We start from the raw sequence: 72089 nt of genomic DNA, 5'->3' as shown, positions 1-72089 counted from the left end.
AAAAATTAAAACTGTTACTGCCAACGAACGGTTTAACTTAGAAGAACGAAATGTGGTGAGCCAAGTGGGATTGGGGTACTGATCATTACCTGAAAGTGTCATCAAGATTGGGTGAAAAAATATATGCTGACATTTCAGGAAACTCGTAGTTTTTTGGTAGCTTTGCAACCCCTTTCCATGAAAGTGATTTGCGCCAGTCTCTGCATAGGACTACATCAATAGGAAAGAAACCATAGAGATAGAACTTGGAACTACTTTATTGTGTCAAGTATCAAAGAGCTAGCACAAACCGTGTTTGATTTAGAGTTGCAAGTACATGTATCCATATAGGAGAAAACAGACTGAAACCTAAAATATAAACTGTTACTGCCAACGAACGGTTTAACCTAGAAGAACGAAATTTGGTGAGCCAAGTGGGATTGGGGTACTGATCATTACCTGAAAGTGTCATCAAGATTGGGTGAAAAAATCTGTGCTGAGATTTCAGGAAACACATAGTTATTTGGAAGCTTGGCAACCCATTTCCATGAAAGTGATTTGCGCCAGTCTCTGCTTAGGACTACATCAATAGGAAACAACCCATAGAGATAGAACTTGGAACTATTTTATTGTGTCAAGTTTCAAAGAGCTAGCACAAACCGTGTTTGATTTAGAGTTTCATCTACATGTATCCATATAGGAGAAAACAGAGTGAAACCTAAAATTAAAACTGTTACTGCCAACGAATGGTTTAACCTAGAAGAACGAAATTTGGTGAGCCAAGTGGGATTGGGGTACTGATCATTACCTGAAAGTGTCATCAAGATTGGGTGAAAAAAATGTTTGCTGAGATTTCAGGAAACCCGTAGTTTTTTGGTAGCTTGGCAACCCCTTTCCATGAAAGTGATTTGCTCCAGTCTGTGCTTAGGGCTACATCAATAGGAAACAATCCATAGAGATAGAACTTGGAACTCTTTTATTGTGTCAAGTTTCAAAGAGCTAGCACAAACCGTGTTTCATTTAGAGTTTCATCTACATGTATCCATATAGGAGAAAACAGAGTGAAACCTAAAAATTAAAACTGTTACTGCCAAGGAACGGTTTAACGTAGAAGAACAAATTTGGGGAGCCAAGTGGGATTGGGGTACTGATCATTACCTGAAAGTGTCATCAAGATTGGTGAAAAAATGTGTGCTGAGATTTCAGGAAACTGGTAGTTTTTTGGAAGCTTGGCAACCCATTTCCACGAAAGTGATTTGCGCCAGTCTCTGCTTAGGGCTACATCAGTAGGAAACAAACCATAGAGATCGAACTTCGAACTACTTTATGGTGTCAAGTTTCAAAGAGCTAGCACAAACCGTCTTTGATTTAGAGTTCCAACTACATGTATCCATATAGGAGAAAGCAGAGTGAACCTAAAAATTTAAACTGTTACTGCCAACGAACGGTTTAACCTTGAAGAACGAAATTTGGTGAGCCATGTGGGATTGGGGTACTGATCATTACCTGAAAGTGTCATCAAATTGGGTGAAAAAATGTGTCCTGACATTTCAGGAAACTCGTAGTTTTTTGGAAGCTTGGCAATCCCTTTGCATGAAAGTGATTTGCGCCAGCCTCTGCTTAGGGCTACATCAATAGGAAACAAACCATAGAGATAGAACTTGGAACTAATTTATTGTGTCAAGTTTCAAAGAGCTAGCACAAACCGTGTTTGATTTACAGTTCCAACTACATGTATCCATATAGGAGAAAACAGAGTAAAACCTAAAAATTAAAACTGTTACTGCCAACGAACGGTTTAATCTAGAAGAACGAAATTTGGTGAGCCAAGTGGGATTGCAGTACTGATCATTACCTGAAAGTGTTGTCAAGATTGGCTGAAAAAATGGGTGCTGAGATTTCAGAAAACTCATAGTTTTTTGGTAGCTTGGCAACCCCTTTCCATGACAGTGATTTGCGCCAGTATCTGCTTAGGGCTACATCATAGGAAACAAACCATAAAGATAGAACTTGGAACTACGTTATTGTGTCAAGTTTCAAAGAGCTAGCACAAACCGTCTTTGATTTTGAGTACCAACTACATGTATCCATATAGGAGAAAACAGATTGAAACCTAAAAATTTAAACTGTTACTTCCAACGAAACGTTTAACCTAGAAGAACGAAATTTGGTGAGCCAAGTGGGATTGGGGTACTGATCTTTACCTGAAAGTGTCATAAAGATTGGGTGAAACAAGGTGTGCTGAGATTTCAGGAAACTCATAGTTTTTTTGGAATTTGGCAACCCCTTTCCATGAAAGTTATTTGCGCCAGTCTCCGCTTAGGGATACATCAATAGGAAACAATCCATAGAGATAGAACTTGGAACTTTTTTATTGTGTCAAGTTTCAAAGAGCTAGCACAAACCATGTTTGATTTAGAGTTCCAACTACATGTATCCATATAGGAGAAAACAGAGTGAAACCTAAAAATTAAAACTGTTACTGCCAACGAACGGTTTAATCTAGAAGAACGAAATTTGGTGAGCCAAGTGGGATTGCAGTACTGATCATTACCTGAAAGTGTCGTCAAGAATGGCTGAAAAAATGGGTGCTGAGATTTCAGAAAACTCATAGTTTTTTGGTAGCTTGGCAACCCCTTTCCATGACAGTGATTTGCGCCAGTCTCTGCTTAGGACTACATCAATACGAAACAAACTATAGAGATAGAACTTGGAAATAATTTATTGTGTCATGTTTCAAAGAGCTAGCACAAACCGTGTTTGATTTAGAGTTGCAACTACATGTATCCATATAGGAGAAAACAGAGTGAAACCTAAAAATTAAAACTGTTACTGCCAACGAACGGTTTAACCTAGAAGAACGAAATTTGGTGAGCCAAGTGGGATTCGGGTACTGATCATTACCTGAAAGTGTCATCAAGATTGGGTGGAAAAATGTGTGCTGAGATTTCAGGAAACACATAGTTATTTGGAAGCTTGGCAACCCCTTTCCATGAAAGTGATTTGCGCCAGTCTCTCCTTAGGGCTACATCAATAGGAAACAATCCATAGAGATAGAACTTGGAACTATTTTATTGTGTCAACTTTCAAAGAGCCAGCACAAACCGTGTTTGATTTAGAGTTTCATCTACATGTATCCATATAGGAGAAAACAGAGTGAAACCTAAAAATTAAAACTGTTACTGCCAACGAACGGTTTAACTTAGAAGAACTAAATTTGGTGAGCCAAGTGGGATTGGGGTACTGATCATTACGTGAAAGTGTCATCAAGATTGGGTGAAAAAATGTGTGCTGAGATTTCAGGAAACTGGTAGTTTTTTGGAAGCTTGACCACCCCTTTCCATGAAAGTGATTTGCGCCAGTCTCTGCTTAGGGCTACATCAATAGGAAACAAACCATAGAGATCGAACTTGGAACTACTTTATGGTGTCAACTTTCAAAGAGCTAGCACAAACCGTGTTTGATTTACAGTTCCAACTACATGTATCCATATAGGAGAAAACAGAGTGAAACCTAAAAATTAGAACTGTTACTGCCAATGAACGGTTTAACCTAGAAGAACGAAATTCGGTGAGCCAACTGGGATAGGGGTCCTGATCATTACCTGAAAGTGTCGTCAAGATTGGGTGAAAAAATGTGTGCTGAGATTTCAGGAAAGTGGTAGTTTTTTGGAAGCTTGACCACCCCTTTCCATGAAAGTGATTTGCGCCAGTCTCTGCTTAGGGCTACATCAATAGGAAACAATCCATAGAGATAGAACTTGGAACTACTTTATTGTGTCAAGTTTCAAAGAGCCAGCACAAACCGTCTTTGATTTAGAGTTCCATCTACATGTATTCATATAAGAGAAAACAGAGTGAAACCTAAAAATTTAAACTCTTACTGCCAACGAACGGTTGAACCTAGAAGAACAAAATTTCGAAAGCCAAGTGAGATTGGGGTACTGATCATTACCAGAAAGTGTCATCAAGATTGGGTGAAAAAATGTGTGCTGTGATTTCAGGAAACTCGTAGTTTTTTGGAAGCTTGGCAACCCATTTCTATGTAAGTGATTTGCGCCAGTCTCTGCCTAGGTCTACTTCAATAGGAATCAAACTATAGAGATAGAACTTGGAACTACTTTATTGTGTCAAGTTTCAAAGAGGTTGCACAAACCGTGTTTGATTTACAGTTCCAACTACATGTATCCATATAGGAGAAAACAGAGTGAAACCTAAAAATTAAAACTGTTACTGCCAACGAACGGTTTAACTTAGAAGAACGAAATGTGGTGAGCCAAGTGGGATTGGGGTACTGATCATTACCTGAAAGTGTCATCAAGATTGGGTGAAAAAATATATGCTGACATTTCAGGAAACTCGTAGTTTTTTGGTAGCTTTGCAACCCCTTTCCATGAAAGTGATTTGCGCCAGTCTCTGCATAGGACTACATCAATAGGAAAGAAACCATAGAGATAGAACTTGGAACTACTTTATTGTGTCAAGTATCAAAGAGCTAGCACAAACCGTGTTTGATTTAGAGTTGCAAGTACATGTATCCATATAGGAGAAAACAGACTGAAACCTAAAATATAAACTGTTACTGCCAACGAACGGTTTAACCTAGAAGAACGAAATTTGGTGAGCCAAGTGGCATTGGGGTACTGATCATTACCTGAAAGTGTCATCAAGATTGGGTGAAAAAATCTGTGCTGAGATTTCAGGAAACACATAGTTATTTGGAAGCTTGGCAACCCATTTCCATGAAAGTGATTTGCACCAGTCTCTGCTTAGGACTACATCAATAGGAAACAACCCATAGAGATAGAACTTGGAACTATTTTATTGTGTCAAGTTTCAAAGAGCTAGCACAAACCGTGTTTGATTTAGAGTTTCATCTACATGTATCCATATAGGAGAAAACAGAGTGAAACCTAAAATTAAAACTGTTACTGCCAACGAATGGTTTAACCTAGAAGAACGAAATTTGGTGAGCCAAGTGGGATTGGGGTACTGATCATTACCTGAAAGTGTCATCAAGATTGGGTGAAAAAAATGTTTGCTGAGATTTCAGGAAACCCGTAGTTTTTTGGTAGCTTGGCAACCCCTTTCCATGAAAGTGATTTGCTCCAGTCTGTGCTTAGGGCTACATCAATAGGAAACAATCCATAGAGATAGAACTTGGAACTCTTTTATTGTGTCAAGTTTCAAAGAGCTAGCACAAACCGTGTTTCATTTAGAGTTTCATCTACATGTATCCATATAGGAGAAAACAGAGTGAAACCTAAAAATTAAAACTGTTACTGCCAACGAACGGTTTAACGTAGAAGAACAAATTTGGGGAGCCAAGTGGGATTGGGGTACTGATCATTACCTGAAAGTGTCATCAAGATTGGTGAAAAAATGTGTGCTGAGATTTCAGGAAACTGGTAGTTTTTTGGAAGCTTGGCAACCCATTTCCATGAAAGTGATTTGCGCCAGTCTCTGCTTAGGGCTACATCAGTAGGAAACAAACCATAGAGATCGAACTTCGAACTACTTTATGGTGTCAAGTTTCAAAGAGCTAGCACAAACCGTCTTTGATTTAGAGTTCCAACTACATGTATCCATATAGGAGAAAGCAGAGTGAACCTAAAAATTTAAACTGTTACTGCCAACGAACGGTTTAACCTTGAAGAACGAAATTTGGTGAGCCATGTGGGATTGGGGTACTGATCATTACCTGAAAGTGTCATCAAATTGGGTGAAAAAATGTGTCCTGACATTTCAGGAAACTCGTAGTTTTTTGGAAGCTTGGCAATCCCTTTGCATGAAAGTGATTTGCGCCAGCCTCTGCTTAGGGCTACATCAATAGGAAACAAACCATAGAGATAGAACTTGGAACTAATTTATTGTGTCAAGTTTCAAAGAGCTAGCACAAACCGTGTTTGATTTACAGTTCCAACTACATGTATCCATATAGGAGAAAACAGAGTAAAACCTAAAAATTAAAACTGTTACTGCCAACGAACGGTTTAATCTAGAAGAACGAAATTTGGTGAGCCAAGTGGGATTGCAGTACTGATCATTACCTGAAAGTGTTGTCAAGATTGGCTGAAAAAATGGGTGCTGAGATTTCAGAAAACTCATAGTTTTTTGGTAGCTTGGCAACCCCTTTCCATGACAGTGATTTGCGCCAGTATCTGCTTAGGGCTACATCATAGGAAACAAACCATAAAGATAGAACTTGGAACTTCGTTATTGTGTCAAGTTTCAAAGAGCTAGCACAAACCGTCTTTGATTTTGAGTACCAACTACATGTATCCATATAGGAGAAAACAGATTGAAACCTAAAAATTTAAACTGTTACTTCCAACGAAACGTTTAACCTAGAAGAACGAAATTTGGTGAGCCAAGTGGGATTGGGGTACTGATCTTTACCTGAAAGTGTCATAAAGATTGGGTGAAACAAGGTGTGCTGAGATTTCAGGAAACTCATAGTTTTTTTGGAATTTGGCAACCCCTTTCCATGAAAGTTATTTGCGCCAGTCTCCGCTTAGGGATACATCAATAGGAAACAATCCATAGAGATAGAACTTGGAACTTTTTTATTGTGTCAAGTTTCAAAGAGCTAGCACAAACCATGTTTGTATTAGAGTTCCAACTACATGTATCCATATAGGAGAAAACAGAGTGAAACCTAAAAATTAAAACTGTTACTGCCAACGAACGGTTTAACCTAGAAGAACAAAATTTCGTGAGCCAAGTGGGAATAGGGTACTGATCATTACCTGAAAGTGTCATCAAGATTGGGTGAAAAAATATGTGCTGATTGTTCAGGAAACTCGTAGTTTTTTGGAAGCTTGGCAACCCCTTTCCATGAAAGTTATTTGCGCCAGTCTCTGCTTAGGGCTATATCAATAGGAAACAAACCATAGAGAAAGAACTTGGAACTACTTTATTGTGTCAAGTTTCAAAGATCTAGCACAAACCGTCTTTGATTTAGAGTTCCAACTACATGTATCCATATAGGAGAAAACAGAGTGAAACCTAAAAATTAAAACTGTTACTGGCAACGAATGGTTTAAACTAGAAGAACGAAATTTGGTGAGCCAAGTGGGATTGGGGTACTGATCATTACCTGAATGTGTCATCACGATTGGATGAAAAAATGTGTGCTGATTGTTCAGGAAACTCGTAGATTTTTGGAGCTTGGCAACCCCTTTCCATGAAAGTGATTTGTGCCAGTCTCGGCTTAGGGCTACATCAATAGGAAACAAACCATAGAGATAGAACTTGGAACTATTTAATGTGTCAAGTTTCAAAGAGCTAGCACAAACCGTGTTTGATTTAGATTTCCAACTACATGTATCCTTGTAGGAGAAAACAGAGTGAAACCTAAAAAATAAACTGTTAATGCCAATGAACGGTTTCACCTAGAAGAATGAAATTTGGTGACCAAGTGGAATTGGGGTACTGATCATTACCTGAAAGTGTTTTAAAGATTGGGTGAAAAAATATGTGCTGAGATTTCAGGAAACTCGTTGTTTTTTGGAAGCTTGGCAACCCCTTTCCATGAAAGTGATTTGTGCCAGTCTCTCCTTAGGGCTACATCAATAGGAAACAAACCATAGAGATAGAACTTGGAACTACTTCATTGTGTCAAGTTTCAAAGAGCTAGCACAAACCGTGTTTGATTTAGAGTTCCAAATACATGTATCCATATAGGAGAAAACAGAGTGAAACCTAAAAATTAAAACTGTTACTGCCAACGAACGGTTTAACCTAGAAGAACGAAATTTGGTGAGCCAAGTGGGATTGGGGTACTGATCATTACCTGAAAGTGTCATAAAGATTTGGTGAAACAATGTGTGCTGAGATTTCAGGAAACACATAGTTTTTTGGAATTTGGCAACCCCTTTCCATGAAAGTGATTTATGCCAGTCTCTGCTTAGGGCTACAGTAATAGGAAACAATCCATATAGATAGAACTTGGAACTATTTTATTGTGTCAAGTTTCAAACATCTAGCACAAACCGTGTTTGATTTAGAATTCCAACTACATGTATCCATATAGGAGAAAACAGAGTGAAACCTAAAAATTAAAACTGTTACTGCCAACGAACGCTTTAACTTATGAGAACGAAATTTGGTGAGCCAAGTGGGATTGGGGTACTGATCATTACCTGAAAGTATCATCAAGATTGTGTGAAAAAAGTGTTCTGAGATTTAAGGAAACTCGTAGGTTTTTGGAAGCTTGGCAACCCCTTTCCATGGAAGTGTTTTGTGCCAGTCTCTGCTTAAGGCTACATCAATAGGAAACAATCCATAGAGATAGAACTTGGAACTACTTTATTGTGTCAAGTTTCAAAGAGCTGGCACAAACCGTGTTTGATTTAGATTTCAAACTACATGTATCCATATAGGAGAAAACAGAGTGAAACCTAAAAATTAAAACTGTTAATGCCAACGAACGGTGGAACCTAGAAGAACGCATTTTGGTGACCAAGTGGGATTGGGTTTCTGATCATTACCTGAAAGTGTCATCAAGATTGGTTGAAACAATGTGTGCTGAGATTTCAGGAAACTCGTAGTTTTTTGGAAGCTTGGCAACCCCTTTGCATGAAAGTGATTTGCGCCAGTCTCTGCTTAGGACTACATCAATATGAAACAAACCATAGAGATAGAACTTGGAACTACTTTATTGTGTCAAGTTTCAAAGAGCTAGCACAAACCGTGTTTGATTTAGAGTTCCAAATACATGTATCCATATAGGAGAAAAAAATTGAAAACTAAAAATTAAAACTGTTACTTCCAACGAAGCGTTTAACCAGAAGAATGAAATTTGGAGAGCCAAGTGGGATTGGGGTACTGATCATTACCTGAAAGTGTCATCAAAATTGGGTGAAAAAATGTGTACTCAGATTTCAGGAAACTCGTAGTTATTTGGAAGCTTGGCAACCCCTTTCTATGCAAGTGATTTGCGTGAGTCTCTGTTAAGGGCTACATCAAAAGGAAACAAACCATAGAGATAGAACTTGGAACTACTTTATTGTGTCAAGTTTCAAAGAGCTACCACAAACCGTATTTGATTTAGAGTTCCAACTACATGTATCCATATAGGAGAAAACAGAGTGAAACCTAAAAATTAAAACTGTTACTGCCAACGAACCGTTTAACGTAGAAGAACGAAATTTGGTGAGCCAAGTGGGATTGGGGTACTGATCTTTACCTGAAAGTGTCATCAAGATTGGGTGAAAAAAATGTGTGCTGAGATTTCAGGAAACTCATAGTTATTTGGAAGCTTGGCAACCCCTTTCTATGAAAGTGATTTGCGCCTGTCTCTGCTTAGGGCTACATCAATAGGAAACATACCATAGAGATAGAACTTGGAACTATGTTATTGTGTCAAGTTTCAAAGAGCTACCACAAACCGTATTTGATTTAGAGTTCCAACTACATGTATCCATATAGGAGAAAACAGAGTGAAACCTAAAAATTAAAACTGTACTGCCAAAGAACAGTTTAACCTAGAAGAAAGAAATTTGGTGAGCCAAGTGGGATTGGGGTACTGATCATTACCTGAAAGTGTCATCAAGTTTGGGTGAAAAAATGTATGCTGAGATTTCAGGAAATTCGTAGTTTTTTGGTAGCTTGGCAACCCCTTTCCATGAAAGTGATTTGCGCCAGTCTCTGCTTAGGACTACATCAATAGGAAACAAACCATAGAGATAAAACTTGGAATTACATTATTGTGTCAAGTTTCAATGAGCTAGTACAAACCGTGTTTGATTTAGAGTTGCAACTACATCTATCCATATAGGAGAAAACAGAGTGAAACCTAAAAATTAAAACTGTTACTGCCAACGAATGGTTTAACCTATAAGAACGAAATTTGGTGAGCCAAGTGGGATTTGGTTAGTGATCATTACCTGAAAGTGTCATCAAGATTGGGTGAAACAATGTGTGCTGAGATTTAGGAAACTCATAGTTTTTTGGATTCTTGGCAACCCCTTTCCATGAAAGTGATTTGCGCAGGTCTCTGCTTAGGGCTACATAAATAGGAAACAATCCATAGAGATAGAACTTGGAACTATTTTATTGTGTCAAATTTCAAAGAGCTAGCACAAACCGTGTTTGATTTAGAGTCTTATCTACATTTATCCATATAGGAGAAAACAGAGTGAAACCTAAAAATTAAAACTGTTACTGCCAACAAACGGTTTAACCTAGAAGAATGACATTTGGTGAGCCAAGTGAGATTGGGGTACTGATCATTACCAGAAAGTGTGATCAAGATTGGGTGAAAAAATGTGTGCTGAGATTTCAGGGAACACGTAGTTTTTTGGAAGCTTGGCAACCCATTTTCATGTAAGTGATTCGTGCCAGTCTCTGCCTAAGGCTACATCAATAGGAAACAAACCATAGAGAGAGAACTTGGAACTAGTTTATTGTGTCAAGTTTCAAAGAGCTAGCACAAACCGTGTTTGATTTAGAGTTGCAAGTACATGTATCCATATAGGAGAAAACAGAGTGAAACCTAAAAATTAAAACTGTTACTGCCAACGAACGGTTTAACCTAGAAGAACGAAATTTGGTGAGCCAAGTGGAATTGGGGTACTGATCTTTACCTGAAAGGGTCATCAAGATTGGGTGAAAAAATGTGTGCTGAGATTTCAGGAAACTCGTAGTTTTTTTTGAATTTGGCAACCCCTTTCCATGAAAGTGATTTGCGCCAGTCTCTGCTTAGGGCTACATCAATAGGAAACAAACCATAGAGATAGAACTTGGAAGTACTTTCTTGTGTAAAGTTTCAAAGAACTAGCACAAACCGTGTTTGATTTAGAGTTGCAACTACATGTATCCATATGGGAGAAAACAGAGTGAAACCTAAAAATTAAAACTGTTACTGCCAACGAACGGTTTAAACATGAAGAACGAAATTTGGTGAGCCAAGTGGGATTGGGGTACTGATCATTACCTGAATGTATCATCACGATTGGGTGAAAAAATGTGTGCTGATTGTTCAGGAATCTCGTAGATTTTTGGAGCTTGGCAACCCCTTTCCATGAAAGTGATTTGTGCCAGTCTCGGCTTAGGGCTACATCAATAGGAAACAAACCATAGAGATAGAACTTGGAAGTATTTAATGTGTCAAGTTTCAAAGAGCTAGCACAAACGGTGTTTGATTTAGATTTCAAACTACATGTATCAATATAGGAGAAAACAGAGTGAAACCTAAAAATTAAACCTGTTAATGCCAACGAACGGTGTAACCTAGAAGAACGGATTTTTGTGACCAAGTGGGATTGGGTCTCTGATCATTACCTGAAAGTGTCATCAAGATTGGGTGAAACAATGTGTGCTGAGATTTCAGTAAACTCGTAGTTTTTTAGAAGTTTGGCAACCCCTTTCCATGAAACTGATTTGCGCCAGTCTCTGCTTAGGACTACATCAATAGGAAACAATCCATAGAGATAGAACTTTTAACTACTTTATTGTGTCAAGTTTCAAAGAGCTAGCACAAACCATGTTTGATTTAGAGTTCCAACTACATGTATCCATATAGGAGAAAACAGAGTGAAACCTAAAAATTAAAACTCTTACTGCCAACGAACCGTTTAACCTAGAAGAACGAAATTTGGTTAGCCAAGTGGGATTGGGATACTGATCATTACCTGAAAGTGTCATCAAGATTGGGTGAAAAAATGTGTGCTGAGATTTCAGGAAACTCGTAGTTTTTTGGAAGCTTGGCAACCCCTTTCCATGAAAGTGATTTGCGCAGGTCTCTGCTTAGGGCTACATCAATAGTAAACAATCCATGGAGATAGAACTTGGAATTTTTTATTGTGTCAAGTTTCAAAGAGGTAGGACAAACCGTGTTTGATTTAGAGTTCCATCTACATGTATCCGTATAGGAGAAGACAGAGTGAAACTTAAAAATTAAAACTGTTACTGCCAACGAACGGTTTAACATAGAAGAACGAAATTTGGTGAGCCAAGTGGGATTGGGGTACTGATCATTACCTGAAAGTGTCATCAAGATTGGGTGAAAAAATGTGTGCTGAGATTTCAGGAAACTCGTAGTTTTTTGGTAGCTTGGCAACCCCTTTCCATGAAAGTGATTTGCGCCAGTCACTGCTTAGGACTACATCAATAGGAAACAAACCATAGAGATAGAACTTGGAACTACTTTACTGTGTCAAGTTTCAAAGAGCTAGCACAAACCGTGTTTGATTTAGAGTTGCAACTACATGTATCCATATAGGAGAAAACAGAGTGAAACCTAAAAATTAAAACTGTTACTGCCAACGAACGGTTTAACCTAGAAGAACGAAATTTGGTGAGCCAAGTGGGATTGGGGTACTGATCATTACCTGAGTGTGTCATCAAGATTGGGTGAAAAAATGTGTGCTGAGATTTCAGGAAACACATAGTTATTTGGAAGCTTGTCAACCCCTTTCCATGAAAGTGGTTTGCGCCATTCTCTGCTTAGGGCTACATAAATAGGAAACAAACCATAGAGATAGAACTTGGAACTACTTTATGGTGTCAAGTTTCAAAGAGCTAGCACAAACCGTCTTTGATTTAGAGTTCCAACAACATGTATCCATATAGGAGAAAGCAGAGTGAACCTAAAAATTTAAACTGTTACTGCCAACGAACGGTTTAACCTAGAAGAACGAAATTTGGTGAGCCATGTGGGATTGGGGTACTGATCATTTCCTGAAGGTGTCATCAAGATTTGGTGAAAAAATGTGTGCTGATATTTCAGGAAAATCGTAATTTTTTGGAATTTGGCTACCCATTTCCATGAAAGTGATTTGCGCCAGTCTCTGCTTAGGGTTACATCAATAGGAAACAAACCATAGAGATAGACCTTGGAACTACTTTATTGAGTCAAGTTTCAAAGAGCTAGCACAATCCGTGTTTGATTTAGAGTTACAACCACATGTATCCATATAGGAGAAAACAGAGTGAAACCTAAAAATTAAAACTGTTACTGCCAACGAACCGTTTAAACTAGAAGAACGAAATTTGGTGAGCCAAGTGGGATTCGGGTACTGATTATTACCAGAAAGTGTCATTAAGATTGGGTGAAAAAATGTGTGCTCTGATTTCAGGAAACTCGTAGTTTTTTGGAAGCTTGGCAACCCATTTCCATGTAAGTGATTTGCGCCAGTCTCTGCCTAGGGCTACTTCAATAGGAACCAAAATATAGAGATAGAACTTGGAACTACTTTATTGTGTCAAGTTTCAAAGAGCTAGCACAAACCGTGTTTGATTTGCAGTTCCAACTACATGGATCCATGTAGGAGAAAACATAGTGAAACCTAAAAATTAAAACTGTTACTGCCAACTAACGGTTTAACCTAGAAGAACGAAATTTGGTGAGCCAAGTGGGATTGGGGTACTGATCATTACCTGAAAGTGTCATCAAGATTGGGTGAAAAAATGTGTGCTGAGATTTCAGGAAACACATAGTTATTTGGAAGCTTGGCAACCCCTTTCCATGAAAGTGATTTGCGCCAGTCTCTGCTTAGGTCTACATCAATAGGAAACACTCCATAGAGATAGAACTTGGAACTACTTTATTGTGTCAAGTTTCAAAAAGCTAGCACACACCGTGTTTGATTTAGATTTCCAACTACATGTATTCATATAAGAGAAAACAGAGTGAAACCTAAAAAATAAAACTGTTAATGCCAATGAACGGTTTCACTTAGAAGAACGAAATTTAGTGACCAAGTGGAATTGGGGTACTGATCATTACCTGAAAGTGTCATCAAGATTGTGTGAAAAAAGATGTGCTGAGATTTTAGGAAACTCATAGTTTTTGGAAGCTTGGCAACCCCTTTCCATGAAAGTGATTTGCGCCAGTCTCTGCTTAGGGCTATATCAATACGAAACAAACCATAGAGAAAGAACTTGGAACTACTTTATTGTGTCAAGTTTCAAAGAACTAGCACAAACCGTCTTTGATTTAGAGTTACAACTACATGTATCCATATAGGAGAAAACAGAGTGAAACCTAAAAATTTAAACTCTTACTGCCAACGAATGATTGAACCTAGAAGAACGAAATTTGGTGAGCCAAATGGGATTGGGGTACTCATTACCTGAAAGTGTCATCAAGATTGGGTGAAAAAATGTGTGCTGAGATTTCAGGAAACTGGTAGTTTTTTGGAAGCTTGGCAACCCATTTCCATGAAAGTGATTTGCGCCAGTCTCTGCTTAGGGCTACATCAATAGGAAACAAACCATATACATAGAAGTTGGAACTACTTTGTAGTTTGAAGTTTCAAAGAGCTAGCACAAACCGTCTTTGATTTAGAGTTCCAACTACATGTATCCATATAGGAGAAAACGGAGTGAAACCAAAAAATTAAAACTGTTACTGCCAATGAACGGTGTAACCTAGAAGAACGAAATTTGGTGAGCCAAGGGGGATTGGGGTACTGATCATTACCTGAAAGTGTCATCAAGATTGGGTGTAAAAATGTGTGCTGAGATTTCAGGAAAATCGTACTTTTTTGGAATTTGGCAACCCATTTCCATGAAAGTGATTTGCGCCAGTCTCTGCTTAGGTCTACATCAATAGGAAACAAACCATAGAGATAGAACTTGGAACTACTTTATTGTGTCAAATTTCAAAGAGCTAGCACAAACCGTGTTTGATTTAGAGTTGCAACTACATGTATCCATATAGGAGAAAACAGAGTGAAACCTAAAAATTAAAACTGTTACTGCCAACGAACCATTTAACCAAGAAGAACGAAATTTGGTGAGCCAAGTAGGATTGGTGTACTGATCATTACCTGAAAGTGTCATAAAATTGGGTGAAAAAATGTGTGCTGAGATTTCAGGAAACTGGTAGTTTTTTGGAAGCTTGGCAACCCCTTTCCGTGAAAGTGATTTGCGCCAGTCTCTGCTTAGGGCTACATCAATAGGAAAAAATGCATAGAGATAGAACTTGGAACTATTTTATTGTGACAAGTTTCAAAGAGCTAGCACAAACAGTGTTTGATTTAGATTTCCAACTACATATATCCATATAGGAGAAAACAGAGTGAAACCTAAAAATTAAAACTGTTACTGCCAAAGAACCGTTTAAACAAGAAGAACGAAATTTGGTGAGCCAAGTGGTCTTGGGGTACTGATCATTACGTGAAAGTGTCATCAAGATTGGGTGAAAAAATGTGTGCTGAAATTTCAGGAAACTCGTAGTTTTTGGAAGCTTGGCAACCCTTTTCTATGAAAGTGATTTGCGCCAGTCTCTGCTTAGGGCTACATAAATAGGCAACAAACCCTAGAGACAGAACTTGGAACTCTTTTATGGTGTCAAGTTTCAAAGAGCTAGCACAAACCGTGTTTGATTTAGAGTTTTAAATACATGTATCCATATAGGAGAAAACAGAGTGAAACCTAAAAATTAAAACTCTTACTGCCAATGAACGGTTTAAACTAGAAGAACGAAATTTGGTGAGCCAAGTGGGATTGGGGTTCTGATCATTACCTGAAAGTGTCATCAAGATTGGGTGAAAAAATGTGTGCTGAGATTTCAGGAAACTTGTAGTTTTGTGGAAGCTTGGCAACCCCTTTCGTTGAAAGTGATTTGCGCCAGTCTCTCCTTAGGGCTACATCAATAGGAAACAAACCATAGAGATAGAACTTGGAACTACTATATTGTGTCAAGTTTCAAAGAGCTACCACAAACCGTCTTTGATTTAGAGTTCCAACTACATGTATCCATATAGGAGAAAACAGAGTGATACCTACAAATTAAAACTGTTACTGCCAACGAATGGTTTAACCTAGAAGAACAAAATTTGGTGAGCCAAGTGGGATTGGGGTATTGATCATTATTGAAAGTGTCATCAAGTTTGGGTGAAAAAATGTGTGCTGAGATTTCAGGAAACACGTAGTTTTTTGGAAGCTTGGCAACCCCTTTCAATGAAAGTGATTTGCGCCAGTCTCTGCTTAGTGCTACATCAATAGGAAACAATCCATAGAGATAGAACTTGGAACTATGTTATTGTGTGAACTTTCAAAGAGCTAGCACAAACCGTGTTTTATTTAGAGTTCCAAATACATGTATCCATATAGGAGAAAACAGAGTGAAACCTAAAAATTAAAACTGTTACTGCCAACGAACGGTTTAACCTAGAAGAATGAAATTTGGTGAGCCAAGTGGGATTGGGGTACTGATCATTACCTGCAAGTGTCATCAAATTGGGTGAAAAAATGTGTGCTGAGATTTCAGGAAACTCGTAGGTTTTTGGAAGCTTGGCAACCCCTTTCCATGGAAGTGTTTTGTGCCAGTCTCTGCTTAAGGCTACATCAATAGGAATCAATCCATAGAGATAGAACTTGGAACTACTTTATTGTGTCAAGTTTCAAAGAGCTAGCACAAACCGTGTTTGATTTAGATTTCAAAGTAGATGTATTCATATAGGAGAAAACAGAGTGAAACCTAAAATTTAAAACTCTTAATGCCAACGAACGGTGTAACCTAGAAGAATGAATTTTGGTGACCATGTGGGATTGGGTTTCTGATCATTACCTGAAAGTGTCATCAAGATTGGGTGAAACAATGTGTGCTGAGATTTCAGGAAACTCGTAGTTTTTTGGAAGTTTGGCAACCCCTTTCCATGAAAGTGATTTGCGACAGTCTCTGCTTAGGACTACATCAATAGGAAACAAACCATAGAGATAGAACTTGGAACTACTTTATTGTGTCAAGTTTCAAAGAGCTAGCACAAACCGTCTTTTATTTAGAGTTCCAACTGCATGTATCCATATAGGAGAAAACAGAGTGAAACCTAAAAATTAAAACTGTTACTGCCAACGAACCATTTAACCTAGAAGAACGAAATTTGGTGAGCCAAGTAGGATTGGTGTACTGATCATTACCTGAAAGTGTCATAAAATTGGGTGAAAAAATGTGTGCTGAGATTTCAGGAAACTGGTAGTTTTTTGGAAGCTTGGCAACCCCTTTCCGTGAAAGTGATTTGCGCCAGTCTCTGCTTAGGGCTACATCAATAGGAAAAAATGCATAGAGATAGAACTTGGAACTATTTTATTGTGACAAGTTTCAAAGAGCTAGCACAAACAGTGTTTGATTTAGATTTCCAACTACATATATCCATATAGGAGAAAACAGAGTGAAACCTAAAAATTAAAACTGTTACTGCCAAAGAACCGTTTAAACAAGAAGAACAAAATTTGGTGAGCCAAGTGGTCTTGGGGTACTGATCATTACGTGAAATTGTCATCAAGATTGGGTGAAAAAATGTGTGCTGAAATTTCAGGAAACTCGTAGTTTTTGGAAGCTTGGCAACCCTTTTCTATGAAAGTGATTTGCGCCAGTCTCTGCTTAGGGCTACATAAATAGGCAACAAACCCTAGAGATAGAACTTGGAACTCTTTTATGGTGTCAAGTTTCAAAGAGCTAGCACAAACCGTGTTTGATTTAGAGTTTTAAATACATGTATCCTTATAGGAGAAAACAGAGTGAAACCTAAAAATTAAAACTCTTACTGCCAATGAACGGTTTAAACTAGAAGAACGAAATTTGGTGAGCCAAGTGGGATTGGGGTTCTGATCATTACCTGAAAGTGTCATCAAGATTGGGTGAAAAAATGTGTGCTGAGATTTCAGGAAACTTGTAGTTTTGTGGAAGCTTGGCAACCCCTTTCGTTGAAAGTGATTTGCGCCAGTCTCTGCTTAGGGCTACATCAATAGGAAACAAACCATAGAGATAGAACTTGGAACTACTATATTGTGTCAAGTTTCAAAGAGCTACCACAAACCGTCTTTGATTTAGAGTTCCAACTACATGTATCCATATAGGAGAAAACAGAGTGATACCTACAAATTAAAACTGTTACTGCCAACGAATGGTTTAACCTAGAAGAACAAAATTTGGTGAGCCAAGTGGGATTGGGGTATTGATCATTATTGAAAGTGTCATCAAGTTTGGGTGAAAAAATGTGTGCTGAGATTTCAGGAAACACGTAGTTTTTTGGAAGCTTGGCAACCCCTTTCAATGAAAGTGATTTGCGCCAGTCTCTGCTTAGTGCTACATCAATAGGAAACAATCCATAGAGATAGAACTTGGAACTATGTTACTGTGTGAACTTTCAAAGAGCTAGCACAAACCGTGTTTTATTTAGAGTTCCAAATACATGTATCCATATAGGAGAAAACAGAGTGAAACCTAAAAATTAAAACTGTTACTGCCAACGAACGGTTTAACCTAGAAGAACGAAATTTGGTGAGCCAAGTGGGATTGGGGTACTGATCATTACCTGCAAGTGTCATCAAATTGGGTGAAAAAATGTGTGCTGAGATTTCAGGAAACTCGTAGGTTTTTTGAAGCTTGGCAACCCCTTTCCATGGAAGTGTTTTGTGCCAGTCTCTGCTTAAGGCTACATCAATAGGAATCAATCCATAGAGATAGAACTTGGAACTACTTTATTGTGTCAAGTTTCAAAGAGCTAGCACAAACCGTGTTTGATTTAGATTTCAAAGTAGATGTATTCATATAGGAGAAAACAGAGTGAAACCTAAAATTTAAAACTCTTAATGCCAACGAACGGTGTAACCTAGAAGAATGAATTTTGGTGACCATGTGGGATTGGGTTTCTGATCATTACCTGAAAGTGTCATCAAGATTGGGTGAAACAATGTGTGCTGAGATTTCAGGAAACTCGTAGTTTTTTGGAAGTTTGGCAACCCCTTTCCATGAAAGTGATTTGCGACAGTCTCTGCTTAGGACTACATCAATAGGAAACAAACCATAGAGATAGAACTTGGAACTACTTTATTGTGTCAAGTTTCAAAGAGCTAGCACAAACCGTCTTTGATTTAGAGTTCCAACTGCATGTATCCATATAGGAGAAAACAGAGTGAAACCTAAAAATTAAAACTGTTACTGCCAACGAACGTTTTAACCTAGAAGAACGAAATTTGGTGAGCCAAGTGGGATTGGGGTACTGATCACTACCTGAAAGTGTCATAAATATTGGGTGAAACAATGTGTGCTGAGATTTCAGGAAACTCACAGTTTTTTTGGAATTTGGCAACCCCTATCCATGAAAGTGATTTGCGCCAGTCTCTGCTTAGGGCTACATCAATAGGAAAGAATCCATATAGATAGAACTTGGAACTATTTTATTGTGTCAAGTTTCAAACACCTAGCACAAACCGTGTTTGATTTAGAGTTCCAACTACATGTATCCATATAGGAGAAAACAGAGTGAAACCTAAAAATTAAAACTGTTACTGCCAACGAACGCTTTAACCTAGAAGAACGAAATTTGGTGAGCCAAGTGGGATTGGGGTACTGATCATTACCTGAAAGTATCATCAAGATTGTGTGAAAAAAGTGTGCTGAGATTTTAGGAAACTTGTTGGTTTTTGGAAGCTTGGCAACCCCTTTCATTTTAAGTGTTTTGTGCCAGTCTCTGCTTAGTGCTACATCAATAGGAAACAATCCATAGAGATAGAACTTGGAACTACTTTATTGTGTCAAGTTTCAAAGAGCTAGCACAAACCGTGTTTGATTTAGAGTTCCAAATGCATGTATCCATATAGGTGAAAAAAGAGTGAAACCTAAAAATTAAAACTGTTACTGCCAACGAACCATTTAAACTAGAAGAACGAAATTTGGAAAGCCAAGTGGGATTGGGGTACTGATCATTATTGAAAGTGTCATCAAATTGGGTGAAAAAATGTGTGCTGAGATTTCAGGAAACTCGTAGTTTTTTGGAAGCTTGGCAACCCATTTCCATGAAAGTGATTTGCGCCAGTCTCTCCTTAGGGCTACATCAATAGGAAACAAACCATAGAGATAGAACTTGGAACTAATTTATTGTGTCAAGTTTCAAAGAGCTAGCAGAAACCGTGTTTTATTTAGGGTTCCAAATACATGTATCCATATAGGAGAAAACAGAGTGAAACCTAAAAATTAAAACTGTTACTGCCAACGAACGGTTTAACCTAGAAGAACGAAATTTGGTGAGCCAAGTGGGATTGGGGTACTGATCATTACCTGCAAATGTCATCAAATTGGGTGAAAAAATGTGTGCTGACATTTCAGGAAACTCGTAGTTTTTTGGAAGCTTGCAACCCCTTTCCATGAAAGTGATTTGCGCCAGTCTCTGCTTAGGGCTACATCAATAGGAAACAATCCATAGAGATAGAACTTGGAACTAGGTTATTGTATGAACTTTCAAAGAGCTAGCACAAACCGTGTTTGATTTAGATTTCCAACTACATGTATCCATATAGGAGAAAACAGAGTGAAACCTAAAAAATAAACTGTTAATGCCAATGAACGGTTTCACCTAGAAGAATGAAATTTGGTGACCAAGTGGAATTGGGGTACTGATCATTACCTGAAAGTGTCAGAAAGATTGGGTGAAACAATGTGTGATGAGATTTCAGGAAACTCGTAGTTTTTTGGAATTTGGCAACCCCTTTCCATGAAAGTGATTTATGCCAGTCTCTGCTTAGGGCTACATCAATAGGAAAAAATCCATATAGATAGAACTTGGAACTATTTTATTGTGTCAAGTTTCAAAGAGCTAGCACAAACCGTGTTGGATTTAGAGTTCCAACTACATGTATCCATATTGGAGAAAACAGAGTGAAACCTAAAAATTAAAACTGTTACTGCCAACGAACGCTTTAAATTATAAGAACGAAATTTGGTGAGCCAAGTGGGATTGGGGTACTAATCATTACCTGAATGTATCATCAAGATTGTGTGAAAAAAGTGTGCTAAGATTTCAGGAAACTCGTAGGTTTTTGGAAGCTTGGCAACCCCTTTCCATGGAAGTGTTTTATGCCAGTCTCTGCTTAAGGCTACATAAATAGGAAACAATCCATAGAGATAGAACTTGGAACTACTTTATTGTGTCAAGTTTCAAAGAGCTAGCACAAACCGTGTTTGATTTAGAATTCAAACTACATGTATTCATATAGGAGAAAACAGAGTGAAACCTAAAAATTAAAACTGTTAATGCCAACGAACGGTGTAACCTAGAAGAATGAATTTTGGTGACCATGTGGGATTGGGTTTCTGATCATTTCATGAAAGTGTCATCAAGATTGGGTGAAACAATGTGTGCTGAGATTTCAGGAAACTCGTAGTTTTTTGGAAGTTTGGCAACCCCTTTCCATGAAAGTGATTTGCACCAGTCTCTGCTTAGGACTACATCAATAGGAAACAAATCATATAGATAGAACTTGGAACTACTCTATGGTGTCAAGTTTCAAAGAGCTAGCACAAACCGTCTTTGATTTAGAGTTCCAACTACATGTATCCATATAGGTGAAAGCAGAGTGAACTTAAAATTAAAACAATTACTGCCAACGAACCGTTTAACCTAGAAGAAGGTAATTTGGTGAGCCAAGTGGGACTGGGGTACTGATCATTACCTGAAAGTGTCATCAAGATTGGGTGAAAAAATGTGTGCTGAGATTTCAGGAAAATCGTAGTTTTTTGGAATTTGGCAACCCCTTTCCTTGAAAGTGATTTGCGCCAGTCTCGGCTTAGGGCTACATCAATAGGAAACAATCCATAGAGATAGAACTTGGAACTATTTTTTGTGTCAAGTTTCAAAGAGCTAGCACAAACCGTGTTTGATTTAGATTTCAAACTACATGTATCCATATAGGAGAAAACGGAGTGAAACCTAAAAATTTAAACTGTTAATGTCAACGAAAGGTATAACCTAGAAGAACGAATTTTGGTGACCAAGTGGGATTGGGTTTCTGATCATTACCTGAAAGTGTCATCAAGATTGGGTGAAACAATATGTGCTGAGATTTCAGGAAACTCGTTGTTTTTTGGAAGTTTGGCAACCCCTTTCCATGAAAGTGATTTGCGCCAGTCTCTGCTTAGGACTACATCAATAGGAAACAAACCATAGAGACAGAACTTGGAACTACTTTATTGTGTCAAGTTTCAAAGAGCTAGCACAAACCGTCTTTGATTTAGAGTTCCAACTGCATGTATCTATATAGGAGAAAACAGAGTGAAACCTAAAAATTAAAACTGTTACTGCCAACGAACGTTTTAACCTAGAAGAACGAAATTTGGTGAGCCAAGTGGGATTGGGGTACTGATCATTACCTGAAAGTATCATCAAGATTGTGTGAAAAAAGTGTGCTGAGATTTCATGAAACTCGTTGGTTTTTGGAAGCTTGGCAACCCCTTTCATTTTAAGTGTTTTGTGCCAGTCTCTGCTTAGGGCTACATCAATAGGAAACAATCCATAGAGATAGAACTTGGAACTACTTTATTGTGTCAAGTTTCAAAGACCTAGCACAAACCGTGTTTGATTTAGAGTTCCAAATACATGTATCCATATAGGAGAAAAAAGAGTAAAAACTAAAAATTAAAACTGTTACTGCCAAAGAACCATTTACCTAGAAGAACGAAATTTGGAGAGCCAAGTGGGATTGGGGTACTGATCATTACCTGAAAGTGTCATCAAGATTGGGTGAAAAAATGTGTGCTCAGATTTCAGGAAACTCGTAGTTATTTGGAAGCTTGGCAACCCCTTTCTATGAAAGTGATTTGCGCCAGTCTCTGCTAAGGGCTACATCAATAGGAAACAAACCATAGAGATAGAACTTGGAACTACGTTCTTGTGCCAAGTTTCAAAGAGCTAGCACAAACCGTGTTTGATTTAGATTTCCAACTACATGTATCCATATAGGAGAAAACAGAGTGAAACCTAAAAATTAAAACTGTTACTGCCAACGAACGGTTTATCCTAGAAGAACGAAATTTGGTGAGCCAAGTGGGATTGGGGTACTGATCTTTACCTGAAAGTGTCATCAAGATTGGGTGAAAAAATGTGTGCTGAAATTTCAGGAAAATCGTAGTTTTTTGGAATTTGGCAACCCCTTTCCTTGAAAGTGATTTGCGCCTGTCTCGGCTAAGGGCTACATCAACAGGAAACAATCCATAGAGATAGAACTTGGAACTATTTTTTTGTGTCAAGTTTCAAAGAGCTAGCACAAACCGTGTTTGATTTAGATTTCAAACTACATGTATCCATATAGGAGAAAACAGAGTGAAACCTAAAAATTAAAACTGTTAATGCCAACGAAAGGTGTAACCTAGAAGAACGAAGTTTGGTGACCAAGTGGGATTGGGTTTCTTATCATTACCTGAAAGTGTCATCAAGATTGGGTGAAACAATATGTGCTGAGATTTCAGGAAACTCGTAGTTTTTTAGAAGTTTGGCAACCCCTTTCCATGAAAGTGATTTGCGCCAGTCTCTGCTTAGGACTACATCAATAGGAAACAAACCATAGAGATAGAACTTGGAACTACTTTATTGTGTCAAGTTTCAAAGAGCTAGCACAAACCGTCTTTGATTTAGAGTTCCAACTGCATGTATCTATATAGGAGAAAACAGAGTGAAACCTAAAAATTAAAACTGTTACTGCCAACGAATGATTGAACCTAGAAGAACGAAATTTGGTGAGCCAAATGGGATTGAGGTACTGATCATTACCTGAAAGTGTCATCAAGATTGGGTGAAAAAATGTGCGCTGAGATTTCAGGAAACTGGTAGTTTTTTGGAAGCTTGGCAACCCCTTTCCATGAAAGTAATTTGCGCCAGTCTCTGCTTAGGGCTACATCAATAGGAAACAAACCATATAGATAGAAGTTGGAACTACTTTATCGTTTGAATGTTCAAAGAGCTAGCACAAACCGTCTTTGATTTAGAGTTCCAACTACATGTATCCACATAGGAGAAAGCAGAGTGAACCTAAAAATTTAAACTGTTACTGCCAATGAACGGTTTAACCTAGAAGAACGAAATTTGGTAAGCCAAGTGGGATTGGGGTACTGATCATTACCTGAAAGTGTCATCAAGATTGGGTGTAAAAATGTGTGCTGAGATTTCAGGAAAATCGTAGTTTTTTGGAATTTGGCAACCCATTTCCATGAAAGTGATTTGCGCCAGTCTCTGCTTAGGTCTACATCAATAGGAAACAAACCATAGAGATAGAACTTGGAACTACTTTATTGTGTCAAGTTTCAAAGAGCTAGCACAAACCGTGTTTGATTTAGAGTTGCAACTACATGTATCCATATAGGAGAAAACAGAGTGAAACCTAAATATTAAAATTGTTACTGCCAACGAACCGTTTAACCCAGAAGAACGAAATTTGGTGAGCCCAGTAGGATTGGTGTACTGATCATTACCTGAAAGTGTCATAAAATTGGGTGAAAAAATGTGTGCTGATATTTCAGGAAACTGGTAGTTTTTTGGAAGCTTGGCAACCCCTTTCCATGAAAGTGATTTGCACCAGTCTCTGATTAGGGCTACATCAATAGGAAAAAATGCATAGAGATAGAACTTGGAACTATTTTATTGTGACAAGTTTCAAAGAGCTAGCAAAAACCGTGTTTGATTTAGATTTCCAACTACATGTATCCATATAAAAGAAAACAGAGTGAAACCTAAAAATTAAAACTGTTACTGCCAAAGAACCGTTTAAACTAGAAGAACGAAATTTGGTGAGCCAAGTGGTATTGGGGTACTGATCATTACCTGAAAGTGTCATCAAGATTGGGTGAAAAAATGTGTGCTGAAATTTCAGGAAACTCGTAGTTTTTTGGAAGCTTGGCAACCCCTTTCCATGAAAGTTATTTGCGCCAGTCTCTGCTTAGGGCTACATAAATAGGAAACAAACCCTAAGATAGAACTTGGAACTACTTTATGGTGTCAAGTTTCAAAGAGCTAGCACAAACCGTGTTTGATTTAGAGTTTTAAATACATGTATCCATATAGGAGAATACAGAGTGAAACCTAAAAATTAAAACTCTTACTGCCAATGAACGGTTTAAACTAGAAGAACGAAATTTGGTGAGCCAAGTTGGATTGGGGTTCTGACCATTACCTGAAAGTGTCATCAAGATTGGGTGAAAAAATGTGTGCTGAGATTTCAGGAAACTTGTAGTTTTGTGGAAGCTTGGCAACCACTTTCGATGAAAGTGATTTGCGCCAGTCTCTGCTTAGGGCTACATCAATAGGAAACAAACCATAGAGATAGAACTTGGAACTACGATATTGTGTCAAGTTTCAAAGAGCTAGCACAAACCTTGTTTGATTTAGAGTTCCAACTACTGTATCCATATAGGAGAAAACAGAGTGAAACCTAAAAATTAAAACTGTTACTGCCAACGAACGGTTTAACCTAGAAGAACGAAATTTGGTGAGCCAACTGGGAATATGGTACTGATCATTACCTGAAAGTGTCATCAAGATTGGTTGAAAAAATATGTGCTGATTCTTCAGGAAACTCGTAGTTTTTTGGAAGCTTGGCAACCCATTTCCATGGAAGTGTTTTGTGCCAGTCTCTGCTTAAGGCTACATCAATAGGAAACAATCCATAGAGATAGAACTTGGAACTACTTTATTGTGTCAAGTTTCAAAGAGCTAGCACAAACCGTGTTTGATTTAGATTTCAAACTACATGTATCCATATAGGAGAAAACAGAGTGAAACCTAAAAATTAAAACTGTTAATGCCAAAGAACGATGTAACCTAGAAGAACGAATTTTGGTGACCAAGTGGGATTGGGTTTCTGATCATTACCTGAAAGTGTCATCAAGATTGGGTGAAACAATGTGTGCTGAGATTTCAGGAAACTCCTAGTGTTTTGGAAGCTTGGCAACCCCTTTGCATGAAAGTGATTTGCGAGAGTCTCTGCTAAGGGCTACATCAAAAGGAAACAAACCATAGAGATAGAACTTGGAACTACTTTATTGTGTCAAGTTTCAAAGAGCTAGCACAAACCGTGTTTGATTTAGAGTTCCAAATACATGTATCCATATAGGAGAAAAAAGAGTGAAAACTAAAAATTAAAACTGTTACTGCCAACGAACCGTTTAAACTAGAAGAACGAAATTTGTAGAGCCAAGTGGGATTGGGGTACTGATCATTACCTGAAAGTGTCATCAAGATTGGGTGAAAAAATGTGTGCTCCGATTTCAGGAAACTCGTAGTTATTTGGAAGCTTGGAAACCCCTTTCTATGAAAGTGATTTGCGTGAGTCTCTGCTAAGGGCTACATCAAAAGGAAACAAACCATAGAGATAGAACTTGGAACTACTTTATTGTGTCAAGTTTCAAACAGCTACCACAAACCGTATTTGATTTAGAGTTCCAACTACATGTATCCATATAGGAGAAAACAGAGTGAAACCTAAAAATTTAAACTGTTACTGCCAACGAATCGTTTAACCTAGAAGAACGAAATTTGGTGAGCCAAGTGGGATTGGGGTACTGATCTTTACCTGAAAGTGTCATCAAGATTGGGTGAAAAAATGTGTGCTGAGATTTCGGGAAACTCATACTTATTTAGAAGCTTGGCAACCCCTTTCTATGAAAGTGATTTGCGCCTGTCTCTGCTTAGGGCTACATCAATAGGAAACAAACCATAGAAATAGAACTTGGAACTACGTTATTGTGTCAAGTTTCAAAGAGCTACCACAAACCGTATTTGATTTAGAGTTCCAACTACATGTATCCATATAGGAGAAAACAGAGTGAAACCTAAAAATTAAAACTATTACTGCCAAAGAACAGTTTAACCTAGAAGAAAGAAATTTGGTGAGCCAAGTGGGATTGGGGTACTGATCATTACCTGAAATTGTCATCAAGTTTGGGTGAAAAAATGTGTGCTGAGATTTCAGGAAACTCGTAGTTTTTTGGTAGCTTGGCAACCCCTTTCCATGAAAGTGATTTGCGCCAGTCTCTGCTTAGGACTACATCAATAGGAAACAAACCATAGAGATAGAACTTGGAATTACTTTATTGTGTCAAGTTTCAAAGAGCTAGCACAAACCGTGTTTGATTTAGAGTTACAACTACATGTATCCATATAGGAGAAAACAGAGTGAAACCTAAAAATTAAAACTGTTACTGCCAACGAACAGTTTAACCTATAAGAACGAAATTTGGTGAGCCAAGTGGGATTGGGTTACTGATCATTACCTGAAAGTGTCATCAAAATTGGGTTAAAAAATGTGTGCTGAGATTTAGGAAACTCGTAGTTTTTTGGATTCTTGGCAACCCCTTTCCATGAAAGTGATTTGCGCAGGTCTCTGCTTAGAGCTACATAAATAGGAAACAATCCATAGAGATAGAACTTGGAACTATTTTATTGTGTCAAATTTCAAAGAGCTAGCACAAACCGAGTTTGATTTAGAGTCTTATCTACATGTATCCATATAGGAGAAAACAGAGTGAAACCTAAAAATTAAAACTGTTACTGCCAAAGAACGGTTTAACCTAGAAGAACGAAATTTGGTGAGCCAAGTGGGATTGGGGTACTGATCATTACCTGAAAGTGTCATCAAGATTGGGTGAAAAAATGTGTGCTGAGATTTCAGGAAACTCATAGTTTTTTGGAAGCTTGGCAACACCTTTCAATGGAAGTGATTTGCGCAGGTCTCTGCTTAGGGCTACATCAATAGGAAACAATCCATAGAGATAGAACTTTGAACTACTTTATTGTGTCAAATTTCAAAGAGCTAGCACAAAATGTGTTTGATTTAGAGTCTTATCTACATGTATCCATATAGGAGAAAACAGAGTGAAGCCTAAAAATTAAAACTGTTACTGCCAATGAACGGCTTAACCTAGAAGAACGAAATTTGGTAAGCCAAGTGGGACTGGGGTACTGATCATTACGTGAAAGTGTCATCAAGTTTGGGTGAAAAAATGTGTGCTGAGATTTCAGGAGACTGGTAGTTTTTTGGAAGCTTGGCAAACCCTTTCCATGAAAGTGATTTGCGCCTGTATCTGCTTAGGGCTACATCAATAGGAAACAAACCATAGAGATAGAACTTGGAACTACTTTATTGTGTCAAGTTTCAAAGAACTAGCACAAACCGTGTTTGATTTAGAGTTGCAACTACATGTATCCATATGGGAGAAAACAGAGTGAAACCTAAAAATTAAAACTGTTACTGCCAACGAACGGTTTAACCTAGAAGAACGAAATTTGGTGAGCCAAGTGGGATTGGAGTACTGATCATTACCTGAAAGTGTCATCAAGATGGGGTGAAAAAATGTGTACTGAGATTTTAGGAAACTCGTAGTTTTATGAAATTTGGCAACCCCTTTCCATGAAAGTTATTTGCGCCAATCTCTGCTTCGGGCTACATCAATAGGAAACAATCCATAGAGATAGAACTTGGAACTACTTTATTGTGTCAAGTTTCAAAGAGCTAGCACAAACCGTGTTTGATTTAGAGTTCCAACTACATGTATCCATATAGGAGAAAACAGAGTGAAACATAAAAATTAAAAGTGTTACTGCCAACGAACGGTTTAGACTAGAAGAACGAAATTTGGTGAGCCAACTGGGATTGGGGTACTGATGACTACCTGAAAGTGTCATCAAGATTGGGTGAAAAAATGTGTGCTGAGATTTCAGGAAACTCGTAGTTTTTTGGAAACTTGGCAACCACTTTCCATGAAAGTGATATGCGCCAGTCTCTGCTTAGGGCTACATCAATAGGAAACAAACCATAGTGATAGAACTTGGAACTACTTTCTTGTGTGAACTTTCAAAGAGCTAGCACAAACCGTGTTTGATTTAGAGTTGCAACTACATTTATCCATATAGGAGAAAACAGAGTGAAACCTAAAAATTAAAACTGTTACTGCCAACGAACGGTTTAACCTAGAAGAACGAAATTTGGTGAGCCAAGTGAGATTGGGGTACTGATCATTACCTGAAAGTGTCATCAAGATTGGTTGAAAAAATGTGTGCTGAGATTTCAGGAATCTCGTATTTTTTTGGAAGCTTGGCAACCCATTTCCATGTAAGTTATTTGCGCCAGTCTCTGCCTAGGGCTACTTCAATAGGAATCAAACCATAGAGATAGAACTTGGAACTATTTTATTGTGTCAAGTTTCAAAGAGCTAGCAGAAACCGTGTTTGATTCAGATTTCCAACTACATGTATTCATATAGGAGAAAACAGTGAAACCTAAAAATTAAAACTGTTACTGGCAACGAACGGTTTAAACATGAAGAACGAAATTTGGTGAGCCAAGTGGGATTGGGTTACTGATCATTACCTGAATGTATCATCATGATTGGGTGAAAAAATGTGTGCTGATTGTTCAGGAAACTCGTAGATTTTTGGAGCTTGGCAACCCCTTTCCATGAAAGTGATTTGTGCCAGTCTCGGATTATGGCTACATCAATAGGAAAAAAACTATAGAGATAGAACTTGGAAGTATTTAATGTGTCAAGTTTCAAAGAGCTAGCACAAACCGTGTTTGATTTAGATTTCAAACTACATGTATCAATATAGGAGAAAACAGAGAGTAACCTAAAAATTAAAACTGTTAATGCCAACGAACGGTGTAACCTAGAAGAACGAATTTTTGTGACCAAGTGGGATTGGGTCTCTGATCATTACCTGAAAGTGTCATCAAGATTGGGTGAAACAATGTGTGCTGAGATTTCAGTAAACTCGTAGTTTTTTAGAAGTTTGGCAACCCCTTTCCATGAAAGTGATTTGCGCCAGTCTCTGCTTAGGACTACATCAATAGGAAACAAACCATAGAGATAGAACTTGGAACTACTTTATTGTGTCAAGTTTCAAAGAGCTAGCACAAATCTTGTTTGATTTAGAGTTCCAACTACATGTATCCATATAGGAGAAAACAGAGTGAAACCTAAAAATTAAAACTCTTACTGCCAACGAACCGTTTAACCTAGAAGAACGAAATTCGGTTAGCCAAGTGGGATTGGGGTACTGATCATTACCTGAATGTGTCATCAAGATTGGGTGAATAAATGTGTGCTGAGATTTCAGGAAACTCGTAGTTTTTTGGAAGCTTGGCAACCCCTTTCCATGAAAGGGATTTGCGCAGGTCTCTGCTTAGGGCTACATCAATAGTAAACAATCCATGGAGATAGAACTTGGAATTTTTTATTGTGTCAAGTTTCAAAGAGCTAGGACAAACCGTGTTTGATTTAGAGTTCCATCTACATGTATCCGTATAGGAGAAGACAGAGTGAAACTTAAAAATTAAAACTGTTACTGCCAACGAACGGTTTAACCTAGAAGAACGAAATTTGGTGAGCCAAGTGGGATTGGGGTACTGATCATTACCTGAAAGTGTCATCAAGATTGGGTGAAAAAATGTGTGCTGACCTTTCAGGAAACTCGTAGTTTTTTGGAAGCTTGGCAACCCCTTTCCATGAAAGTGATTTGCCCCAGTCTCTGCTTAGGGCTATATCAATACGAAAGAAACCATAGAGAAAGAACTTGGAACTACTTTATTGTGTCAAGTTTCAAAGATCTAACACAAACCGTGTTTGATTTAGAGTTACAACTAAATGTATCCATATATGAGAAAACAGAGTGAAACCTAAAAATTTAAACTCTTACTGCCAACGAACGATTGAACCTAGAAGATCGAAATTTGGTGAGCCAAGTGGGATTGGGGTACTGATCATTACCTGAAAGTGTCATCAAGATTGGGTGAAAAAATATGTGCTGAGATTTCAGGAAATTCGTAGATTTTTGGTAGCTTGGCAACCCCTTTCCATGAAAGTGATTTGCGCCAGTCTCTGCATAGGACTACATCAATAGGAAACAAACCATAGAGATAGAACTTGGAACTACTTTATTGTGTCAAGTTTCAAAGAGCTAGCACAAACCATGTTTGATTTAGAGTTGCAACTACATGTATCCATATAGGAGAAAACAGAGTGAAACCTAAAAATTAAAACTGTTACTGCCAACGAACGGTTTAACCTAGAAGAACGAAATTTGGTGAGCCAAGTGGGATTGGGGTACTGATCATTACCTGAAAGTGTCATCAAGATTGGGTGAAAAAATGTGTGCTGAGATTTCAGGAAACACATAGTTATTTGGAAGCTTGGCAACCCCTTTACTTTAAAGTGATTTGCACCAGTCTCTGCTTAGGGCTACATCAATAGGAAACAATACATAGAGATAGAACTTGGAACTATTTCATTGTGTCAAGTTTCAAAGAGCTAGGACAAACCGTGTTTGATTTAGAGTTCCATCTACATGTATCCATATAGGAGAAAACAGAGTGAAAACTAAAAATTAAAACTGTTACTGCCAACGAACGTTTTAAACTAGAAGAACGAAATTTGGTGAGCCAAGTGGAATTGGGATAGTGATCTTTACCTGAAATTCTCATCAAGATTGGGTGAAAAAATGTGTGCTGAGATTTCAGGAAACTCGTAGTTTTTTGGAATTTGGCAACCCCTTTCCATGAAACTGATTTGCGCCAGTCTCTGCTTAGGGCTACATCAATAGGAAACAAACCATAGAGATAGAACTTGGAACTACTTTATTGTGTCAAGTTTCAAAGAACTAGCACAAACCGTGTTTGATTTAGAGTTGCAACTACATGTATCCATATGGGAGAAAACAGAGTGAAACCTAAAAATTAAAACTGTTACTGCCAACGAACGGTTTAACCTAGAAGAACGAAATTTGGCGAGCCAAGTGGGATTGTGGAACTGATCATTACCTGAAAGTGTCATCAAGATGGGGTGAAAAAATGTGTACTGAGATTTTAGGAAACTCGTAGTTTTATGAAATTTGGCAACCCCTTTCCATGAAAGTGATTTGCGCCAATCTCTGCTTCGGGCTACATCAATAGGAAACAATCCATAGATATAGAACTTGGAACTACTTTATTGTGTCAAGTTTCAAAGAGCTAGCACAAACCGTGTTTGATTTAGAGTTCCAACAACATGTATCCATATAGGAGAAAACAGAGTGAAACATAAAAATTAAAAGTGTTACTGCCAACGAACGGTTTAGACTAGAAGAACGAAATTTGGTGAGCCAACTGGGATTGGGGTACTGATGACTACCTGAAAGTGTCATCAAGATTGGGTGAAAAAATGTGTGCTGAGATTTCAGGAAACTCGTAGTTTTTTGGAAGCTTGGCAACCACTTTCCATGAAAGTGATTTGCGCCAGTCTCTGCTTAGGGCTACATCAATAGGAAACAAACCATAGTGATAGAACTTGGAACTACTTTCTTGTGTGAAGTTTCAAAGAGCTAGCACAAACCGTGTTTGATTTAGAGTTGCAACTACATTTATCCATATAGGAGAAAACAGACTGAAACCTAAAAATTAAAACTGTTACTGCCAACGAACGGTTTAACCTAGAAGAACGAAATTTGGTGAGCCAAGTGGGATTGGGTCTCTGATCATTACGTGAAAGTGTCATCAAGATTGGGTGAAACAATGTGTGCTGAGATTTCAGTAAACTCGTAGTTTTTTAGAAGTTTGGCAACCCCTTTCCATGAAAGTGATTTGCGCCAGTCTCTGCTTAGGACTACATCAATAGGAAACAAACCATAGAGATAGAACTTGGAACTACTTTATTGTGTCAAGTTTCAAAGAGCTAGCACAAACCTTGTTTGATTTAGAGTTCCAACTACATGTATCCATATAGGAGAAAACAGAGTGAAACGTAAAAATTAAAACTCTTACTGCCAACGAACCGATTAACCTAGAAGAACGAAATTCGGTTAGCCAAGTGGGATTGGGGTACTGATCATTACCTGAATGTGTCATCAAGATTGGGTGAAAAAATGTGTGCTGAGATTTCAGGAAACTCGTAGTTTTTTGGAAGCTTGGCAACCCCTTTCCATGAAAGTGATTTGCGCCAGTCTCTGCATAGGACTACATCAATAGGAAACAAACCATAGAGATAGAACTTGGAACTACTTTATTGTGTCAAGTTTCAAAGAGCTAGCACAAACCGTGTTTGATTTAGAGTTGCAACTACATGTATCCATATAGGAGAAAACAGAGTGAAACCTAAAAATTAAAACTGTTACTGCCAACGAACGGTTTAACCTAGAAGAACGAAATTTGGTGAGCCAAGTGGGATTGGGGTACTGATCATTACCTGAAAGTGTCATCAAGATTGGGTGAAAAAATGTGTGCTGAGATTTCAGGAAACACATAGTTATTTGGAAGCTTGGCAACCCCTTTACTTTAAAGTGATTTGCACCAGTCTCTGCTTAGGGCTACATCAATAGGAAACAATACATAGAGATAGAACTTGGAACTATTTCATTGTGTCAAGTTTCAAAGAGCTAGGACAAACCGTGTTTGATTTAGAGTTCCATCTACATGTATCCATATAGGAGAAAACAGAGTGAAAACTAAAAATTAAAACTGTTACTGCCAACGAACGTTTTAAACTAGAAGAACGAAGTTTGGTGAGCCAAGTGGAATTGGGATAGTGATCTTTACCTGAAATTCTCATCAAGATTGGGTGAAAAAATGTGTGCTGAGATTTCAGGAAACTCGTAGTTTTTTGGAATTTGGCAACCCCTTTCCATGAAACTGATTTGCGCCAGTCTCTGCTTAGGGCTACATCAATAGGAAACAAACCATAGAGATAGAACTTGGAACTACTTTATTGTGTCAAGTTTCAAAGAACTAGCACAAACCGTGTTTGATTTAGAGTTGCAACTACATGTATCCATATGGGAGAAAACAGAGTGAAACCTAAAAATTAAAACTGTTACTGCCAACGAACGGTTTAACCTAGAAGAACGAAATTTGGCGAGCCAAGTGGGATTGTGGAACTGATCATTACCTGAAAGTGTCATCAAGATGGGGTGAAAAAATGTGTACTGAGATTTTAGGAAACTCGTAGTTTTATGAAATTTGGCAACCCCTTTCCATGAAAGTGATTTGCGCCAATCTCTGCTTCGGGCTACATCAATAGGAAACAATCCATAGATATAGAACTTGGAACTACTTTATTGTGTCAAGTTTCAAAGAGCTAGCACAAACCGTGTTTGATTTAGAGTTCCAACAACATGTATCCATATAGGAGAAAACAGAGTGAAACATAAAAATTAAAAGTGTTACTGCCAACGAACGGTTTAGACTAGAAGAACGAAATTTGGTGAGCCAACTGGGATTGGGGTACTGATGACTACCTGAAAGTGTCATCAAGATTGGGTGAAAAAATGTGTGCTGAGATTTCAGGAAACTCGTAGTTTTTTGGAAGCTTGGCAACCACTTTCCATGAAAGTGATTTGCGCCAGTCTCTGCTTAGGGCTACATCAATAGGAAACAAACCATAGTGATAGAACTTGGAACTACTTTCTTGTGTGAAGTTTCAAAGAGCTAGCACAAACCGTGTTTGATTTAGAGTTGCAACTACATTTATCCATATAGGAGAAAACAGACTGAAACCTAAAAATTAAAACTGTTACTGCCAACGAACGGTTTAACCTAGAAGAACGAAATTTGGTGAGCCAAGTGGGATTGGGTCTCTGATCATTACCTGAAAGTGTCATCAAGATTGGGTGAAACAATGTGTGCTGAGATTTCAGTAAACTCGTAGTTTTTTAGAAGTTTGGCAACCCCTTTCCATGAAAGTGATTTGCGCCAGTCTCTGCTTAGGACTACATCAATAGGAAACAAACCATAGAGATAGAACTTGGAACTACTTTATTGTGTCAAGTTTCAAAGAGCTAGACAAACCTTGTTTGATTTAGAGTTCCAACTACATGTATCCATATAGGAGAAAACAGAGTGAAACGTAAAAATTAAAACTCTTACTGCCAACGAACCGATTAACCTAGAAGAACGAAATTCGGTTAGCCAAGTGGGATTGGGGTACTGATCATTACCTGAATGTGTCATCAAGATTGGGTGAAAAAATGTGTGCTGAGATTTCAGGAAACTCGTAGTTTTTTGGAAGCTTGGCAACCCCTTTCCATGAAAGTGATTTGCGCAGGTCTCTGCTTAGGGCTACATCAATAGTAAACAATCCATGGAGATAGAACTTGGAATTATTATTGTGTCAAGTTTGAAAGAGCTAGGACAAACCGTGTTTGATTTAGAGTTCCATCTACATGTATCCGTATAGGAGAAGACAGAGTGAAACTTAAAAATTAAAACTGTTACTGCCAACGAACGGTTTAACCTAGAAGAACGAAATTTGGTGAGCCAAGTGGGATTGGGGTACTGATCATTACCTGAAAGTGTCATCAAGATTGGGTGAAAAAATGTGTGCTGACCTTTCAAGAAACTCGTAGTTTTTTGGAAGCTTGGCAACCCCTTTCCATGAAAGTGATTTGCCCCAGTCTCTGCTTAGGGCTATATCAATACGAAAGAAACCATAGAGAAAGAACTTGGAACTACTTTATTGTGTCAAGTTTCAAAGATCTAGCACAAACCGTGTTTGATTTAGAGTTACAACTACATGTATCCATATAGGAGAAAACAGAGTGAAACCTAAAAATTTAAACTCTTACTGCCAACGAACGATTGAACCTAGAAGATCGAAATTTGGTGAGCCAAGTGGGATTGGGGTACTGATCATTACCTGAAAGTGTCCTCAAGATTGGGTGAAAAAATATGTGCTGAGATTTCAGGAAATTCGTAGTTTTTTGGTAGCTTGGCAACCCCTTTCCATGAAAGTGATTTGCGCCAGTCTCTGCTTAGGACTACATCAATAGGAAACAATCCATAGAGATAGAACTTGGAACTACTTTATTGTGTCAAGTTTCAAAGAGCTAGCACAAACCGTGTTTGATTTAGAGTTGCAACTACATATATCCATATAGGAGAAAACAGAGTGAAACCTAAAAATTAAAACTGTTACTGCCAACGAACGGTTTAACCTAGAAGAACGAAATTTGGTGACCCAAGTGGGATTGAGGTACTGATCATTACCTGAAAGTGTCATCAAGTTTGGGTGAAACAATTGTGCTGAGATTTCAGGAAACTCGTAGTTTTTTGGTAGCTAGGCAACCCCTTTCCATGAAAGTGATTTGTGCCAGTCTCTGCTTAGGACTACATCAATAGGAAACAAACCATAGAGATAGAACTTGGAACTGCTTTATTGTGTCACGTTTCAAACAGCTAGCACAAACCGTGTTTGTTTTAGAGTTGCAGCTACATATATCCATATAGGAGAAAACAGAGTGAAACCTAAAAATTAAAACTGTTACTGCCAATGAACGGCTTAACTTAGAAGAACGAAATTTGGTGAGCCAAGTGGGACTGGGGTACTGATCATTACGTGAAAGTGTCATCAAGATTGGGTGAAAAAATGTGTGCTGAGATTTCAGGAGACTGGTAGTTTTTTGGAAGCTTGGCAAACCCTTTCCATGAAAGTGATTTGCGCCTGTATCTGCTTAGGGCTACATCAATAGGAAACAAACCATAGAGATAGAACTTGGAACTACTTTATTGTGTCAAGTTTCAAAGAACTAGCACAAACCGTGTTTGATTTAGAGTTGCAACTACATGTATCCATATGGGAGAAAACAGAGTGAAACCTAAAAATTAAAACTGTTACTGCCAACGAACGGTTTAACCTAGAAGAACGAAATTTGGCGAGCCAAGTGGGATTGGGGAACTGATCATTACCTGAAAGTGTCATCAAGATGGGGTGAAAAAATGTGTACTGAGATTTTAGGAAACTCGTAGTTTTATGAAATTTGGCAACCCCTTTCCATGAAAGTGATTTGCGCCAATCTCTGCTTCGGGCTACATCAATAGGAAACAATCCATAGAGATAGAACTTGGAACTACTTTATTGTGTCAAGTTTCAAAGAGCTAGCACAAACCGTGTTTGATTTAGAGTTCCAACAACATGTATCCATATAGGAGAAAACAGAGTGAAACATAAAAATTAAAAGTGTTACTGCCAACGAACGGTTTAGACTAGAAGAACGAAATTTGGTGAGCCAACTGGGATTGGGGTACTGATGACTACCTGAAAGTGTCATCAAGATTGGGTGAAAAAATGTGTGCTGAGATTTCAGGAAACTCGTAGTTTTTTGGAAGCTTGGCAACCACTTTCCATGAAAGTGATTTGCGCCAGTCTCTGCTTAGGGCTACATCAATAGGAAACAAACCATAGTGATAGAACTTGGAACTACTTTCTTGTGTGAAGTTTCAAAGAGCTAGCACAAACCGTGTTTGATTTAGAGTTGCAACTACATTTATCCATATAGGAGAAAACAGACTGAAACCTAAAAATTAAAACTGTTACTGCCAACGAACGGTTTAACCTAGAAGAACGAAATTTGGTGAGCCAAGTGGGATTGGGTCTCTGATCATTACCTGAAAGTGTCATCAAGATTGGGTGAAACAATGTGTGCTGAGATTTCAGTAAACTCGTAGTTTTTTAGAAGTTTGGCAACCCCTTTCCATGAAAGTGATTTGCGCCAGTCTCTGCTTAGGACTACATCAATAGGAAACAAACCATAGAGATAGAACTTGGAACTACTTTATTGTGTCAAGTTTCAAAGAGCTAGCACAAACCTTGTTTGATTTAGAGTTCCAACTACATGTATCCATATAGGAGAAAACAGAGTGAAACGTAAAAATTAAAACTCTTACTGCCAACGAACCGTTTAACCTAGAAGAACGAAATTCGGTTAGCCAAGTGGGATTGGGGTACTGATCATTACCTGAATGTGTCATCAAGATTGGGTGAAAAAATGTGTGCTGAGATTTCAGGAAACTCGTAGTTTTTTGGAAGCTTGGCAACCCCTTTCCATGAAAGTGATTTGCGCAGGTCTCTGCTTAGGGCTACATCAATAGTAAACAATCCATGGAGATAGAACTTGGAATTTTTTATTGTGTCAAGTTTGAAAGAGCTAGGACAAACCGTGTTTGATTTAGAGTTCCATCTACATGTATCCGTATAGGAGAAGACAGAGTGAAACTTAAAAATTAAAACTGTTACTGCCAACGAACGGTTTAACCTAGAAGAACGAAATTTGGTGAGTCAAGTGGGATTGGGGTACTGATCATTACCTGAAAGTGTCATCAAGATTGGGTGAAAAAATGTGTGCTGACCTTTCAGGAAACTCGTAGTTTTTTGGAAGCTTGGCAACCCCTTTCCATGAAAGTGATTTGCCCCAGTCTCTGCTTAGGGCTATATCAATACGAAAGAAACCATAGAGAAAGAACTTGGAACTACTTTATTGTGTCAAGTTTCAAAGATCTAGCACAAACCGTGTTTGATTTAGAGTTACAACTACATGTATCCATATAGGAGAAAACAGAGTGAAACCTAAAAATTTAAACTCTTACTGCCAACGAACGATTGAACCTAGAAGATCGAAATTTGGTGAGCCAAGTGGGATTGGGGTACTGATCATTACCTGAAAGTGTCCTCAAGATTGGGTGAAAAAATATGTGCTGAGATTTCAGGAAATTCGTAGTTTTTTGGTAGCTTGGCAACCCCTTTCCATGAAAGTGATTTGCGCCAGTCTCTGCTTAGGACTACATCAATAGGAAACAATCCATAGAGATAGAACTTGGAACTACTTTATTGTGTCAAGTTTCAAAGAGCTAGCACAAACCGTGTTTGATTTAGAGTTGCAACTACATGTACCCATATAGGAGAAAACAGAGTGAAACCTAAAAATTAAAACTGTTACTGCCAACGAACGGTTTAACCTAGAAGAACGAAATTTGGTGAGCCAAGTGGGATTAGGGCACTGATCATTACCTGAAAGTGTCATCAAGATTGGGTGAAAAAATGTGTGCTGAGATTTCAGGAAACTGATAGTTTTTTGGAAGCTTGTCAACCCCTTTCCATGAAAGTGATTTGCGCCAGTCTCTGCTTAGGGCTAAATAAATAGGAAACAAACCATAGAGATAGAACTTGGAACTACTTTATGGTGTCAAGTTTCAAAGAGCTAGCACAAACCGTCTTTGATTTAGAGTTCCAACTACATGTATCCATATAGGAGAAAGCAGAGTGAACCTAAAAATTTAAACTGTTACTGCCATCGAACGGTTTAACCTAGAAGAACGAAATTTGGTGAGCCATGTGGGATTGGCGTACTGATCATTTCCTGAAAGTGTCATCAAGATTTGGTGAAAAAATGTGTGCTGAGATTTCAGGAAAATCGTAATTTTTTGGAATTTGGCAACCCATTTCCATGAAAGTGACTTGCGCCAGTCTCTGCTTAGGGCTACATAAATAGGAAACAAACCATAGAGATAGACCTTGGAAATACTTTATTGTGTCAAGTTTCAAAGAGCTAGCACAATCCGTGTTTGATTTAGAGTTACAACCACATGTATCCATATAGGAGAAAACAGAGTGAAACCTAAAAATTTAAACTCTTACTGCCAACGAACGATTGAACCTAGAAGATCGAAATTTGGTGAGCCAAGTGGGATTGGGGTACTGATCATTACCAGTAAGTGTCATCAAGATTGGGTGAATAAATGTGTCCTCTGATTTCAGGAAACTCGTAGTTTTTTGGAAGCTTGGCAACCCCTTTCCATGAAAGTGATTTGCGCCAGTCTCTGCTTAGGGCTACATCAATAGGAAACACTCCATAGAGATAGAACTTGGAACTACTTTATTGTGTCAAGTTTCAAAACGCTAGCACAAACCGTGTTTGATTTAGATTTCCAACTACATGTATCCATATAAGAGAAAACTGAGTGAAACCTAAAAAATAAAACGGTTAATGACAATGAACGGTTTCACTTAGAAGAACGAAATTTAGTGACCAAGTGGAATTGGGGTACTGATCATTACCTGAAAGTGTCATCAAGATTGGGTGAAAAAATATGTGCTAAGATTTTAGGAAATTCATAGTTTTTGGAAGCTTGGCAACCCCTTTCCATGAAAGTGATTTGCGCCAGTCTCTGCTTAGGGCTATATCAATACGAAACAAACCATAGAGAAAGAACTTGGAACTACTTTATTGTGTCAAGTTTCAAAGATCTAGCACAAACCGTCTTTGATTTAGAGTTACAACTACATGTATCCATATAGTAGAAAACAGAGTGAAACCTAAAAATTTAAACTCTTACTGCCAACGAATGATTGAACCTAGAAGAACGAAATTTGGTGAGCCAAATGGGATTGGGGTACTGATCATTACCTGAAAGTGTCATCAAGATTGGGTGAAAAAATGTGTGCTGAGATTTCAGGAAACTGTTAGTTTTTTGGAAGCTTGGCAACCCCTTTCCATGAAAGTGATTTGCGCCAGTCTCTGCTTAGGGCTACATCAATAGGAAACAAACCATATAGATAGAAGTTGGAACTACTTTATGGTTTGAAGTTTCAAAGAGCTAGCACAAACCGTCTTTGATTTAGAGTTCCAACTACATGTATCCACATCGGAGAAAGCAGAGTGAACCTAAAAATTTAAACTGTTACTGCCAATGAACGGTTTAACCTAGAAGAACGAAATTTGGTAAGCCAAGTGGGATTGGGGTACTGATCATTACCTGAAAGTGTCATCAAGATTGGGTGTAAAAATGTGTGCTGAGATTTCAGGAAAATCGTAGTTTTTTTGGAATTTGGCAACCCATTTCCATGAAAGTGATTTGCGCCAGTCTCTGCTTAGGTCTACATCAATAGGAAACAAACCATAGAGATAGAACTAGGAACTACTTTATTGTGTCAAGTTTCAAAGAGCTAGCACAAACCGTGTTTGATTTAGATTTCCAACTACATGTATCCATATAGGAGAAAACAGAGTGAAACCTCAAAATTAAAACAGTTACTGCCAAAGAACCGTTTAAACAAGAAGAACGAAATTTGGTGAGCCAAGTGGTCTTGGGGTACTGATCATTACCTGAAAGTGTCATCAAGATTGGGTGAAAAAATGTGTGCTGAAATTTCAGGAAACTCGTAGTTTTTTGGAAGCTTGGCAACCCCTTTCCATGAGAGTGATTTGCGCCAGTCTCTGCTTAGGGCTACATAAATAGGAAACAAACCCTAGAGATAGAACTTGGAACTACTTTATGGTGTCAAGTTACAAAGAGCTAGCACAAACCGTGTTTGATTTACAGTTTTAAATACATGTATCCATATAGGAGAAAACAGAGTGAAACCTAAAAATTAAAACTCTTACTGCCAATGAACGGTTTAAACTAGAAGAACGAAATTTGGTGAGCCAAGTGGGATTGGGGTTCTGATCATTACCTGAAAGTGTCATCAGGATTGGGTGAAAAAATGTGTGCTGAGATTTCAGGAAACTTGTAGTTTTGTGGAAGCTTGGCAACCCCTTTCGTTGAAAGTGATTTGCGCCAGTCTCTGCTTAGGGCTACCTCAATAGGAAACAAACCATAGAGATAGAACTTGGAACTACTATATTGTGTCAAGTTTCAAAGAGCTAGCACAAACCGTCTTTGATTTAGAGTTCCAACTACATGTATCCATATAGGAGAAAACAGAGTGATACCTACAAATTAAAACTGTTACTGCCAACGAATGGTTTAACCTAGAAGAACAAAATTTGGTGAGCCAAGTGGGATTGGGGTATTGATCATTATTGAAAGTGTCATCAAGATTGGGTGAAAAAATGTGTGCTGAGATTTCAGGAAACTCGTAGTTTTTTGGAAGCTTGGCAACCCCTTTCCATGAAAGTGATTTGCGCCAGTCTCTCCTTAGGGCTACATCAATAGGAAACAAACCATAGAGATAGAACTTGGAACTAATTTATTGTGTCAAGTTTCAAAGAGCTAGCACAAACCGTGCTTTATTTAGAGTTCCAAATACATGTATCCATATAGGAGAAAACAGAGTGAAACCTAAAAATTAAAACTGTTACTGCCAACGAACGGTTTAACCTAGAAGAACGAAATTTGGTGAGCCAAGTGGGATTGGGGTACTGATCATTACCTGCAAATGTCATCAAATTGGGTGAAAAAATGTGTGCTGACACTTCAGGAAACTCGTAGTTTTTTGGACGCTTGGCAACCCCTTTACATGAAAGTGATTTGCGCCAGTCTCTGCTTAGGGCTACATCAATAGGAAACAATCCATAGAGATAGAACTTGGAACTACGTTATTGTGTGAACTTTAAAGGGCTAGCACAAACCGTGTTTGATTTAGATTTCCAACTACATGTATCCATATAGGAGAAAACAGAGTGAAACCTAAAAAATAAACTGTTAAGGCCAATGAACGGTTTCACCTAGAAGAATGAAATTTGGTGACCAAGTGGAATTGGGGTACTGATCATTACCTGAAAGTGCCATAAAGATTGGGTGAAACAATGTGTGCTGAGATTTCAGGAAACTCGTAGTTTTTTGGAATTTGGCAACCCTATTCCATGAAAGTGATTTATGCCAGTCTCTGCTTTGGGCTACATCAATAGGAAAAAATCCATATAGATAGAACGTGGAACTATTTTATTGTGTCAAGTTTCAAACAGCTAGCACAAACCGTGTTGGATTTAGAGTTCCAACTACATGTATCCATATAGGAGAAAACAGAGTGAAACCTAAAAATTAAAACTGTTACTGCCAACGAACGCTTTAAATTATAAGAACGAAATTTGGTGAGCCAAGTGGGATTGGGGTACTAATCATTACCTGAAAGTATCATAAAGATTGTGTTAAAAAAGTGTGCTGAGATTTCAGGAAACTCGTAGGTTTTTGGAAGCTTGGCAACCCCTTTCCATGGAAGTGTTTTGTGCCAGTCTCTGCTTAAGGCTACATAAATAGGAAACAATCCACAGAGATAGAACTTGGAACTACTTTATTGTGTCAAGTTTCAAAGAGCTAGCACAAACCGTGTTTGATTTAGATTTCAAACTACATGTATTCATATAGGAGAAAACAGAGTGAAACCTAAAAATTAAAACTGTTAATGCCAACGAACGGTGTAACCTAGAAGAATGAATTTTGGTGACCATGTGGGATTGGGTTTCTGATCATTACCTGAAAGTGTCATCAAGATTGGGTGAAACAATGTGTGCTGACCTTTCAGAAAACTCGTAGTTTTTTGGAAGCTTGGCAACCCCTTTCCATGAAAGTGATTTGCCCCAGTCTCTGCTTAGGGCTATATCAATACGAAAGAAACCATAGAGAAAGAACTTGGAACTACTTTATTGTGTCAAGTTCAAAGATCTAGCACAAACCGTGTTTGATTTAGTGTTACAACTACATGTATCCATATAGGAGAAAACAGAGTGAAACCTAAAAATTTAAACTCTTACTGCCAAGGAACGATTGAACCTAGAAGATCGAAATTTGGTGACCCAAGTGGGATTGGGGTACTGATCAATACCTGACTGTGTCATCAAGATTGGGTGAAAAAATATGTGCTGAGATTTCAGGAAATTCGTAGTTTTTTGGTAGCTTGGCAACCCCTTTCCATGAAAGTGATTTGTGCCAGTCTCTGCTTAGGACTACATCAATAGGAAACAAACCATAGAGATAGAACTTGGAACTACTATATTGTGTCAAGTTTCAAAGAGCTAGCACAAACCGTCTTTTATTTAGAGTTCCAACTACATGTATCCATATAGGAGAAAACAGAGTGATACCTACAAATTAAAACTGTTACTGCCAACGAATGGTTTAACCTAGAAGAACAAAATTTGGTGAGCCAAGTGGGATTGGGGTATTGATCATTATTGAAAGTGTCATCAAGATTGGGTGAAAAAATGTGTGCTGAGATTTCAGGAAACTCGTAGTTTTTTGGAAGCTTGGCAACCCCTTTCCATGAATGTGATTTGCGCCAGTCTCTCCTTAGGGCTACATAAATAGGAAACAATCCCTAGAGATAGAACTTGGAACTACTTTATGGTGTCAAGTTTCAAAGAGCTAGCACAAACCGTGTTTGATTTAGAGTTTTAAATACATGTATCCATATAGGAGAAAACAGAGTGAAACCTAAAAATTAAAACTCTTACTGCCAATGAACGGTTTAAACTAGAAGAACGAAATTTGGTGAGCCAAGTGGGATTGGGGTTCTGATCATTACCTGAAAGTGTCATCAAGATTGGGTGAAAAAATGTGTGCTGAGATTTCAGGAAACTTGTAGTTTTGTGGAAGGTTGGCAACCCCTTTCGTTGAAAGTGATTTGTGCCAGTCTCTGCTTAGGGCTACATCAATAGGAAACAAACCATAGAGATAGAACTTGGAACTACTATATTGTGTCAAGTTTCAAAGAGCTAGCACAAACCGTCTTTGATTTAGAGTTCCAACTACATGTATCCATATAGGAGAAAACAGAGTGATACCTACAAATTAAAACTGTTACTGCCAACGAATGGTTTAACCTAGAGGAACGAAATTTGGTGAGCCAAGTGGGATTGGGGTATTGATCAATATTGAAAGTGTCATCAAGATTGGGTGAAAAAATGTGTGCTGAGATCTCAGGAAACTCGTAGTTTTTTGGAAGCTTGGCAACCCCTTTCCATGAAAGTGATTTGCGCCAGTCTCTCCTTAGGGCTACATCAATAGGAAACAAACCATAGAGATAGAACTTGGAACTAATTTATTGTGTCAAGTTTCAAAGAGCTAGCACAAACCGTGTTTTATTTAGAGTTCCAAATACATGTATCCATATAGGAGAAAACAGAGTGAAACCTAAAAATTAAAACTGTTACTGCCAACGAACGGTTTAACCTAGAAGAACGAAATTTGGTGAGCCAAGTGGGATTGGGGTACTGATCATTACCTGCAAATGTCATCAAATTGGGTGAAAAAATGTGTGCTGACATTTCAGGAATTTCGTAGTTTTTTGGAAGCTTGGCAACCCCTTTCCATGAAAGTGATTTGCGCCAGTCTCTGCTTAGGGCTACATCAATAGGAAACAATCCATAGAGATAGAACTTGGAACTACGTTATTGTGTGAACTTTCAAAGAGCTAGCACAAACCGTGTTTGATTTAGATTTCCAACTACATGTATCCATGTAGGAGAAAACAGAGTGAAACCTAAAAAATAAACTGTTAATGCCAATGAACGGTTTCACCTAGAAGAATGAAATTTGGTGACCAAGTGGAATTGTGTTTCTGATCAATACCTGAAAGTGTCATAAAGATTGGGTGAAACAATGTGTGCTGAGATTTCAGGAAACTCGTAGTTTTTTGGAATTTGGCAACCCCTTTCCATGAAAGTGATTTATGCCAGTCTCTGGTTAGGGCTACATCAATAGGAAAAAATCCATATAGATAGAACGTGGAACTATTTTATTGTGTCAAGTTTCAAACAGCTAGCACAAACCGTGTTGGATTTAGAGTTCCAACTACATGTATCCATATAGGAGAAAACAGAGTGAAACCTAAAAATTAAAACTGTTACTGCCAACGAATGCTTTAAATTATAAGAACGAAATTTGGTGAGCCAAGTGGGATTGGGGTACTGATAATTACCTGAAAGTGTCATCAAGATTGGGTGAAAAAATGTGTGCTGAGATTTCAGGAAACTGGTAGTTTTTTGGAAGCTTGGCAACCCCTTTCCATGAAAGTGATTTGCGCCAGTCTCTGCTTAGGGCTATATCAATACGAAACAATCCATAGAGATAGAACTTGGAACTATTTTTTTGTGTCAAGTTTCAAAGAGCTAGCACAAACCGTGTTTGATTTAGATTTCAAACTACATGTATCCATATAGGAGAAAACAGAGTGAAACCTAAAAATTAAAACTGTTAATGCCAATGAAAGGTGTAACCTAGAAGAACGAATTTTGGTGACCAAGTGGGATTGGGTTTCTTATCATTACCTGAAAGTGTCACCAAGATTGGGTGAAAAAATATGTGCTAAGATTTTAGGAAATTCACAGTTTTTGGAAGCTTGGCAACCCCTTTCCATGAAAGTGATTTGCGCCAGTCTCTGCTTAGGGCTATATCAATACGAAACAATCCATAGAGATAGAACTTGGAACTATTTTTTTGTGTCAAGTTTCAAAGAGCTAGCACAAACCGTGTTTGATTTAGATTTCAAACTACATGTATCCATATAGGAGAAAACAGAGTGAAACCTAAAAATTAAAACTGTTAATGCCAATGAAAGGTGTAACCTAGAAGAACGAATTTTGGTGACCAAGTGGGATTGGGTTTCTTATCATTACCTGAAAGTGTCACCAAGATTGGGTGAAAAAATATGTGCTAAGATTTTAGGAAACTCATAGTTTTTGGAAGCTTGGCAACCCCTTTCCATGAAAGTGATTTGCGCCAGTCTCTGCTTAGGGCTATATCAATACGAAACAAACCATAGAGAAAGAACTTGGAACTACTTTATTGTGTCAAGTTTCAAAGATCTAGCACAAACCGTCTTTGATTTAGAGTTACAACTACATGTATCCATATAGGAGAAAACAGAGTGAAACCTAAAAATTTAAACTCTTACTGCCAAGGAATGATTGAACCTAGAAGAACGAAATTTGGTGAGCCAAATGGGATTGGGGTACTGATCATTACCTGAAAGTGTCATCAAGATTGGGTGAAAAAATGTGTGCTGAGATTTCAGGAAACTGGTAGTTTTTTGGAAGCTTGGCAACCCCTTTCCATGAAAGTGATTTGCTCCAGTCTCTGCTTAGGGTTACATCAATAGGAAACAAACCATATAGATAGAAGTTGGAACTACTTTATGGTTTGAAGTTTCAAAGAGCTAGCACAAACCGTCTTTGATTTAGAGTTCCAACTACATGTATCCACATAGGAGAAAGCAGAGTGAACCTAAAAATTTAAACTGTTACTGCCAATGAACGGTGTAACCTAGAAGAACGAATTTTGTTGACCAAGTGGAATTTTGTTTCTGATCAATACCTGAAAGTGTCATCAAGATTGGGTGAAACAATGTGTGCTGAGATTTCAGGAAACTCGTAGTTTTTTGGAAGTTTGGCAACCCCTTTCCATGAAAGTGATTTGCACCAGTCTCTGCTTAGGACTACATCAATAGGAAACAAACCATAGAGATAGAACTTGGAACTACTTTATTGTGTCAAGATTCAAAGAGCTAGCACAAACCGTGTTTGATTTAGATTTCCAACTACATGTATCCATATAGGAGAAAACAGAGTGAAACCTAAAAATTAAAACTGTTACTGCCAAAGAACCGTTTAAACAAGAAGAACGAAATTTGGTGAGCCAAGTGGTCTTGGGGTACTGATCATTACCTGAAAGTGTCATCAAGATTGGGTGAAAAAATGTGTGCTGAGATTTCAGGAAACTTGTAGTTTTGTGGAAGCTTGGCAACCCCTTTCGTTGAAAGTGATTTGCGCCAGTCTCTGCTTAGGTCTACATCAATAGGAAACAAACCATAGAGATAGAACTTGGAACTACTTTATTGTGTCAAGTTTCAAAGAGCTAGCACAAACCGTGTTTGATTTAGAGTTGCAACTACATGTGTCCATATAGGAGAAAACCGATTGAAACCTAAAAATTAAAATTGTTACTGCCAACGAACCGTTTAACCTAGAAGAACGAAATTTGGTGAGCCAAGTAGGATTGGTGTACTGATCATTACCTGAAAGTGTCATAAAATTGGGTGAAAAAATGTGTGCTGAGATTTCAGGAAACTGGTAGTTTTTTGGAAGCTTGGCAACCCCTTTCCATGAAAGTGATTTGCGCCAGTCTCTGATTAGGGCTACATCAATAGGAAAAAATGCATAGAGATAGAACTTGGAACTATTTTATTGTGACAAGTTTCAAAGAGCTAGCACAAACCGTGTTTGATTTAGATTTCCAACTACATGTATCCATATAAAAGAAAACAGAGTGAAACCTAAAAATTAAAACTGTTACTGCCAAAGAACCTTTTAAACTAGAAGAACGAAATTTGGTTGGCCAAGTGGTCTTGGGGTACTGATCATTACCTGAAAGTGTCATCAAGATTGGGTGAAAAAATATGTGCTGAAATTTCAGGAAACTCGTAGTTTTTTGGAAGCTTGGCAACCCCTTTCCATGAAAGTGATTTGCGCCAGTCTCTGCTTAGGGCTACATAAATAGGAAACAAACAGTAAGATAGAACTTGGAACTACTTTATGGTGTCAAGTTTCAAAGAGCTAGCACAAACCGTGTTTGATTTAGAGTTTTAAATACATGTATCCATATAGGAGAAAACAGAGTGAAACATAAAAATTAAAACTCTTACTGCCAATGAACGGTTTAAACTAGAAGAACGAAATTTGGTGAGCCAAGTGGGATTGGGGTTCTGACCATTACCTGAAAGTGTCATCATGATTGGGTGAAAAAATGTGTGCTGAGATTTCAGGAAACTTGTAGTTTTGTGGAAGCTTGGCAACCCCTTTCGTTGAAAGTGATTTGTGCCAGTCTCTGCTTAGGGCTACATCAATAGGAAACAAACCATAGAGATAGAACTGGGAACTACTATATTGTGTCAAGTTTCAAAGAGCTACCACAAACCTTGTTTGATTTAGAGTTCCATCTACTGTATCCATATAGGAGAAAACAGAGTGAAACCTAAAAATTAAAACTGTTACTGCCAAAGAACGGTTTAACCTAGAAGAACGAAATTTGGTGAGCCAAGTGGGAATATGGTACTGATCATTACCTGAAAGTGTCATCAAGATTGGGTGAAAAAATATGTGCTGATTCTTCAGGAAACTCATAGTTTTTTGGAAGCTTGGCAACCCCTTTCCATGAAAGTGATTTGCGCCAGTCTCTGCTTAGGGCTATATCAATAGGAAACAAACCATAGAGAAAGAACTTGGAACTACTTTATTGTGTCAAGTTTCAAAGATCTAGCACAAACCGTCTTTGATTTAGAGTTCCAACTACATGTATCCATATAGGAGAAAACAGAGTGAAACCTAAAAATTAAAACTGTTACTGGCTATGAACGGTTTAAAGTAGAAGAACGAAATTTGGTGAGCCAAGTGGGATTGGGGTACTGATCATTATCTGAATGTGTCATCACGATTGGATGAAAAAATGTGTGCTGATTGTTCAGGAAACTCGTATATTTTTGGAGCTTGGCAACCCCTTACCATGAAAGTGATTTGTGCCAGTCTCGGCTTAGGGCTACATCAATAGGAAACAAACCATAGAGATAGAACTTGGAACTATTTAATGTGTCAAGTTTCAAAGAGCTAGCACAAACCGTGTTTGATTTAGATTTCCAACTACATGTATCCATATAGGAGAAAACAGAGTGAAACCTAAAAAATAAACTGTTAATGCCATTGAACGGTTTCACCTTGAAGAATGAAATTTGGTGACCAAGTGGAATTGGGGTACTGATCTTTACCTGAAAGTGTCATAAAGATTGGGTGAAACAATGTGTGCTGAGATTTCAGGAAGCTCGTAGTTTTTTGGAATTTGGCAACCCCTTTCCATGAAAGTGATTTATGCCAGTCTCTGCTTAGGGCTACATTAATAGGAAACAATCCATATAGATAGAACTTGGAACTATTTTATTGTATCAAGTTTCAAACAGCTAGCACAAACCGTGTTTGATTTAGAATTCCAACTACATGTATCCATATAGGAGAAAAGAGAGTGAAACCTAAAAATTAAAACTGTTACTGCTAACGAACGCTTTAACTTATAAGAACGAAATTTGGTGAGCCAAGTGGGATTGGGGTACTGATCATTACCTGAAAGTATCATCAAGATTGTGTGAAAAAAGTGTTCTGAGATTTCAGGAAGCTCGTAGGTTTTTGGAAGCTTGGCAACCCCTTTCCATGGAAGTGTTTTGTGCCAGTCTCTGCTTAAGGCTACATCAATAGGAAACAATCCATAGAGATAGAACTTGGAACTACTTTATTGTGTCAGGTTTCAAAGAGCTAGCACAAACCGTGTTTGATTTAGATTTCAAACTACATGTATCCATATAGGAGAAAACAGAGTGAAACCTAAAAATTAAAACTGTTAATGCCAAAGAACGGTGTAACCTAGAAGAACGAATTTTGGTGACCAAGTGGGATTGGGTTTCTGATCATTACCTGAAAGTGTCATCAAGATTGGGTGAAACAATGTGTGCTGAGATTTCAGGAAACTCCTAGTTTTTTGGAAGCTTGGCAACCCCTTTGAATGAAAGTGATTTGCGAGAGTCTCTGCTAAGGGCTACATCAAAAGGAAACAAACCATAGAGATAGAACTTGGAACTACTTTATTGTGTCAAGTTTCAAAGAGCTAGCACAAACCGTGTTTGATTTAGAGTTCCAAATACATGTATCCATATAGGAGAAAACAGAGTGAAACCTAAAAATTAAAACTGTTACTGCCAACGAACCGTTTAACCTAGAAGAACGAAATTTGGAGAGCCAAGTGGGATTGGGGTACTGATCATTACCTGAAAGTGTCATCAAGATTGGCTGAAAAAAGGTGTGCTCCGATTTCAGGAAACTCGTAGTTATTTGGAAGCTTGGAAACCCCTTTCTATGAAAGTGATTTGCGTGAGTCTCTGCTAAGGGCTACATCAAAAGGAAACAAAGCATAGAGATAGAACTTAGAACTACTTTATTGTGTCAAGTTTCAAACAGCTACCACAAACCATATTTGATTTAGAGTTCCAACTACATGTATCCATATAGGAGAAAACAGAGTGAAACCTAAAAATTTAAACTGTTACTGCCAACGAATCGTTTAACCTAGAAGAATGAAATTTGGTGAGCCAAGTGGGATTGGGGTACTGATCTTTACCTGAAAGTGTCATCAAGTTTGGGTGAAAAAATGTGTGCTGAGATTTCAGGAAACTTGTAGTTTTTTGGTAGCTTGGCAACCCCTTTCCATGAAAGTGATTTGCGCCAGTCTCTGCTTAGGACTACATCAATAGGAAACAAACCATAGAGATAGAACTTGGAATTACTTTATTGTGTCAAGTTTCAAAGAGCTAGCACAAACCGTGTTTGATTTAGAGTTACAACTACATGTATCCATATAGGAGAAAACAGAGTGAAACCTAAAAATTAAAACTGTTACTGCCAACGAACGGTTTAACCTATAAGAACGAAATTTGGTGAGCCAAGTGGGATTGGGTTACTGATCATTACCTGAAAGTGTCATCAAAATTGGGTGAAAAAATGTGTGCTGATATTTAGGAAACTCGTAGTTTTTTGGATTCTTGGCAACCCCTTTCCATGAAAGTGATTTGCGCAGGTCTCTGCTTAGAGCTACATAAATAGGAAACAATCCATAGAGATAGAACTTGGAACTATTTTATTGTGTCAAATTTCAAAGAGCTAGCACAAACCGTGTTTGATTTAGAGTCTTATCTACATGTATCCATATAGGAGAAAACAGAGTGAAACCTAATAATTAAAACTGTTACTGCCAACGAACGGTTTAACCTAGAAGGATTACATTTGGTGATCCAAGTGAGATTGGGGTACTGATCATTACCAGAAAGTGTCATCAAGATTGGGTGAAAAAATGTGTGCTGAGATTTCAGGGAACTCGTAGTTTTTTGGAAGCTTGGCAACCCATTTACATGTAAGTGATTCGTGCCAGTCTCTGCCTAAGGCTACATCAATAGGAAACAAACCATAGAGAGAGAAATTGGAACTACTTTATTGTGTCAAGTTTCGAAGAGCTAGCACAAACCGTGTTTGATTTAGAGTTGCAACTACATGTATCTATATAGGAGAAAACAGAGTGAAACCTAAAAATTAAAACTGTTACTGCCAACGAACGGTTTAACCTAGAAGAACGAAATTTGGTGAGCCAAGTGGGATTGGGGTACTGATCATTACCTGAAAGTCTCGTCAAGATTGGGTGAAAAAATGTGTGCTGTGATTTCAGGAAACTCGTAGTTTTTTGGAAGCTTGGCAACCCCTTTCCATGAAAGTGATTTGCGCAGATCTCTGCTTAGGGCTACATCAATAGTAAACAATCCATAGAGATAGAACTTGGAACTATTTAATTGTGTCAAGTTTCAAAGAGCTAGCACAAACCGTGTTTGATTTAGAGTTCCAACTACATGTATCCAGAGAGGAGAAAACAGAGTGAAACCTAAAAATTAAAACTGTTACTGGCAACGAACGGTTTAAACATGAAGAGCGAAATTTGGTGAGCCAAGTGGGATTGGGGTACTGATCATTACCTGAATGTATCATCACGATTGGGTGAAAAAATGTGTGCTGATTGTTCAGGAAACTCGTAGATTTTTGGAGCTTGGCAAGCCCTTTCCATGAAAGTGATTTGTGCCAGTCTCGGCTTAGGGCTACATCAATAGGAAACAAACCATAGAGATAGAACTTGGAACTATTTAATGTGTCAAGTTTCAAAGAGCTAGCACAAACCATGTTTGATTTAGATTTCAAGCTATATGTATCAATATAGGAGAAAACAGAGTGAAACCTAAAAATTAAAACTGTTAATGCCAACGAACGGTGTAACCTAGAAGATAAAATTTTTGTGACCAAGTGGGTTTGGGTCTATGATCATTACCTGAAAGTGTCATCAAGATTGGGTGAAACAATGTGTGCTGAGATTTCAGTAAACTCGTAGTTTTTTAGAAGTTTGGCAACCCCTTTCCATGAAAGTGATTTGCGCCAGTCTCTGCTTAGGACTACATCAATAGGAAACAAACCATAGAGATAGAACTTGGAACTACTTTATTGTGTCACGTTTCAAACAGCTAGCACAAACCGTGTTTGTTTTAGAGTTGCAGCTACATATATCCATATAAAAGAAAACAGAGTGAAACCTAAAAATTAAAACTGTTACTGCCAACGAACGGTTTAACCTAGAAGAATGAAATTTGGTGAGCCACGTGGGATTGGGGTACTGATCATTACCTGAAAGTGTCATCAAGATTGGGTGAAAAAATGTGTGCTGAGGTTTCAGGAAACTCGTAGTTTTTTCTAAGCTTGGCAACCCCTTTCCATGAAAGTGATTTCCGCCAGTCTCTGCTTAGGGCTACATCAATAGGAAACAATCCATAGAGATAGAACTTGGAACTACTTTATTGTGTCAAATTTCAAAGAGCTAGCACAAAACGTGTTTGATTTAGAGTCTTATCTACATGTATCCATATAGGAGAAAACAGAGTGAAGCCTAAAAATTAAAACTGTTACTGCCAATGAACGGCTTAACCTAGAAGAACGAAATTTGGTGAGCCAAGTGGGACTGGGGTACTGATCATTAAGTGAAAGTGTCCTCAAGATTGGGTGAAAAAATGTGTGCTGAGATTTCAGGAGACTGGTAGTTTTTTGGAAGCTTGGCAAACCCTTTCCATGAAAGTGATTTGCGCCTGTATCTGCTTAGGGCTACATCAATAGGAAACAAACCATAGAGATAGAACTTGGAACTACTTTATTGTGTCAAGTTTCAAAGAACTAGCACAAACCGTGTTTGATTTAGAGTTGCAACTACATGTATCCATATGGGAGAAAACAGAGTGAAACCTAAAAATTAAAACTGTTACTGCCAACGAACGGTTTAACCTAGAAGAACGAAATTTGGCGAGCCAAGTGGGATTGGGGTACTGATCATTACCTGAAAGTGTCATCAAGATGGGGTGAAAAAATGTGTACTGAGATTTTAGGAAACTCGTAGTTTTATGAAATTTGGCAACCCCTTTCCATGAAAGTGATTTGCGCCAATCTCTGCTTTGGGCTACATCAATAGGAAACAATCGATAGAGATAGAACTTGAAACTACTTTATTGTGTCAAGTTTCAAAGAGCTAGCACAAACCGTGTTTGATTTAGAGTTCCAACTACATGTATCCATATTGGAGAAAACAGAGTGAAACATAAAAATTAAAAGTGTTACTGCCAACGAACGGTTTAGACTAGAAGAACGAAATTTGGTGAGCCAACTGGGATTGGGGTACTGATGACTACCTGAAAGTGTCATCAAGATTGGGTGAAAAAGTGTGTGCTGAGATTTCAGGAAACTCGTAGTTTTTTGGAAGCTTGGCAACCACTTTCCATGAAAGTGATTTTTGCCAGTCTCTGCTTAGGGCTACATCAATAGGAAACAAACCATAGTGATAGAACTTGGAACTACTTTCTTGTGTGAAGTTTCAAAGAGCTAGCACAAACCGTGTTTGATTTAGAGTTGCAACTACATTTATCCATATAGGAGACAACAGAATGAAACCTAAAAATTAAAACTGTTACTGCCAACGAACGTTTTAACCTAGAAGAACGAAATTTGGTGAGCCAAGTGAGATTGGGGTACTGATCATTACCTGAAAGTGTCATCAAGATTGGTTGAAAAAATGTGTGCTGAGATTTCAGGAATCTCGTATTTTTTTGGAAGCTTGGCAACCCATTTCCATGTATGTTATTTGCGCCAGTCTCTGCCTAGGGCTACTTCAATAGGAATCAAACCATAGAGATAGAACTTGGAACTATTTTATTGTGTCAAGTTTCAAAGAGCTAGCAGAAACCGTGTTTGATTCAGATTTCCAACTACATGTATTCATATAGGAGAAAACAGTGAAACCTAAAAATTAAAACTGTTACTGGCAACGAACGGTTTAAACATGAAGAACGAAATTTGGTGACCCAAGTGGGATTGGGGTACTGATCATTACCTGAATGTATCATCACGATTGGGTGAAAAAATGTGTGCTGATTGTTCAGGGAACTCGTAGATTTTTGGAGCTTGGCAACCCCTTTCCATGAAAGTGATTTGTGCCAGTCTCGGCTTAGGGCTACATCAATAGGAAAAAAACCATAGAGATAGAACTTGGAAGTATTTAATGTGTCAAGTTTCAAAGAGCTAGCACAAACCGTGTTTGATTTAGATTTCAAACTACATGTATCAATATAGGAGAAAACAGAGTGAAACCTAAAAATTAAAACGGTTACTGCCAACTAACCGTATAACCTAGAAGAACAAAATTTGGTGAGCCGAGTGGGATTGGGGTATTGATCTTTACCTGAAGGTGTCATCAAATTGGGTGAAAAAATGTGTGCTGTCTTTTCAGGAAACTCGTAGTTTTTTGGAAGCTTGGCAATCCCTTTGCATGATAGTGATTTGCGCCAGTCTCTGCTTAGGGCTACATCAATAGGAAACAATCCATAGAGAAAGAACTTGGAACTACTTTATTGTGTCAAGTTTCAAAGAGCTAGCACAAACCGTCTTTGATTTAGAGTTCCAACTACATGTATTCATATAGGAGAAAACAGAGTGAAACCTAAAAATTAAAACTGTTACTGCCAACGAACCGTTTAACCTAGAAGAACGAAATTTGGTGAGCCAAGTGGGATTGGGGTACTGATGATTACCTGAAAGTGTCATCAAATTGGGTGAAAAAATAGGTGCTGACATTTCAGGAAACTCGTAGTTTTTTGGAAGCTTGGTAATCCCTTTGCATGAAAGTGATTTGCGCCAGTCTCTGCTTAGGGATACATCAATAGGTAACAATCCATAGAGATAGAACTTGGAACTACATTATTGTGTCAAGTTTCAAAGAGCTAGCCCAAACCCTGTTTGATTTAGATTTCCAACTACATGTATCCATATAGGAGAAAACAGAGTGAAACCTAAAAATTAAAACTGTTACTGCCAACGAACGGTTTAACCTAGAAGAACGAAATTTGGTGACCAAGTTGGATTGGGGTACTGATCATTACCTGAAAGTGTCATCAAGATTGGGTGAAAAAATGTGTGCTGATATTTCAGGAAACTCGAAGTTTTTTGGAAGCTTAGCAACCCCTGTCCATGAAAGTGATTCCCGCCAGTCTCTGCTTAGGACTACATCAATAGGAAAAAATCCATATAGATAGAACTTGGAACTACTTTATTGTGTCAAGTATCAAAGAGCTAGCCAAACCGTGTTTGCTTTAGAGTTTCAACTACATGTATCCATATAGGAGAAAACAGAGTGAAACCTAAAATTTAAAACTGTTACTGCCAACGAACCGTATAACCTAGAAGAACAAAATTTGGTGAGCCGAATGGGAATGGGGTACTGATCTTTACCTGAAAGTGTCATCAAATTGGGTGAAAAAATGTGTGCTTACTTTTCAGGAAACTCGTAGTTTTTTGGAAGCTTGGAAATCCCTTTGCATGATAGTGATTTGCGCCAGTCTCTGCTTAGGGCTACATCAATAGGAAACAATCCATAGAGAAAGAACTTGGAACTACTTTATTGTGTCAAGTTTCAAAGAGCTAGCACAAACCGTCTTTGATTTAGAGTTCCAACTACATGTATTCATATAGGAGAAAACAGAGTGAAACCTAAAAATTAAAACTGTTACTGCCAATGAACGGTTTAACTTAGAAGAACGAAATTTGGTGAGCCAAGTGGGATTGGGGTACTGATCATTACCTGAAAGTGTCATCAAGATTGGGTGAAAAAAATTGTGCTGAGATTTCAGGAAATTCGTAGTTTTTGGTATTTGGCAACGCCTTTCCATGAAAGTGATTTGCGCCAGTCTCTGCTTAGGGCTACATTAATAGGAAACAAACCATAGAGATAGAACTTGGAACTACTTTATTGTGTCAAGTTTCAAATAGCTAGCAAAATCCGTATTTGATTTAGAGTTACAACTACATGTATCCATATAGGAGAAAACAGAGTGAAACCTAAAAATTAAAACTGTTACTGCCAATGAACGGTTTAACTTAGAAGAACGAAATTAGGTGAGCCAAGTGGGATAGGGGTACTGATCATTCACTGAATGTGTCATCACGATTGGGTGAAAAACATGTGTGCTGATTTTTCAGGAAACTTGTAGATTTTTGGAGCTTGACAACCCCTTTCCATGAAAGTGATTTGTGCCAGTCTCGGCTTAGGGCTACATCAATAGGAAACAATCCATAGAGATAGAACTTGGAACTATTTTACTGTGTCAAGTTTCAAAGAGCTTGCACAAACCGTGTTTGATATAGATTTAAAACTACATGTATCCATAAAGGAGAAAACAGAGTGAAACCTAAAAATTAAAACTGTTAATGCCAACGAACGGTTTAACCTAGAAGAACGAAATTTGGTGAGCCAAGTGGGATTGGGGTACTGATCATTCACTGAATGTGTCATCAAGATTGGGTGAAACAATGTGTGCTGAGATTTCAGGAAACTCGTAGTTTTTTGGAAGTTTGGCAACCCCTTTCCATGAAAGTGATTTGGGCCAGTCTCTGCTTAGGATTACATCACTAGGAAACAAACCATAGAGATAGAACTTGGAACTACTTTATTGTGTCAAGTTTCAAACCTAGCACAATCCGTGTTTGCTTTAGAGTTCCAACTACATGTATCCATATAGGAGAAAACAGCGTGAAACCTAAAAATTAAAACTGTTACTGCCAACGAACCGTTTAAACTAGAAGAACGAAATTTGGTGAGCCAAGCGGAATTGGGGTACTGATCATTACCTGCAAGTGTCATCAAGATTGGGTGAAAAAATGTGTGCTGAGATTTCAGGAAACTCGAAGTTTTTTGGTAGCTTAGCAACCCCTGTCCATGAAAGTGATTCGCCCCAGTCTCTGCTTAGGACTACATCAATAGGAAAAAATCCATATAGATAGAACTTGGAACTACTTTATTGTGTCAAGTATCAAAGAGTTAGCACAAACCGTGTTTGCTTTAGAGTTTCAACTACATGTATCCATATAGGAGAAAACAGAGTGAAACCTAAAAATTAAAACTGTTACTGCCAATGAACCGTTTAACCCAGAAGAACAAAATTTGGTGAGCCAAGTGGGATTGGGGTACGGATCATTACCTGAAAGTGTCATCAAATTGGGTGAAAAAATATGTGCTGGCATTTCAGGAAACTCGTAGTTTTTTGGAAGCTTTGCAACCCCTTTCCATGAAAGTGATTTGCGCCAGTCTCTGCTTAGGGCTACATCAATAGGAAACAATCCATAGAGACAGAACTTGGAACTACTTTATTGTGTCAAGTTTCAAAGAGCTAGCACAAACCGTGTTTGATTTAGAGTTCCAACTACATGTATCCATATAGGAGAAAGCAGAGTGAACATAAAAATTTAAACTGTTACTGCCAACGAACGGTTTAACCTAGAAGAACGAAATTTGGTGAGCCAAGTGGGATTGGGGTACTGATCATTACCTGAAAGTGTCATCAAGTTTGGGTGAAAAAAATGTGTGCTGAGATTTCAGGAAAATCGTAGTTTTTTGGAATTTGGCAACCCATTTCCATGAAAGTGATTTGCGCCAGTCTCTGCTTAGGGCTACATCAATAGGAAACAAACCATAGAGAGAGAACTTGGAACTACTTTATTGTGTCAAGTTTCAAAGAGCTAGCACAATCCGTGTTTGATTTAGAGTTACAACTACATGTATCCATATAGGAGAAAACGAGTGATACCTAAAAATTAAAACAGTTAATTCCAACGAACCGATTAACCTAGAAGAACGAAATTTGGTGAGCCAAGTGGGATTGGGGTACTGATCATTACCAGAAAGTGTCATCAAGATTGGGTGAAAAAATGTGTGCTGAGATTTCAGGAAACTCGTAGTTTTTTGGAAGCTTGGCAACTCCTTTCCATGAAAGTGATTTCCGCCAGTCTCTGCTTAGGGCTACATTAATAGGAAACAAACCATAGAGATAGAAGTTGGAACTACTTTATTGTGTCAAGTTTCAAATAGCTAGCACAATCCGTGTTTGATTTAGAGTTACAACTACATGTATCCATATAGGAGAAAACAGAGTGAAACCTAAAAATTAAAACTGTTACTGCCAACGAACCGTTTAACTTAGAAGAACGAAATTTGGTGAGCCAAGTGGGATTGGCGTACTGATCATTCACTGAATGTGTCATCACGATTGGGTGAAAAATATGTGTGCTGATTTTTCAGGAAACTTGTAGATTTTTGGAGCTTGACAACCCCTTTCCATGAAAGTGATTTGTGCCAGTCTCGGCTTAGGGCTACATCAATAGGAAACAATCCATAGAGATAGAACTTGGATCTATTTTACTGTGTCAAGTTTCAAAGAGCTTGCACAAACCGTGTTTGATATAGATTTAAAACTACATGTATCCATATAGGAGAAAACAGTGTGAAACCTAAAAATTAAAACTCTTACTGCCAACGAACCGTTTAACCTAGAAGAACGAAATTTGGTGAGCCAAGCGGAATTGGGGTACTGATCATTACCTGCAAGTGTCATCAAGATTGGGTGAAAAAATGTGTGCTGAGATTTCAGGAAACTCGAAGTTTTTTGGAAGCTTAGCAACCCCTGTCCATGAAAGTGATTCGCGCCAGTCTCTGCTTAGGACTACATCAATAGGAAAAAATCCATATAGATAGAACTTGGAACTACTTTATTGTGTCAAGTATCAAAGAGCTAGCACAAACCGTGTTTGCTTTAGAGTTTCAACTACATGTATCCATATAGGAGAAAACAGAGTGAAACCTAAAAATTAAAACTGTTACTGCCAACGAACCGTTTAACCTAGAAGAACAAAATTTGGTGAGCCAAGTGGGATTGGGGTACTGATCATTACCTGAAAGTGTCATCAAATTGGGTAAAAAAATGTGTGCTGACATTTCCGGAAACTCGTAGTTTTTTGGAAGCTTGGCAATCCCTTTGCATGAAAGTGATTTGCGCCAGTCTCCGCTTAGGGCTACATCAATAGCAAACAAACCATATAGATAGAACTTGGAACTACTTTATGATGTCAAGTTTCAAAGAGCTAGCACAAACCGTGTTTGATTTAGAGTTCCAACTACATGTATCCATATAGTAGAAAACAGAGTGAAACCTAAAAATTAAAACTGTTACTGCCAACGAATGGTTTAACCTAGAAGAACGAAATTTGGTGAGCCGAGTGGGATAGGGTACTGATCATTACCTGGAAGTGTCATCAAGATTGGGTGAAAAAATGTGTGCTGAGATTTCAGGAAACTCGTAGTTATTTGGAATCTTGGCAACCACTTTCCCTGAAAGTAATTTGCGCCAGTCTCTGCTTAGGACTACATCAATAGGAAACAAACCATAGAGATAGAACTTGGACTACTTTATTGTGTCAAGTTTCAAAGAGCTAGCACAAACCGTGTTTGAATTAGAGTTGCAACTACATGTATCCATATAGGAGAAAACAGAGTGAAACCTAAAAATTAAAACTGTTACTGCCAATGAACGGTTTAACCTAGAAGAACGAAATTTGGTGAGGCAAGTGGGATTGGGGTACTGATCATTACCTGAAAGTGTCATCAAGATTGGGTGAAAAAATGTGTGGTGAGATTTCAGGAAACTCGTAGTTTTTGGAAGATTGGCAACCCCTTTCCATGAAAGTGATTTGTGCCAGTCTCTCTTAGGGCTACATCAATAGGAAACAAACCATAGAGATAGAACTGGGAACTACTATATTGTGTCAAGTTTCAAAGAGCTAGCAAAAACCGTCTGTGATTTAGAGTTCCAACTACATGTATCCATATAGGAGAAAACAGAGTGAAACCTAAAAATTTAAACTGTTACTGCCAAGGAACGGTTTAACCTAGAAGAACGAAATTTGGTAACCAAGTGGGATTGGGGTACTGATCATTACCTGAAAGTGTCATCAAGATTGGGAGAAACAATGTGTGCTGAGATTTCAGGAAACTCGTAGATTTTTGGAAGCTTGGCAACCAATTTCCATGAAAGTGATTTGCGCCAGTATCTGCTTAGGTCTACAGCAATAGGGAACAATCCATAGAGATAGAACTTGGAACTATTTTATTGTGTCAAGTTTCAAAGAGCTAGCACAAACCGTGTTTGATTTAGAGTTTTAACTACATGTTTCCATATAGGAGAAAACAGAGTGAAACCTAAAAATTAAAACTCTTACTGCCAAAGAACGGTTTAACCTAGAAGAACAAAATTTGGTGAGCCAAATGGGATTGGGGTACTGATCATTACCTGAAAGTGTCATCAAGATTAAGTCAAAAAATGTGTGCTGATCTTTCAGGAAACTTGTAGTTTTTTGGAAACTTGGCAACCCCTTTCCATGAAAGTGATTTGCGCCAGTCTCTGCTTAGGGCTACATCAATAGGAAAAAAACCATAGAGATACAACTTGGAACTACTATATTGTGTCAAGTTTCAAAGAGCTAGCACAAACCGTGTTTGATTTAGAATTCCAACAACATGTATCCATATAGGAGAAAACAGAGTGAAACCTAAAAATTAAAAATGTTACTGCCAACGAACGCTTTAACCTAGAAGAACGAAATTTGGTGAGCCAAGTGGTATTGGGGTACTGATCATTACCTGAAAGTATCATCCAGATTGTGTGAAAAAAGTGTGCTGAGATTTCAGGAAACTCGTAGGTTTTTGGAAGCTTGGCAACCCCTTTCCATGGAAGTGTTTTTTGCCAGTCTCTGCTTAGGGCTACATCAATAGAAAACAATCCATAGAGATAGAACTTGGAACTACTTTATTGTGTCAAGTTTCAAAGAGCTAGCACAAACCGTGTTTGATTTACAGTTCCAACTACATGTATCCATATAGGAGAAAACAGAGTGAAACCTAAAAATTAAAACTGTTACTGCCAACGAATGGTTTAACCTAGAAGAACGAAATTTGGTGAGCCCAGTGGGATTGGGGTACTGATCATTACCTGAAAGTGTCATCAAGATTGGGTGAAAAAATGTGTGCTGACATTTCAGGAAACTCGTAGTTTTTTGGAAGCTTGGCAACCCCTTTCCATAAAAGTGATTTGCGCCAGTATCTGCTTATGGCTACATCAATAGGAAACAAACCATAGAGATAGAACTTGGAACTACTTTATTGATTCAAGTTTCAAATAGCGAGCACAAACCGTGTTTGATTTAGAGTTTTAACTACATGTATCCATATAGGAGAAAACAGAGTGAAACCTAAAAATTAAAACTGTTACTGCCAACGAACGGTTTAACCTAGAAGAACGAAATTTGGTGAGCCAAGTGGGATTGGGGTACTGATCATTACCTGAAAGTGTCGTCAAGATTGGGTGAAAAAATGTGTGCTGAGATTTCAGGAAACTCGTAGTTTTTTGGTAGCTTGGCAACCCCTTTCCATAAAAGTGATTTGCGCCAGTCTCTACTTAGGACTACATCAATAGGAAACAAACCATAGAGATAGAACTTGGAACTACTTTATTGTGTCAAGTTTCAAATAGCGAGCACAAACCGTGTTTGATTTAGAGTTCCAAACACATGTATCCATATAGGAGAAAAGAGAGTGAAACCTAAAAATTAAAACTGTTACTGCCAACGAACGGTTTAAACTAGAAGAACGAAATTTGGTGAGCCAAGCGGAATTGGGGTACTGATCATTACCTGAAAGTGTCATCAAGATTGGGTTAAAAAATGTGTGCTGAGATTTCAGGAAACTCGTAGTTTTTTAGAAGCTTAGCAACCCCTGTCCATGAAAGTGATTCGCGCCAGTCTCTGCTTAGGGCTACATCAATAGGAAAAAATCCATAGAGATAGAACTTGGAACTACTCTATTGTGTCAAGTATCAAAGAGCTAGCACAAACCGTGTTTGCTTTAGAGTTCCAACTACATGTATCCATATAGGAGAAAACAGCGTGAAACCTAAAAATTAAAACTCTTACTGCCAACGAACGGTTTAACTTAGAAGAACGAAATTTGGTGAGCCAAGTGGGATTAGGGAACTGATCATTACCTGAAAGTGTCATCAAGATTGGGTGAAAAAATGTGTGCTGAGATTTCAGGAAACTGGTAGTTTTTTGGAAGCTTGGCAACCCCTTTCCATGAAAGTGATTTGCGCCAGTCTCTGCTTAGGGCTACATCAATAGGAAACAAACCATAGAGATAGAACCTAGAACTACTTTATTGTGTCAAGTTTCAAAGAGCTAGCACAAACCGTGTTTGATTTAGAGTTCCAAATACATGTATCCATATAGGAGAAAACAGAGTGAAACCTAAAAATTAAAACTGTTACTGCCAACGAACCGTTTAATCTAGAAGAACGAAATTTGGTGAGCCAAAAGGGATTGGGGTACTGATCATTACCTGAAAGTGTCAGCAAATTGGGTGAAAAAATGTGTGCTGACATTTCAGGAAACTCGTAGTTTTTTGGAAGCTTGGCAATCCCTTTGCATGAAAGTGATTTGCGCCAGTCTCTGCTTAGGGCTACATCAATAGGAAACAATCCATAGAGATAGAACTTGGAACTACTTTATTGTGTCAAGTTTCAAAGAGCTAGCACAAACCGTGTTTGATTTAGATTTCCAACTACATGTATCCATATAGGAGAAAACAGCGTGAAACCTAAACATTAAAACTGATTCTGCCAACGAACGGTTTAACTTAGAAGAACGAAATTTGGTGAGCCAAGTGGGATTGGGGAACTGATCATTACCTGAAAGTGTCATCAAGATTGGGTGAAAAAGTGTGTGCTGAGATTTCAGGAAACTGGTAGTTTTTTGGAAGCTTGGCAACCCCTTTCCATGAAAGTGATTTGCTCGAGTCTCTGCTTAGGGCTACAACAATAGGATACAAACCATACAGATAGAACGTGGAACTACTTTCTGGTGTCAAGTTTCAAAGAGCTAGCAAAAACTGTCTTTGATTTAGAGTTCCAACTACATGTATCCATATAGGAGAAAACAGAGTGAATCCTAAAAATTAAAACTCTTACTGCCAACGAACGGTTTAACCTAGAAGAACGAAATTTGGTGACCAAGTGGGATTGGGGTACTGATCATTACCTAAAAGTGTCATCAAGATTGGGAGAAACAATGTGTGCTGAGATTTCAGGAAACTCATCGTTTTTTGGAAGCTTGGCAACCAATTTCCATGAAAGTGATTTGAGCCACTATCTGCTTAGGTCTACAGCAATAGGGAACAATCCATAGAGATAGAACTTGCAACTATTTTATTGTGTCAAGTTTCAAAGAGCTAGCACAAACCGTGTTTGATTTAGAGTTCCAACTACATGTATCCATATAGGAGAAATCAGAGTGAAACCTAAAAATTAAAACTCTTACTGCCAACGAACGGTTTAACCTAGAAGAACGAAATTTGGTGAGCCAAGTGGGATTGGGGTACAGATCATTACCTGAAAGTGTCGTCAAGATTGGGTGAAAAATGTGTGCTGAGATTTCAGGAAACTCGTAGTTTTTTGGTAGCTTGGCAACCCCTTTCCATAAAAGTGATTTGCACCAGTCTCTACTTAGGACTACATCATTAGGAAACAAACCATAGAGATAGAACTTGGAACTACTTTATTGTGTCAAGTTTCAAAGAGCTAGCACAAACCGTGTTTGATTTAGAGTTCCAAATACATGTATCCATATAGGAGAAAACAGAGTGAAACCTAAAAATTAAAACTGTTACTGCCAACGAACGGTTTAACCTAGAAGAACGAAAATTGGTGAGCCAAGTGGTATTGGGGTACTGATCATTACCTGAAAGTGTCGTCAAGATTGGGTGAAAAAATGTGTGCTGAGATTTCAGGAAACTCGTAGTTTTTTGGAAGCTTGGCAATCCCTTTGCATGAAAGTGATTTGCGCCAGTCTCTGCTTAGGACTACATCAATATGAAACAAACCATAGAGATAGAACTTGGAACTACTTTATTGTGTCAAGTTTCAAAGAGCTAGCACAAACCGTGTTTGATTTACAGTTCCAACTACATGTATCCATATAGGAGAAAACAGAGTGAAACCTAAAAATTAAAACACTTACTGCCAACGAACGGTTTAACTTAGAAGAACGAAATGTGGTGAGCCAAGTGCGATTGGGGTACTGATCATTACCAGAAAGTGTCATCAAGATTGGGTGAAAAAATGTGTGCTGAGATTTCAGGAAACTCGTAGTTTTTTGGTAGCTTGGCAACCCCTTTCCATGAAAGTGATTTGCGCCAGTCTCTGCTTAGGACTACATCAATAGGAAACAAACCATAGAGATAGAACTTGGAACTACTTTATTGGGTCAAGTTTCAAAGAGCTAGCACAAACCGTGTTTGATTTAGAGTTGCAACTACATGTATCCACATAGGAGAAAACAGAGTGAAACCTAAAAATTAAAACTGTTACTGCCAAGGAACGGTTTAACCTAGAAGAACGAAATTTGGTGAGCCAAGTGGGATTGGGGTACTGATCATTACCTGAAAGTGTCATCAAGATTGGGTGAAAAAATGTGTGCTGAGATTTCAGGATACTCGGAGTTTTTTGGTAGCTGGGCAACCCCTTTCCATGAAAGTGATTTGCGCCAGTCTCTGCTTAGGACTACATCAATATGAAACAAACCATAGAGATAGAACTTGGAACTACTTTATTGTGTCAAGTTTCAAAGAGCTAGCACAAACCGTGTTGGATTTAGAGTTGAAAATACATGTATCCATATAGGAGAAAACAGAGTGAAACCTAAAAATTAAAACTGTTACTGCCAACGAACGGTTTAACCTAGAAGAACGAAATTTGGTGAGCCAAGTGGGACTGTGGTACTGATCATTACCAGAAAGTGTCATCAAGATTGGGTGAAAAAATGTGTGCTGTGATTTCAGGAAACTCGTAGTTTTTTGTAAGCTTGGCAACCCATTTCCATGTAAGTGATTTGCGCCAGTCTCTGCCTAGGGCTACTTCAATAGGAATCAAACTAGAGAGATAGAACTTGGAACTACTTTATAGTGTCAAGTTTCAAAGAGCTAGCACAAACCGTGTTTGATTTAGAGTTGCAACTACATGTATCCATATAGGAGAAAACAGAGTGAAACCTAAAAATTAAAACTGTTACTGCCAACGAACGGTTTAACTTAGAAGGACAAAATTTGGTGAGCCAAGTGGGATTGGGGTACTGATCATTACAAGAAAGTGTCATCAAGATTGGGTGAAAAAATGTGTGCTGAGATTTCAGGAAACACATAGTTATTTGGAACCTGGCAACACCTTTCCATAAAAGTGATTTTCGCCAGTCTCTGCTTAGGGCTACATCAATAGGAAAAAATCCATAGAGATAGAACTTGGAACTATTTTATTGTGTCAAGTTTCAAAGAGCTAGCACAAACCGTGTTTGATTTAGAGTTTCATCTACATGTATCCATATAGGAGAAAACAGAGTGAAACCTAAAAATTTAAATTGTTACTGCCAACGAACGGTTTAACTTAGAAGGACAAAATTTGGTGAGCCAAGTGGGATTGGGGTACTGATCATTACCTGAAAGTGTCATCAAGATTGGGTGAAAAATGGTGTGCTGAGATTTCAGGAAACTCCTCGTTATTTGGAAGCTTGGCAACCCCTTTCCATGAAAGTGATTTGCGCCAGTCTCTGCTTGGGGCTACATCAATAGGAAACAATCCATAGAGATAGAACTTGGAACTACTATATTTTGTCAAGTTTCAAAGAGCTATCACAAACCGTCTTTGATTTAGAGTTCCAACTACATGTATCCATATAGGAGAAAACAGAGTGAATCCTAAAAATTAAAACTCTTACTGCCAACGAACGGTTTAACCTAGAAGAACGAAATTTGGTGACCAAGTGGGATTGGGGTACTGATCATTACCTAAAAGTGTCATCAAGATTGGGAGAAACAATGTGTGCTGAGATTTCAGGAAACTCGTAGTTTTTTGGTAGCTTGGCAACCAATTTCCATGAAAGTGATTTGAGCCACTATCTGCTTAGGTCTACAGCAATAGGGAACAATCCATAGAGATAGAACTTGCAACTATTTTATTGTGTCAAGTTTCAAAGAGCTAGCACAAACCGTGTTTGATTTAGAGTTCCAACTACATGTATCCATATAGGAGAAAACAGAGTGAAACCTAAAAATTAAAACTGTTACTGCCAACGAACGGTTTAACCTAGAAGAACGAAATTTGGTGAGCCAAGTGGGATTGGGGTACAGATCATTACCTGAAAGTGTCGTCAAGATTGGGTGAAAAATGTGTGCTGAGATTTCAGGAAACTCGTAGTTTTTTGGTAGCTTGGCAACCCCTTTCCATAAAAGTGATTTGCGCCAGTCTCTACTTAGGACTACATCAATAGGAAACAAACCATAGAGATAGAACTTGGAACTACTTTATTGTGTCAAGTTTCAAAGAGCTAGCACAAACCGTGTTTGATTTAGAGTTCCAAATACATGTATCCATATAGGAGAAAACAGAGTGAAACCTAAAAATTAAAACTGTTACTGCCAACGAACGGTTTAACCTAGAAGAACGAAAATTGGTGAGCCAAGTGGTATTGGGGTACTGATCATTACCTGAAAGTGTCGTCAAGATTGGGTGAAAAAATGTGTGCTGAGATTTCAGGAAACTCGTAGTTTTTTGGAAGCTTGGCAATCCCTTTGCATGAAAGTGATTTGCGCCAGTCTCTGCTTAGGACTACATCAATATGAAACAAACCATAGAGATAGAACTTGGAACTACTTTATTGTGTCAAGTTTCAAAGAGCTAGCACAAACCGTGTTTGATTTACAGTTCCAACTACATGTATCCATATAGGAGAAAACAGAGTGAAACCTAAAAATTAAAACACTTACTGCCAACGAACGGTTTAACTTAGAAGAACGAAATGTGGTGAGCCAAGTGCGATTGGGGTACTGATCATTACCAGAAAGTGTCATCAAGATTGGGTGAAAAAATGTGTGCTGAGATTTCAGGAAACTCGTAGTTTTTTGGTAGCTTGGCAACCCCTTTCCATGAAAGTGATTTGCGCCAGTCTCTGCTTAGGACTACATCAATAGGAAACAAACCATAGAGATAGAACTTGGAACTACTTTATTGGGTCAAGTTTCAAAGAGCTAGCACAAACCGTGTTTGATTTAGAGTTGCAACTACATGTATCCACATAGGAGAAAACAGAGTGAAACCTAAAAATTAAAACTGTTACTGCCAACGAACGGTTTAACCTTGAAGAACGAAATTTGGTGAGCCAAGTGGGATTGGGGTACTGATCATTACCTGAAAGTGTCATCAAGATTGGGTGAAAAAATGTGTGCTGAGATTTCAGGATACTCGGAGTTTTTTGGTAGCTGGGCAACCCCTTTCCATGAAAGTGATTTGCGCCAGTCTCTGCTTAGGACTACATCAATATGAAACAAACCATAGAGATAGAACTTGGAACTACTTTATTGTGTCAAGTTTCAAAGAGCTAGCACAAACCGTGTTGGATTTAGAGTTGAAAATACATGTATCCATATAGGAGAAAACAGAGTGAAACCTAAAAATTAAAACTGTTACTGCCAACGAACGGTTTAACCTAGAAGAACGAAATTTGGTGAGCCAAGTGGGACTGTGGTACTGATCATTACCAGAAAGTGTCATCAAGATTGGGTGAAAAAATGTGTGCTGTGATTTCAGGAAACTCGTAGTTTTTTGTAAGCTTGGCAACCCATTTCCATGTAAGTGATTTGCGCCAGTCTCTGCCTAGGGCTACTTCAATAGGAATCAAACTAGAGAGATAGAACTTGGAACTACTTTATAGTGTCAAGTTTCAAAGAGCTAGCACAAACCGTGTTTGATTTAGAGTTGCAACTACATGTATCCATATAGGAGAAAACAGAGTGAAACCTAAAAATTAAAACTCTTACTGCCAACGAACAGTTGAACCTAGAAGAACGAAATTTGGTGAGCCAAGTGAGATTGGGGTAATGATCATTACCAGAAAGTGTCATCAAGATTGGGTGAAAAAATGTGTGTTGTGATTTCAGGAAACTCGTAGTTTTTGGAAGCTTGGCAACCCATTTCCATGTAAGTGATTTGCACCAGTCTCTGCCTAGGGCTACTTCAATAGGAATCAAACCATAGAGATAGAACTGGGAACTATTTTATTGTGTCAAGTTTCAAAGAGCTAGCACAAACCGTGTTTGATTTACAGTTCCAACTACATGTATCCATATAGGAGAAAACAGAGTGAAACCTAAAAATTTAAACTGTTACTGCCAACAAACGGTTTAACCTAGAAGAACGAAATTTGGTGAGCCAAGTGGGAATTGGGTACTGATCATTACCTGAAAGTGTCGTCAAGATTGGGTGAAAAAATGTGTGCTGAGATTTCAGGAAACTCGTAGTTTTTTGGTAGCTTGGCAACCCCTTTCCATGAAAGTGATTTGCGCCAGTCTCTACTTAGGACTACATCAATAGGAAACAAACCATAGAGATAGAACTTGGAACTACTTTATTGTGTCAAGTTTCAAAGAGCTAGCACAAACCGTGTTTGATTTAGAGTTGCAACTACATGTATCCATATAGGAGAAAACAGAGTGAAACCTAAAAATTAAAATTGTTACTGCCAACGAACGGTTTAACTTAGAAGAACAAAATTTGGTGAGCCAAGTGGGATTGGGGTTCTGATCATTTCCTGAAAGTGTCATCCAGATTTGGTGAAAAAATGTGTGCTGAGATTTCAGGAAAATCTTAGTTTTTTGGAATTTGGCAACCCATTTCCATGAAAGTGATTTGCGCCAGTCTCTGCTTAGGGCTACATCAATAGGAAACAAACCATAGAGATAGAACTTGGAACTACTTTATTGTGTCAAGTTTCAAAGAGCTAGCACAAACCGTGTTTGATTTAGAGTTCCATCTACATGTATCCATATAGGAGAAAACAGAGTGATCCCTAAAAATTAAAACTGTTAATGCCAAATTACGGTTTAACCTAGAAGAACGAAATTTGGTGACCAAGTGGGATTGGGGTACTGATCATTACCTGAAAGTGTAATCAAGATTGGGTGAAACAATGTGTGCTGAGATTTCAGAAAACTCGTAGTTTTTTGGAAGCTTGGCAACCCCTTTCCATGAAAGTGATTTGCACAGGTCTCTGCTTAGGGCTACATCAATAGGAAACAATCCATAGAGATAGAACTTGGAACTATATTATTGTGTCAAGTTTCAAAGAGCTAGCACAAACCGTGTTTGATTTAGAGTTCCAACTACATATATGCATATAGGAGAAAACAGAGTGATCCCTAATATTAAAACTGTTAATGCCAAAGAACGGTTTAACCTAGAAAAACGAAATTTGGTGACCAAGTGGGATTGGGGTACTGATCATTACCTGAAAGTGTCATCAAGTTTGGGTGAAACAATGTGTGCTGAGATTTCAGAAAACTCGTAGTATTTTGGAAGCTTGACAACCCCTTTCCATGAAAGTGATTTGTGCCAGTCTCTGCTTAGGACTATAGCAAGAGGAAACAATCCATAGAGATAGAACTTGGAACTATTTTATTGTGTCATGTTTCAAAGAGCTAGCACAAACCGTGTTTGATTTAGAGTTCCAACTACATGTATCCATATAGGAGAAAACAGATTGAAACCTAAAAATTAAAACTGTTACTGGAACGAATGGGTTAACCTAGAAGGACAAAATTTGGTGAGCCAAGTGGGATTGGGGTACTGATCATTACCTGAAAGTGTCATCAAGTTTGGGTGAAACAATGTGTGCTGAGATTTCAGGAAACTCGTATTTTTTTGGTAGCTTGGCAACCCCTTTCCATGAAAGTGATTTGGGCCAGTCTCTGCTTAGGACTACATCAATAGGAAACAAACCATAGAGATAGAACTTGGAACTACTTTATTGTGTCAAGTTTCAAAGAGCTAGCACAAACCGTCTTTGATTTAGAGTTCCAACTACATGTATCCATATAGGAGAAAAGAGATTGAAACCTAAAAATTAAAAGTGTTACTGCCAACGAAATGTTTAACCTAGAAGAACGAAATTTGGTGAGCCAAGTGGGATTGGGGTACTGATCATTACCTGAAAGTGTCATCAAGTTTGGGTGAAACAATGTGTGCTGAGATTTCAGGAAACTCGTAGTTTTTTGGAAGCTTGACAACCCCTTTCCATGAAAGTGATTTGTGCCAGTCTCTGCTTAGGGCTACATCAATAGGAAACAAACCATAGAGATAGAACTTGGAACTACTTTATTGTGTCATGTTTCAAAGAGCTAGCACAAACCGTCTTTGATTTAGAGTTCCAACTACATGTATCCATATAGGAGAAAACAGATTGAAACCTAAAAATTAAAACTGTTACTGCCAACGAAACGTTTAACCTAGAAGAACGAAATTTGATGAGCCAATAGGGATTGGGGTACTGATCATTACCTGCAAGTGTCATTAGATTGGGTGAAAAAATGTGTGCTGAGATTTCAGGAAACTCGTAGTTTTTTGGAAGCTTGGCAACCCCTTTCCATGAAAGTGATTTGTGCCAGTCTCTGCTTAGGGCTACATCAATAGGCAACAATCCATAGAGATAGAACTTGGAACTATTTTATTGTGTCAAGTTTCAAAGAGCTAGCACAAACCGTGTTTGATTTAGAGTTCCAACTACATGTATCCATATAGGAGAAAACAGAGTGATCCCTAATATTAAAACTGTTAATGCCAAAGAACGGTTTAACCTAGAAAAACGAAATTTGGTGACCAAGTGTGATTGGGGTACTGATCATTACCTGAAAGTGTCATCAAGTTTGGGTGAAACAATGTGTGCTGAGATTTCAGAAAACTCGTAGTTTTTTGGAAGCTTGGCAACCCCTTTCCATGAAAGTGATTTGTGCCAGTCTCTGCTTAGGACTATAGCAAGAGGAAACAATCCATAGAGATAGAACTTGGAACTATTTTATTGTGTCATATTTCAAAGAGCTAGCACAAACCGTGTTTGATTTAGAGTTCCAACTACATGTATCCATATAGGAGAAAACAGATTGAAACCTAAAAATTAAAACTGTTACTGGAACGAATGGGTTAACCTAGAAGGACAAAATTTGGTGAGCCAAGTGGGATTGGGGTACTGATCATTACCTGAAAGTGTCATCAAGTTTGGGTGAAACAATGTGTGCTGAGATTTCAGGAAACTCGTAGTTTTTTGGTAGCTTGGCAACCCCTTTCCATGAAAGTGATTTGGGCCAGTCTCTGCTTAGGACTACATCAATAGGAAACAAACCATAGAGATAGAACTTGGAACTACTTTATTGTGTCAAGTTTCAAAGAGCTAGCACAAACCGTGTTTGATTTAGAGTTCCAACTACATGTATCCATATAGGAGAAAAGAGATTGAAACCTAAAAATTAAAAATGTTACTGCCAACGAAACGTTTAACCTAGAAGAACGAAATTTGGTGAGCCAAGTGGGATTGGGGTACTGATCATTACCTGAAAGTGTCATCAAGTTTGGGTGAAACAATGTGTGCTGAGATTTCAGGAAACTCGTAGTTTTTTGGAAGCTTGACAACCCCTTTCCATGAAAGTGATTTGTGCCAGTCTCTGCTTAGGGCTACATCAATAGGAAACAAACCATAGAGATAGAACTTGGAACTACTTTATTGTGTCATGTTTCAAAGAGCTAGCACAAACCGTCTTTGATTTAGAGTTCCAACTACATGTATCCATATAGGAGAAAACAGATTGAAACCTAAAAATTAAAACTGTTACTGCCAACGAAACGTTTAACCTAGAAGAACGAAATTTGATGAGCCAATAGGGATTGGGATACTGATCATTAACTGCAAGTGTCATTAGATTGGGTGAAAAAATGTGTGCTGAGATTTCAGTAAACACGTAGTTTTTTGG

The sequence above is a fragment of the Spermophilus citellus genome, assembly GCF_964194105.1.
Source record: "Spermophilus citellus genome assembly, chromosome: 1".
Taxonomy (NCBI): domain Eukaryota; kingdom Metazoa; phylum Chordata; class Mammalia; order Rodentia; family Sciuridae; genus Spermophilus; species Spermophilus citellus.
The sequence above is the reverse complement of the archived record's forward strand: the minus strand, read 5'-3'. Positions refer to the sequence as shown.